This window comes from Urocitellus parryii, chromosome 7 (assembly GCF_045843805.1).
Source record: "Urocitellus parryii isolate mUroPar1 chromosome 7, mUroPar1.hap1, whole genome shotgun sequence".
In the NCBI taxonomy this organism is placed as follows: domain Eukaryota; kingdom Metazoa; phylum Chordata; class Mammalia; order Rodentia; family Sciuridae; genus Urocitellus; species Urocitellus parryii.
Genome location: NC_135537.1, coordinates 166,670 through 230,000, shown reverse-complemented (window position 1 = coordinate 230,000; position 63,331 = coordinate 166,670). Strand labels below are relative to the sequence as shown.

Below are 63,331 nucleotides of genomic sequence, written 5' to 3'. Positions count from 1 at the left end.
GACAGCATTCTATCAAATAATTCTAGGGATTGTTACCAGCGTGGTGGGGACAAGACTCTATATTGGTGGTGGTGATAGGGGTTCTGCTGAGCTAGAGGAGGCAGGGCTACCTAAGAATGAACAGAGGTGCTCAGCTTTTACGTCATCCCTGGGGTCAGCAGAGTCCAGTCTCCTGATGTTACCACATATGGAGATGGTTCAGTTGTACCTGAGCTCTTCGTCAGCTTCTTCACGCCCCACATGACTGCTTACTATCCTCAGTCTCCACTTAGGGGTGTGCACTTTAGAGTGCTCATAAGTAACAGTAACAGTGACTCTTCTGTGTGTGTGGTTGCCCACCACTATCTGGAGCTGCTCCTTACTGTTTGGGAAAATGCCTGATATCATTTTTCATAACAGGGTATATTACTGCCCTCAGTGGGTTTGATTTTACTAACCTTGTCCTCTCTGTTTTTTTTTTTTTTTCCATCTCTGTTGACCATATAACCTCAGAGGACTTTTGATTTAACTTCTGGTCTCCTGGTGTGTTGTCTTGTTGGGAAAACATATAACTGGCAGCCACACCCCAAAAACCCCAACATGGCGCCTGAGGGGCTTCTCTTCCCGCCTCTCCCTTTTCCTGCTGGTGCCAATTCTCCCGCTGGCGCCAATATTCAAACCCCGCCGGTGGGAAACCTTAGCCCCAATAAGAACTAACTTCTTGGGCTCCGGAACTGACATCTGGAAGAACTTACCAATAAACCGGCAACCCGTCATTTACCTAAGCCTTACCACCTCTCCTTAGATCTGTATAAACCCACAGCCTTTTGTAATAAGCGGAACCTCTCCAGTGATTTGTGTCGTGTGGTGTCTTCCATTTGTAGTGCTGTGCGGCATCTTACAGTCTTAATTACATAGCCTTGAAGAATTGTGTGTGTATGTGTGCTGGGTGTGAGAAATAGAAAGTGTGATAATCCATTTTCAGGATATAGTTATTTAGCTTTAATTGGGATGTAAAGATCCAATTGTAGCTATTTTTAAAAATTATTTTAGTTGTAGATGGACATACAATATCTTTATTTATTTTTATGTGGTGCTGAGGATCGAACCCAGTGCCTCACACATGCGAGGCAGGCGCTTACCCCTGAGCTACAGCCCCAGCCCCAAATTGTAGCTATTTTTAACTATAACACTTCCCTTTGGGCTGGGGTTGTGGCTTAGAGGTAGATTGCTCACCTACCATGTGTGAAGGCACTGGGTTTGATCCTCAACTCTGCATAAAAATAAACATATTGTATCCACCTATAATTAAAAAAAAAAAACTTCCCTCTGCTTGCCTCAATTTTAAAATTAGCTAATCATGTAGATTGTAACCTGGAGCTCCTTCTATGTAAGCAAGGGGGGAGAGCTGTTAGGGATAGAAACAGGCAGACTGCCCTTCTAAGTGTGCTTGCTACCCAGGTTCAGAAGCTCGCCCTTCTGGCAAAAGTAAAGGTTCTTTGTCCCCCACTTACGTGTTTGATTTCTTTTGGTGTGGGGAGCCACTCTGAGTGATTCACGCCTTCCATCCTGGAGTGGAAAGGCTTTGACCATCACTACATCTCTCAGTGACCTGGACATTGTCCCAGTCCAGGAAATTTGAGGGCACATCTTCAGAAGTAGGCGTGTTGTCCCATGGCCCCTTGGGTTAAATCACACTCACCTGTCCTTTGTAACCCAGCCCCTTCTGATCTTTCTTGAATGGAACTTTCTAAGAATAAGGGTCCCCCCAATAAAAGCCCACTTCCAAACTCTCTCTCTCTCTCTCTCTCTCTCTCTCTCTCTCTTCAACCTCTCATGACTTTCTCTTGCTCTCCCATTTGGGGAGCCTGAGGCAGAGAATGAAGAAGCCGTCCTGAAGCTTGTTTAAAGGTGAAGTGTGTCTGTGTTTTTTTGGTGTCCCTGGAAATTCACAGGAGCAACGTTAAGTTCAACTGCTTGCATGGGTGGGTTGGGGGCAGCACTTTGACGCCTCAGTATTTCTAATATGCGGATTGAACCTCAGGGTTCAGGCCTGTAATCCTAGAGACTCAGGAGGCTGAGGCAGAGAATTGCAAGTTAAAAGCTGGGCTCAGCAACTAAGGAGGCCCTGTCTCAAAAAAATAAAAAGGGCTAGGGATGTGGCTCAGCCGTTCAGCATCCATGTTCAATCCCCAGTACAAAAAATCAAAACAACCAGCACTGAAGGTAGCTTCACATGAAGCACAGCAGGATGAGTTGTCACAGATCAACAAATAGATTCTGAGGAAGTGTTCCTGCTGCTGCCTCTGGTCACTAAGGTATCTATGCAGAAGGGCCACAGTGGAACTTCTAAGATCTCTGGTGATACATGCTCCCCAGCACTTCCTGAGGATTGAAAAACCAAGCCTCATGCCTGCTAGACAACTGCTCTACCACTGAGCTACCTCTCTAGTCCTTTTTATTTTTCATTTTGAGACAAGTGCTCACTAAGTTTCCCAGGCTGGCCTTGAACTTGCGATTGACTTGTCTCAGCCTCCTGAGTAGCTAGGATTATTGGCATATATCACTGTACCTAGAAATCCTGGTGATTTGTGTAGACACACTTCTACGTGTTTCGTGTGTATTTTTTCATTTAATACTTAAAATATCCTATGGAAAAAATACTGTTGTCCCCATATTAAAGTGAGGGAGCATAAAATTCCTATTATTTCACAAGGTTCCTCCTTTATTGTGTTGCAGAGTTGGATTCAACCCAGGACACATTCTTTAACCACTCAACTGGAAAGTGAAACCATTATGCTGAGCAGGGGAGGGAAGAAGAATCAAATAAATGAGTGTGCTGAAGAGCTTCATATCCCACACAGCACTCTGCAGAAGATTTTGTTTTCATATCTTCTGAACTGTGACCGGACCCAGGAGGAGGTCTGAGACTCACAGAAGGGAGCAGTGATCTGCTACTGATGTTGGTCAACTCTGATGACATTCCCATCAGCCTTTACCTTTGAACTGGATGTTTAGATGCCTCTAGTCCTCTTAGACTCATAAGGGGTGGGATATCTAGTTGGGATCCACCTTCTTGGCATCCTGAACAAAGAATTGAGCAAGACCCAGGTGGAGCATAGATTTACTGAAAATAAAAGTGAAAGTATCAATACGTAGAAGAGAGTCACTCAAGGCCCTACGTCTGGTGGAGTGTTGTCTTGTGTGCAGTGCTATACCTCCTTCCCCTCTCCCTACTAAAGACCTTGCTTCATTTGTTCCCATTGGTTATTTTATTTTCAGCTAATGAGAATACAAACCTGTGGTGGGACTTACCACAGGCTTTAACCCTTCAGTAGCAGGAGTTGTCAGAATAACGGAACTTATCCTAAGCAAGGAACTGATGACTCATCTCCTGGTCTTGTATTTCAGTCAGCATTTTTCTTGTATCCTGTCTCCCCAATCTAGATGCCCCTGAACTCCTACCTCAAGACTCCTTGGATTGAGGAACAAGTTGGGAGGGCAGAAGTGTTCTGTGGACCGGGGTCCAGCAGGGGGAGCTTGTGTCCACTTAATGCTTTGAATATAACCCTTGCCCCTAGACCACTGGGACTTATTTTTAAAATGGACATGTTTCTTTCTTTTCCTCTCTCCTTGCTCCTCCCTAATCTCTCCCCCTCTCTAATTTCAGGGAAACAGGATTAACTTTCTTCCCCATCCCAGGCAGATTTATCTGTCCCTGTGAACACACCCACCACAGGAATGAGGTAATCCAGACTTTGGGATGGTAGCAGAGGACCTCAGAAATGAGTATCACCCAACTTAACAAGTGAATCACAACTTCATCCTTTTTTTTTTTTTTTTTTAAGAGAGAGAGAATTTTATTGATTTTTTAGCTTTTTCGGCGGACACAACATCTTTGTATGTGGTGCTGAGGATCGAACCGGGGCCGCACGCATGCCAGGTGAGCGCGCTACCACTTGAGCCACATCTCCAGCCCCTTGAGTCATCTCTTTAAAAGCTCCCTGTTCCTGCTGATGGCAGAATCACAGCCTGTGGGACAGGAGTCCACCGTGTTTCTCTTTTGCTAACAGAACAATAAACTTTCTTTTTCCTTTTTCTCAAAACTATGTTCTTGTTATTGGATTGGCTGGGTGACAAGGACTGAGTTTCAGCAACAATATGTCCTAACAGCCACAACCATCCTGGAGGAGGAACAGTGGCTTCTTTCAGGGGTGCCCCACACAATTTTGTGAACTTACACATTTTTTTAAAAATATTTATTTTTTTTAGGTGTAGATGGACACAACGCCTTTATTTTTTTTAAAGAGAGAATTATTTATTATTTATTTTTTATTTTATTTTTTAAAGAGAGAGAGAGAGAGAGAATTTTAATATTTATTTTTTAGTTTTTCGGCGGACACAATATCCTTGTTTGTATGTGGTGCTGAGGGCCGCACGCATGCCAGGTGAGCGCGCTACCGCTTGAGCCACATCCCCAGCCCCACAACTTTTGTTTTCATAAATCCTGTTATTCTTTCATTATGAAAGGATGCATTTAACCAAAACAAAACTGTCCTCCTTCAGTTCTTCTCTCAGGCATGTGGCATCCTGGAGGACGTTCAGCCATAGTTTATGACAGGTTGAAATGATATACGTGGGATTAGGATTGTGGCTCAGTGGTAGAGCGCTTGCCTCCCATGGGTGAGGCATTAAGTTCAATCCTCAGCACCACATAAAAAGTATATAATTCGGGCTGGGGATGTGGCTCAAGCGGTAGCCTGCTTGCCTGGCATGTGTGCAGCCCTGGGTTCCTCAGCACCACGTACAAATAAAGATGTTGTGTCTGCCGAAAACTAAAAAATAAATATTAAAAAAATTCTCTCTCTCAAAAAAAAAAAGTAAATAAATCAAATAAAGTTATTGTCTACAAAAAAAATAAAAAAGGATATACAAGGGGCTGTGGTCTTGGAGATTCAGGGCTCATTAACCCACTGGGTTTCACTTAGTTTACCTTAACTCCTCAGGAAAATTTTAATAGACACCTTCACGCTATTCCCAACACCTGCATCCCCCAGTCCCTCAAACCACTCCACCTGCTCCTGTTGACATTTCCCCTTACTCATGCATAAGAAGTGGGAGCTCTTAGGGGAAATCCCTCTCCTGGTACCTGGACCTGGAGTACCTCCCTTTCCTACTCCCACCAGGTGCCTGCAGGACGGGGACAATGCCTTCTGCTTCCTATACCCTTCTGCTAGTCTGGATGTCAAATGTTGCCCAAGGCCCATGTTAAAGGTTTGGTCCCTAGGACAGTATTATTGGGAGATGGTGGAACCTAAAGGAAGTGGGGTCTAGCAAGAGGTTCTTAGGTCATTGGGGGTAGGCTGTCAAAAGGGACCCTGGGACTCTGACCCCTTCTTTGTTCTTTTCTTTCCTGGCTAAGGAGGTGACAGTGACACCTGTAGTCACAGCTACTCAAAAGGGCTGAGGCAAGAGGACCAAGAAGTTGAGCCCAGGATCCAAGGCCAGCCCAGGCAACATCATCTCAAAAAGTAAATAAACTAATAAAGATAAGTTTTAAAAAGTTTTAATAAGGAAAACAGGATGGATGAGACCCCAATATGTTAAATCTAGGCACCGAAGACCTTGGACAGGCCCATGTCCTTAGTATACAGAAAGGGCAGACAAGTGTCCCAGGTGATAAGCACAGTTCTTGTCACCCTGTGTCAGCCCCAATGTGGCCCCATGCATCCTTTGTCCTGAGGATGTAGATAAAAGCGGCAGCTGCTCTGCAGGTGGATGGGGAAGCCACTGCTGCCAGCCAGATACACCTGCCCAAGTCTGACTTGAAGCCAGTACTATACTCCTCAGAACCTCACAGCAGGACCACCAAGCCACTCGGATTCAGGACACGCAGATCACAGTGGCAGGCATGGGTTTATTAGGAGGGACAGGAAAAGGGAAAAGGGGATACTCTGAAGGGAGACAGTGGGTACTTTCAGACAGAAGGATGGCACACCCTTGTGCCCTTTAATTTTATTGGGGGTTCCAGAGAAGTTTCCAGAGTCTGCCCAGGACTACCTTTTGACTGACAACAGGATGACATCAGACGAAAAAGTCTCCACTGCTATGACAACTCTAGGTTACTTTGGCCCATGCTGACTGGCTCTAATTGGAATCCGTTCTTACAAACTTTATGGTTAGTAGGGGCTGAGTTCTGGGATCTCATTCGTGTAAGTGTAACAGATGAGATTACCAGGGTAACTGTGTTTTTCTTATTTGGGTCTGCATTTCTCCTGCACATAAGAATCTGCTTGCTGAGAAATATAATTTAAGGCAGGCAGGGCTGCAGGGACCCAGCAGTGGCTACAGGCTGAAAAGCAGGCAAGGTGTCTGAAGCCTGGAAGCAAAGGAACTGGAGACCCAAGCAGACCAAAGCTGCAGCTCAGCTGAGGGAGGAGTAAAGGCCAAGGGAGTTGAGGTACTGCACTCATGGCAGCTGCTGGCTGAGGTAGAGTCCCAGGAGATGGCCATCCACCAGACCTACTTTTCAGGAGAAGCCTTTGGCTGCCCCATCCCTGTCAGAAATGCCCTGGGCCTGCTTTGGTCTGTGGCCTCCTTCACCCCGTCAACTCCAGAGGGTCTCTTGCACAGGTCTCTAGACTCCCCTAACTTCAGCAGGTGGCCACATGGCACTCCTCCCTCAGCCATTCTTGTGCCTCCCTTCCACCCCAGTCCTGATTACAACCCTCTCCCACACACTGGGACTGCGGCCCTCACTTCCTTCCCTCCCTCCATGGGCTCCCCATCATGGCTTCCTCTGCTGACACTACTCATTCGTGGGGGGAGGCACTACTTGAGGACTCCCCTCTCTCACCACAGCATGCACCCTACTGGGCTCCCCTCTGCTGTACCCTGCCTCGTTTCTCTCTCCTTGTGGTCCACCTTCCTTTCCCCACTCTCCACACCCTGGGACCCCCTGCCCACAGCCTGATCCTCATCTCCGGCGGGGCTTGGAGGACATTCTGTCCCCGAGGCCCGCGGCTCGCGTCGACGCCCACAGCCGCCCTCTATCTCCCTCCAGGCAGGGCCAGGGTCCCCCGGCTCCTCTCCCGTTGCCTCAAGGATCCGGCTGGGCCCAAGTCCCTGCGGCCAGCAGCGCCCGTGCTAGCGGGCGGCGGGCATTCGCTACCGGCTGGTCAAACCCCGTTTTCTCGGTCCCTAAGCACCACGTCCCCAAGGCAGAGCATTCGCTACTCGGCGACCCGGCGCCCTGCCTCAGCGGGAGCCCTCTCCGGTCGAGCGCAGAGCGCCTGCCCCGCGGCTCGTCGTTACGTGTGGCCCTAGACAAACTCCTCCACGTCTCCCAGAGCCTACTCAGGGCGTGGCGCGACCTCCACCCCGCCCGCAGACTCCGGCGCCGGCCAGGCCGCAGCCCACTCCCCTGTGCGCTTGCGCGGAGGCTCAGCGGCGGCGCGCTAGGGCGACTACACATCCCGGCGTGCTCTGCGCCCGGAAGAGGGCCCTGCTTTGGCCCCGCCCCGGAAGATAAGGCGACTCGCGGGTGCCGCATTTCCTCTTTTGGCCGCGCTCGGTAGCAGGTAGGTCTGTCTGAGGCGCTGAGGGCTTGGGACCATCCACCGCCATCCGCCGCGTTGGGGCCCGCCGTGGTACCTGGGAGACTGTTCTGAGAAGGCGCAGGCGCGCGCGACCAGGGATGAGAACACGGGAGGCTGGGATGGGGCGGGACGCGGGGCCAGCGCCTGCCTTGCCAGCCACACGCTGACCTGATTCCCCCCTAGACCAGCCGTCATGGGCCGAGTGATCCGTGGACAGAGAAAGGGTGCCGGCTCCGTGTTCCGCGCGCACGTGAAACACCGCAAGGGCGCCGCACGTTTGCGCGCAGTGGACTTCGCAGAGCGACACGGTTACATCAAAGGCATCGTGAAGGTGGGGCCGTCTGCCCGGTGGGTGGGGGAGACGGGGCGTCTGCCGAGACCCGCGCTCACCTCACCTCGGCACGCAGGACATTATCCACGACCCGGGCCGCGGCGCGCCCCTCGCCAAGGTCGTCTTCCGGGATCCCTACCGGTTTAAAAAGCGGACGGAGCTGTTCATCGCCGCCGAGGGCATCCACACAGGCCAGTTCGTGTACTGCGGAAAGAAGGGTGAGCCTAGCGGCGGGAAGGAAAGTTGGGGCGGAGGGGGGCTACCTCTGGATCACCTAGCCTGCGGTCTGGTAGGGGTCGCCCGCCTGGATACGGTGTTCCACGAGGTGTCTGGAAAGGTGGGAGCCCAGATGTTGAATGTGCTCTACGCTTTGGGCCTTTCCAAGAAGCCTGGCTTTGCATGGTCTCTGTCCGTACTGACCCTGGTTCCTTCCGCTTCTCCTGGCAGCCCAGCTCAATATTGGCAATGTTCTCCCTGTGGGAACCATGCCTGAGGGTACGATTGTGTGTTGCCTGGAGGAGAAGCCTGGGGACCGGGGCAAGCTGGCCCGAGCCTCCGGTAACTATGCCACGGTCATCTCTCACAATCCTGAGACCAAGAAGACTCGTGTGAAGCTGCCCTCTGGCTCCAAAAAGGTCATTTCCTCGGCCAACAGAGCTGTTGTCGGTGAGTGCCTGGCAGCGGTTGAATGCAGAAGTGGGTGCTCAGGCTGTGAGCTGCTTATGAACTGCCACCTGTTAGCCTTGGGCTTCAGTTTGAGTATGAAATAATTGGAATCTTCATTGCTGTAAAGAGCAGGATGGTGGTACCTACTTCCCTACAGGTTTGGAGCAGATTGAGATTGAACCAGATGGTTCTCAACCTGTGTATGCTGGTTTAATCCAGGCTTCCTGATTTCTGATATTACTTCATTTAGTTAATTCACTTGGTTTCTTCAGAGAAAACAGGATCATATACAAGGATTTCTTTAAAGGCATCTACTGTTGAGAGGGAGAGAAAGAATTTGGTTCCAGGTTCTTTGTTTGGCAGCACCCTAGAATCTGGTAAACCCAGCCCTGGACAGAGTAGTTACTGAGGCTCACAGAACAAGCAGAGCTCTGGTGCAGTGCACTTGGTCAGTTAGTTGCCTTGGGGGAATTCAGAGGTTGGGTGACCTACCTTGTGTTTCAGATACAGTGAAGTGGGAGTGCTCTTAGGAACTTGAATTTGATTCACTAGGGTGGAGGCTGGTGGGCTCTGTGTGGTGGCTGTAAAAGTATGGTGGCTCTTGAGTGATGCATATGACAGTACTGAGTGGTTTGCATTGGGAAGGGTTCACTGTCAAGGACCCAATGGTGAGGAGGTTCTCTGACTGAGGATTCTGATCTCTCTAACAGGTGTGGTGGCTGGAGGTGGCCGAATTGACAAACCTATCTTGAAAGCTGGTCGTGCCTACCACAAGTATAAGGCAAAGAGGAACTGCTGGCCTCGTGTACGGGGTGTGGCCATGAATGTAAGTAGCCCAGCAATCAGTTTGTAGGGTATTCAAGGTGCATAACCATGCAGGTGGGTTAGCAAATCCCTTCTAGAGGTGTTTTCCTAACTCCTGTGTCAGGGGAATGAATCTTCAGTGGGGGAAGCACTGGGTGGTGGTTTGTAGCCACAGCATTCTTGATCTTGCCCCAACCCTTCTGCAGTGGGGTCATCACTACTCTTACACCATTTCCCTCTACCTGCAGCCTGTAGAACATCCCTTCGGAGGAGGTAACCACCAGCATATTGGCAAACCCTCCACCATCCGCCGAGATGCTCCTGCTGGCCGCAAAGTGGGTCTCATTGCTGCCCGCCGGACTGGGCGACTCCGTGGAACCAAGACCGTGCAGGAAAAAGAGAACTAGGCCTGAGGGGCTCAATAAAGTTTGTCCTTTTGCTGTTGGGCTGTGTGCATGTGGTTTCAGAGGGAGGGGGTCCCTGCCATGGATCCCCTTGATTCAGTGAAGAGGAAGAAACTTTTACCCTTGAGACCACTAGTGAGAGACACGGGAGCTTCATGGCTGGAGAGGAGGTACAGGTGTCCAGGGCCAGGAGCTTGATCCAAAAGGAGGGAATCAATATCATGACATTCTAGGGTGGGTGACTCAGTAGTCACCCTGTGGTGCTAAGACTCCATTTTACAAATGAGGAAACAGCTTAGAACCAAATTCTGAGCCTAGTGCTGTGGACCTTACCCTCAGTGTCTTGATGGACTCATAGTAGGTGTGCATACTAGGTTCACCACTGGTTTTCCCAGTTCCTGGAAGCAGCCTTGTTCTCTAGAATTCAGCAACGTGTTCACCTTCAAATGGTGGTACACTCCTGTTTTCTGAATGTTCTCGTGAAGCTTTTCCTTGTGGGTTCCAACCTAATGGCTTCCTTACCTGAGTTGGTCTAGCCATCCTTGTGCTGGTTATCATGAGCAGGCAGCACCCTGCGCAAGTAGGATGGGTGGGGAGTGGTCACTGGAAGAGTGCAGGGTTATAAATTTCTTTACCTCTTGGCTGCACTGTAGTTTACCAACTGAGCTACAACCCCAGCCTGGGGCTGATGTTCTGACAAAACTGCTGACCCTGTTTTGAGCAGTGATGGGTATTTGAAGTGTTTTCCAATCTACTCTAGAGCTTGTCCAACTGCCTAAAACCCTAGACTGGACACAAGAAGTTGGCTTGTGGCCCTAACTACTCTGGTGCAAAGACGGGGGGGGGGGGGGGGAGGCCCCAAACTTGCATATATTAATTGTAGATAAATCCTGATGTTTTCCCTCTGTTAAGGAGAAGGTGCTCCTGAGGAGCCACCGGATGTAAGCAGCTGACCTAGTTTTCACCAAAACAAATGACTTCCCGTTTGCCCATGCAACAGTGACATGCTGAACAGCGCCAAGTGCGAGGTAGTTGATCCTTTTATGCTGAACACACTTGTGTAGGACTGGAGTGGGTGGAGGAGTCCTACCTCCAAATTCCCTAGAAGGTAACTCCATCCCAGCACAGTCTTTGAAAGGTTATGGCGGTAAGCAGGGTCCTTAAATGACAGGACCTTACTCTGCCTGCCAGATGGCTCCTTGTTCTGGTGGTCCGCATCCATTTCTAGTGTGATCCTCACCTATCCTGGGCCACCTAGGCCATACCCTGGCAGTTTTGGGATCTGGCCCTGAAACGCATTCACAATGGGGATCCTAGGGTTCTGGCTCACAGAGGTGTTCACTGAAGGATTGGGGCGCAGGGGAGGTTAGGGGCATCTTGACGAGTGACAGTTTATGATTGAGCATAAGCTGCTGCGGCTTTTCTGCTCCCTCCCGGGCACAGTGGGTTCAGGTCTTGCCCGAGGGACACGCCACCTGGGCGGGCTTGCTCCAGAGCAGTGGTGCTCAAGAGCCGCGCTTTTAATTGGAGGGATACTGGGTCCCATTTACAGAGAAGTTCAAGGCGGGGGGCAGGGGATTAAACAGGCTACTTTGTCCTGTAAACAATCTCCTGTCCCGGACCCGCTGACGGCTTTCACTGCTCACCAGGGAGAATTCATCAGAAAGGAATTACTGCGCCGGGGGTCTGCCTGGCGCGCGAGAGGTGCCGGACCCCCTCCCAGCACCCACCAGCTGAACAGCGGCTGGCCGAGTCCTTCCCACAGCGGCAGGGCGGTGCCTGGGGTCCGGCAAGGGGAGGGCTCGGCGTGGCGTCACTTCCGCCCCGCTCTAATTGGCTGGACGCCGAGCAGGGTCCCGCGATGCTGAGGTGACTGCTGGTCCCTCTGTGCGCGGACCCTGCTGGCCACCTGCAGGGCACGGGTCAGCCCAGCCATGGACCACGACTTCCGCCCCGGGGACCCGGGCAGGCCCTCTCACCGGCGAGCGTGCTCCGCCCCGGGAACCGGGAGGGCCCGGTGCTGAGCCCCCCATACCTAGTCTCCCCTCTACCCCCCACCCTGGGGGTCATTCCTGCTGCCCCACCCCACTCCACTTGGAGAGTCCCTCCTCACAGGGCCCATGCACGCCCCAGGGCTTCTCTCAGGTCACCCCACAGGTCAGCTTGTGTCCGGGGATGCTCTTGGCCCCCTTCCTCCGGGTGATCCGAAGCCCTTCAAGGAGCTGGACTTGCTGCTCTGTAAATGCTCCTCCCCATTTCCCCCAGGTCCTTACAGGTACTGCCCCTCGTTTTGCATTTTAGTAGCCATTTCCCAAACCCCTCATTTTATTGGATGTAACTTCTTTTCACCCTGCCCTCTTTTCTCTTTGGGCTCTTCAAGGCTTTTCATCAGCCAATGTTTTTTGGCGGGGGGGGGGTGGGGGGGTGGCGGGGGAGCCGGTACCGCGGTTTGAACTCAGGGGCACTCCACCACTGAACCATATCCGCAGACCTGTTTGTGATACAGGGTCTCACTGAGTTGCTTAATACCTCACTTTTTGCTGAGGCTGGCTTTGAACTCGCGATCCTCCTGCCTCAGCCTCCTGAGCTGTTGGGATTACAGGCAGGCGCCACCGTGCCTGGCTCCAGCCAAATTGATTCTCATTTTTTCAAAAGATCTGAATTCTTTTAATTTTCTCCATGGTCTGTGCTTCCTCTCACCCCACCCTAGGGCCTTATACAAGCTGGACTGAGCCACATCACCAGTGCTGCCCAGCTTTTTTTAAAAAATATTTTTATTTTAGTTTTTGATGGAGCTTTATTTTATTCATTTTTTAATATGTGGTGCTGAGAATCAAACCCAGTGCCTCACACATGCTAGGCAAGAAGCTCTACTACTGAGCCACAACCCCAGCCCAGCTGCCCAGCTTTTTTGAGACAGGTTCTCACCAAAGTGTCCTGGCTGCCCTTTGAGTGCTGGGATTACAGGTGTCTTGTGTTTTGTTTGTTTGTTTTTGGTTCCAGGGATTGAACTCAGGGGCACTTCAGCCACTAAGCCAGTCCCCAGCTCTATTTTGTATTTAGAGGCAGGGTCTCACTGAATTACTTAGTGACTGCTTTTGCTGAGGCTGGCTTTGAACTCAAAATCCTCCTGCCTCAGCCTCCCCAGCTGCTGGGATTTCAGGCATGCAACACCACATCCCACATGTCTTGTGCTTTTTAATATATGTTTTCTCTAAGTTTTTAAAATAAAAGCATGTATGCAGAATGGATTAACAAACACCAGTATTTTGAATTGCCAGTTCTCATAGTGCCACAATTGTTCAAGCTTTTTTTTTTTTTTTTTAAAGAAAACATTGTAGGCTGGGGCTGTAGCTCAGTGGTAGAGCACTTGCCAAGCTCCTGTGAGGCACTGGGTTCAAACCTCAGCACCACTTAAAAATAAATAAAATAAAGGTATTGTGTCCATCTACAACTAAGAATGTTTAAAAAGAAAGAGGTTTGGGGTTGTGGCTCAGCAGTAGAGCACTCGCCTTGCACGTTCAAGACCCTGGGTCCGATCCTCAGCACCATATAAAAATAAATAAGTGAAATAAAGGTATTGTGTCCAACTATAACTAAAAAATGAATATTTCTTTAAAAATCATTTTAAAAAAAGAAAATATTGTAACCCAGGTGCAGTGGTGCGTAATTGTAGCCCCAGCAACTCAGAAGGTTGAGGCAGGAGAATTGCAAGTATGAGACCAGCTTAGCAACTGAATTAAATAGTCTCAAAAAATAAAAAGGGCTGGGAATATAGCTCAGTGGTAGAGCTCAGTGGTAGAGCTCAACCAGAAAAGAGTTAAGCTGTGTTCAGACCCAGTTCTAGGCCCACTCTTCTTCAGAGGCACGGCACCTTCTTTTTTTTTTTTTTTAGAGTTAGAGGAGAGAGAGAGAGAATTTTATTTTATTTATTTATTTTTAATAAATTCCTTTTCTTTTTTTTTTTTTAAGAGAGAGTGAGAGAGGAGAGAGAGAATTTTTTTAAAAAATATTTATTTTTAGTTCTCGGCGGACACAACATCTTTGTTGGTATGTGGTGCTGAGGATCGAACCCGGGCCGCACGCATGCCAGGCGAGCGCGCTACCGCTGAGCCACATCCCCAGCCCCGAGAGAGAGAATTTTAATATTTATTTTTTAGTTTTCGGCGGACACAACATCTTTGTTTGTATGTGGTGCTGAGGCTGGGACCCGGCCGCGCGCTACCGCTTGAGCCACATCCCCAGCCCCCAAGACTTTTTCTTTTCGATGGAGTCAAATTGTACAATCTTTTCCTGCATAGACTTTATAAAAAACATTTAGATCCTCAACCTGCCTGAAATATGTATCCAGATATCACAGAAGGCAGACACCTACTTTAACTTCTTGTGGGAAACCAGTTGTGCCAGCACACTTGTTGAGTAGCACATCCCTGGCCACTGTAGCACGTGCATGGACTTCTCCCACTCTGTTTCCTGCTATTACACCTCATGCTTAGTGCTATCACCTAAACCTTGGTGTCTAGTAGGGCAAACCTCCGACTCCCTGGGTTCTTTTTGACATTGCCTTGATCATTATTCTTTCATGTGATACTTATAGACATTTTGGTCTCACTTCATATGTCCTATTGAAAAAAAAATTTTTTTTTTTTGGGGGACCAGAGATTGAACTCAGGGACACTCAGCCACTGAGCCACATGCCCAGACCTATTTTGTATTTTATTTAGAGGCAGGGTCTCACTGAGTTGCTTAGAGCCTCGCCTTTGCGGAGGCTGGCTTTGAACTCACAATCCTCCTATCTCAGCCTTCCGAGCTGCTGGCATTATAGGCATGCACCACTGTGCCTGGCGATGTCCTATTGAAATTTTTATTGTAATTGCACTGAACAGATTAATTTAGGGAGATTTGACATCTTTGTTATATTGAGTCATTTACTGTTTATAATTTTTGTTTCTCTATAAGTCTTTTTAAGATCTTTCAATAAAGTTTTGTTATTTTGTTCATTTAGTATGGTTTTTTTGTTGTTTTTTTGTGACAGGATCTTACTATGTTGCCCAGACTGGTCTCAAGCTCCTGGGCCCAATGATCCTCCTGCCTCAGATTTCTGAGTAGCTGGGTATGCACCACTGCTCCCAGCAATATATTTTTTTTTTGTTAGACTTTAGTTATTGTGTGGTTTTGTAGCTGTTGTAATGTCAGCTTTTGGTTGCTGCTGGCTAGTACATAGTTCTTTTAATTATGTTTGACTTGTATATGGTGACGCTATTGGCTGGGCATGGTCTTTATCACTCCACACACAGTGAGTGATACCGTCTTCCTCCAAAGGGGCAGAGGGTTGGTGGGGGGCATCTCTGTGGGCAGTGGAGTTGGGGCTGGGGCGGGCAGGGAAGGTCTGTGCCTGAAGGCCTGGGAAGGTACTGCAACAGACCTGCTTATGGCAGCCCTGAGCATCCAGCCATGAAGAAGGGGGCTGGGCTGGGCCTCCCTGTATCCCTGTGTCTCCCCTTAGCACCTGAGTGACAGGCTCCTGACTACTGCCTTCAGGAAGCCCAGGGCACAGGCGATGGAGACCTTGTTCCCATCTGTTTCACTCCAGGTAAGCGTCCTCCGTGTGCAAGGGCTTTCTCCATGGCAAATTTTCTTGTCAAATGCTGTCAGGTGTCTCTGGTCTGGGTGCTGACAGCAGAGAAGTGTGACTTGGGTGACCTGATGCTGCCCTTGGCGTGCTTGCATTGCCCCTGCCCCTGGTGCCCACCCTGGGCCACACTGGGGGCTGCGGCTGGATCCTGTTGTTTCAGACCAAGTCGACCTTCGAGGATGTGGCTGTGCTCCTCTCCCAGGACGAGTGGGGTCGCCTGGGTCCTGCCCAGAGGGACCTCTATAGGGAAGTGATGCTGGAGACCTACCAGAACCTAGTCTCACTGGGTAAGGCCCTGGAGCAGGCCTCAGCTCCAGGAATAGCCTTGGGGTCCGAGGGCTCAGCAAGGGTGGGCTGGAAGCCTCACCCAGGGAACCACAGATGGTACTGCTGCACTGGTCCAGGAAGGCCTGCTCAGAAAAGAGGCTGGAGAGGCCCAGCGGGGTTCCTCCTGAGTCAGCCCACACCTCCACAGAGCTCCTGCTGCAGGCCTGGGGCAGGCCCCTCCTCAGGGGAGTTCTGTTCTCCTGGTGGAGAAAGCCCCTGAGCTCAGTCACAGGCCTCGTCTTCATGACCACCTCCAGCCCATTCTCAACCGCCAGAGGATATGGAGGCTACCTCCACCCTCTGCCTCTGCTTCCCTTCCCCTAGCAGCCCCAGGGCAGATGGCCTGCAGCATAGCCCTGCATCTGGTTACCAACCCAGGCCCTTTTCCTTCCCAGGAGCAGGAACCTACTACAGGTCCCAAGCCCGGAGTGATCTTACAGCTGGAGCGAGGGGACGAGCCCTGGGTGGACATGCAGAATGCCCAGGGGAGAGTGCACATGAGAGTCAGCCGCTCAGGTGTGTGAGGGAAGCTGTTCCCCAGCTTGGCCACTGAACCAGCATTTGTTGGGGTTCAGGGTGTCTGGTTAATGGGGAGATGGATCAGGGCTAGCTCAGTAGCTTGCACGGCCTCTGCTGGGGCCCTGGTCACCTCTGTCAGCTTGGGTGCCTTGGTGGGAAATTCACCCAGAATCTTCTAGGTGGTGACAGTGTTGTGGAGCAGAGTAGGGACGGGCTTCCAGATAGAGACAGGGAGGGTGCATGGGTGCAGGCCAGGTGCTATGAGGGGAGGCTTGGGCCTGGGGACCCAAGGAGCCCTGCCCTCAGAGCTGGTCAGACAAGGGTGTAGTGATGAGACCGTCAGCTCATTCCCCTTGAAATTGGCTCACTTGACAACTGTAGAGTGCTAGAGAGCTATCATCCTGAATCTCACGGCCCAGGCTCAACTGTGTTCTGGAATATTTCTTTTTTGTTCTTTTTTTCTTTTCTTTTTCTTTTCTTTTCTTTTTCTTTCTTTCTTTTTTTTTGAGAGAGAGAGAGAGAGAGAGAGAGAGAGAGAGAGAGAGAGAGAGGGAATTTTTTTTTAAATTTATTTTTTAGTTTTTGGTGGACACAACATCTTTGTTTGTATGTGGTGCTGAGGATCGAACCCCGGGCCGCACGCATGCCAGGTGAGTGCGCTACTGCTTGAGCCACATCCCCAGCCCCTGGAATATTTCTTGATACTCCTTTTCTAGTGATGGCCTTTCCCCACCTATGCACAAGCACTGCTTCTTCTTGGTTTTTGAGTGTTGTGTGGGGTGAGGGTTGCTAGGGACTAGACCCAGGGCCTTCTGTGTGCTAAGCAGCTACTGTACTCTGAGCCCCAGCCCAGCCTGGAGCATGGCCTCCCAAGTGGAACGACCCAGTGCCCACCAGGCCCCTGAGCACGTTTCCTTTCTGTGCACTGGTGGGTGGGTTGGGCTTTCTGTGTGGCTGCCAGCCAGAAAGTCCTGTCTGCTTTTGCTGCTATGGACACTGTCCTGATCATCTTTTGCACTTGTATGACGGTGTCCTAAGGAGGAGCTGCTGGATCAACACACCTGAATTTTTCTTTTGTAAATTTGCTTATTTGAAGATGCTTATAGAATGGGAGGAACCCTAAGTTGAAAGCTCAATGAATTTTTATGGGAAAGCATGGCTCCAAGGAGCCTGGGGCTTCCTCTGTCCTTTCCCACCACTCCCCATCCAAGGCACAAGGCTGCACCTTCTGCTGAGCTCTGAGTGCCCCTGTTTCATGCAGCAGCAATTGAGTCTGTTTTGTTGCCAGTGTTCTGTTGTGTGAATGTGCTATGATTTATTTTCCCTCTACTTGTGGAGGACTCTTGGTAGTCCCCAGGTTGGGGTTCTTGTGCATGCATCTCTGGCACACAGGGACAGCGCTTGTGGATGTGTACCTGAGAGCAGGGTTGTGGGTCCCAGGATGTGTGCAGACAGCTGTAGACAGGCTGCCAGACCCTTTCCAGAGCCGTGGCTCCAGCCTGTGCTCCTGAGACCTCCAGGGAGCTTGGCTAGCTAAATGTCCAGCACACTTGTCCTGCACTTATCTGTGTGCAGCAAGGGCGTGGCTGAAGGCGTGGGACAGGCCCCTAAGTCCTGGGAATGGAACAGTGATGTCAGAGGCACCACCGGCTGGCTGACTGGCTGGCTGGTTGAGACCCACTGTGTTGGGTGCTGGGCTGTTGATGGTCAATCTGTTCACCTTGGTATCATTCTCATGATGTTGCTGTGACCCCTGCTTTTCAGATGGGAAACCTGGCTCAGAAAGGGGGTGAGTTGCCTTATGGTATTCAGTGGGCAAATCAGGGCCAGTACTGGTGATTCCTGAGTGGGCCACTGATGTCACCTCTGAGGGGCCTCCTGGCAGGACCCACTTGTGTGCTGCCAGTATCTGCTTCTGTGCGTAAGTGTTGAAATGCATGGAGGTCTGAGGTATTAAAGAGCATTCCAGATAGGTGCCTGGAGTTTGAGGTTCTAGTGGTCATGCAGGTGGTCACCTTCAGGTCCTCAGAGAAAGCCTGGGGAGTGGCAGTGTCCTTCTGGGGAGAGCCAAAGGGCCCAGCCTGTGTTTCCCCCCCTCCCTTCCTCCTGCAGGGATGCAACGGGTGTGGCCCTCTGCCCTGCCATGGATTTTGGAATTGCCTCAGACTCCCTTGGTCTTACTTTTTCTTTGTCATTCATCATCTATGACTTTTGGAGCCCCTCCTTGCTCTGGCTTCCATGGTGCTGTGAAGCGTTTGTCTTCTGTGCCTTGGTACTGGTGGACAGAGTTGTCCTCAGTCACACTCGGGCAGCACAGGCTTGTTCTAATGCTTCCCAGCCACATGGCTGTGGGCCTGGGCAGGGCCCAGAACCTCTGAGTCCTGGGCTCCATCAGCAGGGCAGCAGCTCTGGAGATGACAGACTGGTATTCACGGGGTCAGCAGCAGCTTCCTGCTTTCCTTCTAGTGTCTGAATGAGCCCTGTTTGCTGTTTCAGCTCCTGGGACCAGGACTGAGTGCCAGGGAAGCCTGGATAAGTCAGAGCGGCAGAAACACGCCAGGCCAGACACACGGATGGGCAAGGAGAGCAGCCGGGAGGCTAGGGGAAGGCCTTTCACGGATCAGCGACCTCACAAATGTGAGACTTGTGAGCAAAGTTCTGAGCAGAGATCCTACCTCAACCACCATCAACGTGTGCACCGGTCAAAAAAGCCAAATCTAGTTCCTGACTCAGGGGAAATCTCAAATTCAAACTTAGTTGTTAGAGAAGATCAGAAAATTCCCACTGGGAAAAAGCTGCATGATCGTGGTCACTGTGAGAAGACCTTCAGGTACCGCGCCAACCTGGCCAAGCACGAGCGGCTCCACCGCCAGGAACAGCCCTTCAAGTGCGGCGACTGCGGGCAGGCCTTCGGCCAGAGGCCCAACCTCATGAAGCACCTGCGCACCCACAGCGGGGAGAAGCCCTACGGCTGCGGCGACCGCGGGAAGGCCTTCAGCGATGGCTCCATCCTCCTTCGGCATCGCCGGACTCACACTGGGGAGAAGCCCTTTGAGTGTAAAGACTGCGGCAAAGGCTGTACCCAAAGCTCTAACCTTATCCAACATCAAAGAATTCACACGGGAGAGAAGCCCTATAAATGCCACGCGTGTGAGAAAGCCTTCGTCCAGAAAACCAAGCTTGTGGAGCACCAGCGAAGCCACACCGGGGAGTGCCACCACTGCGCCGGGTCCTCGGCCAGAGCACACACCTCCTCCAGCACCAGCGCATCCGCAACAGCTCCAGGCTCATCCCGCACCAGCGGTCACACCACCGCAGCGGGAAGCCCTACGCCTGCGGTGACTGCCACAAGGCCTTCAGCCAGAGGGCCTACCTGGCCCAGCGCCGCAGGGCGCACACCGGGGAGAAGCCCTACAGGTGCGGCCAGTGTGGCCAGGCCTTTCGGCACAGGTCCAACAGGTGTCAGCACCAGAGGACGCACCTCCGCACAGACTGGCCCCTGTGAGCCGCTTTCTCCGGTGGCGGAGCTGCCTGCCCAATTTACTGTTCCCTGCCCGGGGTGAAAGAGCCCTTCTGTTGAATCCCAGAGGCCTCTTCCCTTGAACCCAAAGCAGTACCTACTCCTTCAGAGAAACAGAAAATTGAGCAATAAGGCTGCTCAAGGAGAGACCTGGCGGCACCTGCCCCCTCCCCGCCCCCCCAGCCAGGAGGCCGAGCCCAGCCTGGGCAGGACCCGCGAGGCCATCCCAGGGAGAGGTGGTCAAGCCAGGCTAACCCCCTCTTAAGACTGAGAACCATCTTGTCAAAAAGTCATGAAAAGTTAATTTCTGCTTTACTATAAATTACTGCGATTTCTAAACTTGCTTGGAATGACTGCCTGTGCCTGGAACTCACCCATGCCTGGCTTTCCCTGACCAGATAAAACCCTCTCTGAAAGCTTAGTGGCGCCTCATAAATTCTAGTTTTCCCTGGCCAGATAACAACCCTCTCTAAAACCTTAGTGGCGCCTCATAAATTCTGACGTTGGGATCTAAATTTACTCCCTAGGTACTGAACCATTTAGACCATTAACCTACTACCGGCCTTTGTATTATGCTGTTATCTGTAAATTCTCAAGACACCCCCTTTCTGCAACCTTTTGTGCTATAAAGCTGCGTTCCTAGAGAGCTGGAGTGCCCTCTTCTATTCCCGTGGGTTTTGGGAGAGACAGCCCTGGCCAGTCAGAATTACAAGCTGGCTTTAAATGTGATTTAAATTGAAGTTGGTGGTCTTTTCTTTGCTTCGTGCTTTAACAGAAGGAAAAAGGAAAAGGGAGGACCCTCTCAGTGGAGAAGAAGTTCCTCCGCTGTGGCTATTTCTTCAGTGCCAGGAACCCACATTGGAGAGAACACCATACAGGACAAAATTACAAAAAGCCATACATGACTCCTTCTTCTCCCTGTCATTGAGTTAAAGTTGCTTTTTATAGTGGTAAAATGTGTCTAACATAAAATGCATCCTCTTACCGTTTCAAGGTTGCAGCGTGGTAGTATGAAGCACTCGTGCAGTGTTGTCTGAACTTCACAGCTCTTTCGCACACTGTTCTGTCATCCCAAACAAAACTCTGCCTCTGACACAGAAGCTCTCCCAGTGTAAGGTCCTTGCTTAGCATCTGGATGGCCATCTTAAGTGACAGCACCATTTTAAGAAATATTTTGCTTTCTGGCCCAAGGGCCTTTCTGAGAAAGGCTTACCACTCCCTCATACCAACCCACCATTAACCACCTGCATTAGGGCCCCAGGCTCTAATCCCTGAGCCTGCCCAATGAAAGTCCTGAACCCCAAGTCTGTTTTGCCTTTCTCCGTCTATGGAGAGGTGGCCTTTATTGTCAGCTCTGACAAATAAACTCTCTTGTGTATCTCTGCCTGGTTTCCGTCTTTCATTTCTCGCTGGCCTGGCTCCCAGTTCCTTGTTTTTCTTTCACCAGGTACTGCCTCTGTACCCTCAGCTCACTTTCTGGCTCTGAATTTGCCTCTTAGAAACCTCATGCCAGGGGAGTCCTGTGAGATGTGTTCCTGGAGCACAGTGTGGTCCAGGCGCCTCACCTTCAGCCTGACACAGGTCCCTTCCTTTTTCAGATGAGTAAGATTCCACTGGGTGGCTCTGCCTTGTCTCCCCTGCACCTCTCCCTGGCCTGCAGCTGGAAACTGGGTGTGGACACTGATGTCGATGTCCTTGTATGACGTGTGTTGAGCCCCTGCTTTCAGTGCCTCTAGGTCAGAATCTGGGGGGCACAGGAGTTACCACAGGCTCTGCCTTTCTTCGCATTCCCACCAGCTTGGGTATTATTTTCTGCTTTTTCGTAGGAGGCATCCTAATAGGAGTGCAGTGACACTGTGGTTTTTTTTTTTTTTTTTATTGGTTGTTCAAAACATTAGATACTATGGTTTTGATTTGCATTTCCTTAGTGGCCAGTCACGTTCAGCATATCTCCAGGTGTTTACTGACCATTTGTGTATTTTCTTTGGAGAAATGTCTACTCAAGTCCTTTGACCATTCTTTTAAAGATTTTTTTTAAGTTGTAGATGGACACAATTCCTTTATTTTATTCAATTATTTATTTTTGTATGGTGCTGGGGATCGAACCCAGTGCTTCACACATGCTATGTGAGCATTCTACCACTGAGCTATAACCCTAGCCTCCCTTTGCCTATTTTTTTAATTGAGTCTTTTTTTGTTGTTGAGTTGTAGTTCTTCATATATTTTGGATATTAGTCCCTTATCAGATATATGATTTGAAAATATTTTTCTATTTTGTGGACTAATCTTTTCATTCTCATGATAGTGTCCTATAATGCAAAAAAATTTTGATTCTGATGAAGTCCAGTTTATCTAATTTTTCTTTTATTCCCTGTGCATTTATGTATCACAGGCAAGGAATCATTGTAAGCACGAGTCATTAAGTCTGCCTACCGTGTTTTCTTCTAAGGAGTTAATAGTTTTAGATCTTACATTTTGGGACTTTGATCTATTTTGAGCTAATTTTTGTATATGCACAAGGTGAGTCCAATGCCAGGCTTCTGTGTGTGAATACCCAGTTTTCCCAGCAATACTGCTCAATAGATTTTCCTTTCCATGCTGCATGGTGTATCAGTCAGCTCGGCTGCCACAACAGAGTACCACAGACTGGATGGCTAAACAACAGGCGTTTATTTCTCATAGTCATGAGGCTGAAGTCCAGTTGAAGGTGCCAGTTAGTTCCTGGTGAGGGCTCTCTTCCTGACTTGCAGATGGCTACTTTCTTGTTGTGTCCTCACAGGGCAGAGAAAAAGAGATCTCTAGTGTTCCTTCCTCTCATAAAAGCATCAGCCCTAGCTGGGCATGGTGGTACACACCTGTAATCCCAGCCGTTCAGGAGGCTGAGGCAGGGATTCCAAGGTTGAGGCCATCCTGGGTCACTCAGTGGGGCCTAGAATTTTAGGGGGGAGTGCATGCTGGAATGGGTGTAGCTTAGTGAAGAGCGCCCTGGGTTCAATCCCTGTACCTGAGGGGAAAAAAAAGCAACAGCCCTATTGGATCAGGTCCACCCCTATAAGCTCATCTAATTAATCGTTACCACCTTCTCAGGGGCCATATTTCCAAATACAGTTCCAGTGTGGTTAGGATTTCAGGATGTGAATTTTGGGGACCTATTTAGTCCTTGATGTATGGATCCTTCAATTTGTTCTTCTTTTTCAAGATTGTTTTGGCTATTTGGGGGTCCCTTGATGTTCCACATGAAATATAGAATGGGTTTTTTTGAGTCTGCAAAAAATGTCAGAGTAGTTTTATCACTTTAACAATATTAAGTCTTCCATCTATGAGCGCAAGATGTGTTTCCATTTATTTATGTTTTTTTCAACTTACTGTGATGTTTTGTACCTTTCAATGTATGAATTTTTTTTAGAGAGGGAGAGAGAGAATTTTAATATTTATTTTTTAGTTTTTGGTGGACACAACATCTTTGTTTGTATGTGGTGCTGAGGATCGAACCCGGGCCGCACGCATGCCAGGCGAGCGCGCTACTGCTTGAGCCACATCCCCAGCCCTGTATGAATCTTTTTAAAAAATATTTATTTTTTAGTTTTTTAGGTGGACACAATATCTTTATTTTATATTTATGTGGTGCTGAGGATCGAATCCAGTGCCTCATGCATGCTAGGCAAGCGCCCTACCACTGCGCCACAACCCCAGCCTCTCAATTTATGAATCTTTTGCCTCTTGATTTATTCCTTTCAATGCTACTATGAATGAAATTGTTTTTTCCTTTCCTTTTTAGTTATTTATCAATACTAAATGGAAACAATTGTGTCTTGACTAAAAAAAATTTTTTTGCAATTGTAGATGGACAGAATGCCTTTATTTTTAAATTTTTATGTGGTGCTGAGGATCAAACCCAGTGCCTCATGCATGCTAGTCAAGCACTCTGCCACTGAGCTACAGCCCCAGCCCTGTGTTTTGATTTTGTGTCCCACAACTTTGCTAAATTCATTTGTTAGCTCTTATGTACTATTTTTGTGCAGTCCTCAGAGTTCTCTTCGTAGAAGATCATTGCCAGCTCTGGGCTGAGGTATATTTTACTTCTATTCCACTCCAGTTTGGATGCCTAATGCTTCCTTTTCTTGCCTGACTTCTCTAGTTAGAACTTCCAATATTATGTTTAATCAAAGTGGCCAAAGTGGGCATCCTAACCTTGCTGCTGATCTCAAGGCTGCTAGCTTTCCCTGTTATGTATAGTGTTAGGTTCTTCATGTACACCCTTCCTCAATGTAGACAAAGTTATCTTCTAATCCTAGATTATTGAGTGTTTTAATCATGAAACAGTGTTAAATTCTGTGAAATGCCCATTCTGTATCACTGATATTGTAAGTGGGTTTTCTTTATTAATATAGTGATGATCATACAAATTAATCTTCATGTTTTTTTTTTAAGAGAGAGGGGGGAGAGAGAGAGAGAGAGAGAGAGAGAGAGAATTTTCAATATTTATTTTCTAGTTCTCGGCAGACACAACATTCTTGTTGGTATGTGGTGCTGAGGATTGAACCCGGGCCGCACGCATGCCAGGCGAGTGCGCTACCGCTTGAGCCACATCCCCAGCCCTGATCTTCATATGTTGTTGCCATATTTCATTCCAGGAACAGATCACACTTGGTCATGGTTTATAATCCTTTAAATATACTTTTGAATTTGTTTTACTAGGTTTTCCCTCTTTTTTAAAAAATATTTTTAAAAAAAATTTTTGAAGAAATAATAGTCCCATACTTCTAAAAATATTTTTTAGTTGTAGATAGACACAATACCTTTATTTACCTATGTTTATGTGGTACTAAGAATCAAACCCAGTGCCTCTTATATGTGAGGCAAGCAATCTGTCACTGAGCCACAATCTCAGCCCACTCCGACCCTTTTTGTTTTGAGACACGGTCTGGCTGTTTACCAGTCTGGCCCTGAACTTGAACCCTCCTGCCTCTGCCTCCTGAATTGCTGGAATCAAAGCAGGTACCACCACACCAGGGTTGGGAGGTTTTTGATTACTGCTACAATCTTTTTACCAGTTATGGCTTTTTTGGGGGGTGGGGTAGGGGTACCATGGATTGAACTCAGGAGCACCTGACCACTGAACCACATCCCCAGCCATATTTTGTATTTTATTTAGAGACAGGGTCTCACTGAGTTGCCTAACACCTTGCTTTTACTGAGGCTGGCTTTGAACTCATGATTCTCTTGTCTCATCCTCCTAAGCCACTCAGATTACAGGCATGCACTATCACACCTGGTTCAGTTATGTCTGTTCATATTCTTCTATTTTTTTCTTAGTGGTTACTTTGGGGTTTATAACCAACTTCTTAAGCTTATAATAACCTAGTTTTGCTGACATCAACTTAATTTTAAAAGTTTGAATTTAAAAGTGTTCATACTTTTATATACATCCGTCCTTACCTCTTTGTATTGTCAAAGTTCACATCTTTATATGTCAGATGCTCATTAACATAGATTTATAGATTTTTCTAAATGTATTTGTTTAGTGAATTAAATAAAAAAAGAAACTACAAACCATACCAAAAGTGCAGGGATATTGGCTTTTACATTTACCTATGTAGTTACCTTTACCATTTATTTTTTATTTATTTCTCACAGCTTTGGGTTGTCTCTAATGTCCTTTCATGCTGTGGTTCTGATCAACTAGTTGCTGGGCTACCTTGTCGTGGGGGGCGGGGGGGGGGGCGGAGGGTGTAGTGACGTGGAATCAACACACAGACTCCGGGAGCTAGTGAGAGAACTGGCTGGAGACCCACCTCAGGTCTGCGACCAGTAGCTGAGTTTATTTTTGGAATGCATACAATTGTTATAGGGTCCCAGTGGGGCGTGCCCATCAATCATTCACAAGCAAGATAGTATCCATCAGCCAATCATCCTATGCCTAATGTAACCACATTATGAGGATGTTCTAAATATTGCTATCATCAGGAAGGGTCTTTGTCCCTAGGGGAGGGGGTTTCTAAGTTGGAAGTTCCATTCCTGAAGCTCCTGGCTCTCAGTTTCCTGGCCTGGCAGCTTGGCCATGCTAACCACAGTGCTCAGGATGTGGTTTCACTGGCGGCTCGCTAGAGCAGAGCATCCCATCCTGATCCTGTCAGGCCCGAACAAGTGCAGATTCTTCAAGCACTCCGAGCTGCTCAGAGCTGCTGGCTGCTAGCTGTAAACAGAAAGTTATTCCAACATTTTCACTTCAGCCTGAAAGTCTCCCTTCAGATTTCATGTGAAGCAGAGCTACTGGTAATGGATTCCCTCAAATGTTCTTTATCTAGACATGTCTTGAGTTCCCCTTCATTCCTGAAGGGTAGTTTTTGCTGGATATAAAATTCTTGGTTTACTTTTTTTTTTTTTTTTTTCATTTCAGGCCTGCACCACTGCCTCTGGCCTCCATAGTTTCCCAGAAATCTGCTGGGCCTCATGTGTTCAGTTCCTTACTGGTGTCTTCAGAATTGGAGTTTCAACAATTTGACTGTAATGTGTCTCTGTGGATTTGAGTTTATTCCATTTGGAATTTCTTGAGTTTTTTGGATGTGTATATTCAAATCTGTGTCTTCCCACAGATTTTAGAAGTTTGGGACTATTATTTCGTCAGATATCTTTTCCTCCTCCTTCTCTCTTTTCCTTTTGAGAGTATTATAATGTGTATGTTGGCACATACGACGCTATCCCACAGGTCTCTTGGGGTCTGTTTTTCTTTTTTTCCCAGACTGATGTCAATGGTCCGATCTTCTAGTTTGCTGATCTTTCTTCTGCCTCCTTGTATCTGCTGTTGAACCCCTCATGTGAGTTTTTCACTTCAGTTATTGTACTTTCCAGTTCCTGAATTTTTTTTTAAATAATTCTCTTTTTTGGTATTTTCTTTTTTTAATTTTTTAAAAATCTTTTTTGGTATTTTCATTTTGTTCATACATAATTTTCTTGATTACCTTTAGTTCTTTGTCCATGATTTCCTTTAATTCACCAAACATACATAAGACAGTTGTTTTAACTTTTTTGAGGTGGGTACAGAGGATCGAACCCAGAGTCTTGCATACGGTAGGCACAAGCTCTAACACTGAACTATGTCCCCATCATTCATTTAACATATTTGACTAATAATTCCAGTGTCTGGGCTTCCTCTTTCTGTCAGATTTCATTTTTTCCTGTGAATGGATCATACTTTCCTGTTTCTTTGTATGTTCTGTCATTTTTGTTGAGCAGTGGCTATTTTGAGTTGAGCAGCAGGTATTGTGGTCACTCTGGAATTCTAAGACTCTCCTCAGTGATTGCCAAATCTTGCTTGTTGAGGGCTTGAGCCATCTATTTGTGACTTTCCCAAACTATTCTTGCATTGTGTACTTTTTTGATGTGTGTGTGGGCACTGATGTTTCAGTTCCATTATTTGTATGGTCAGTCAGTAACATGAAAAAATCTTTCCTTATATGTATGAATCCCAAAAAGGGAACGCAAGTATTGTCTCTTTTTTAAAAAAAAAATTAGTTGCAGTTTATTTAGTTATTGTTTTTATGGGGTGTTGAGGGATTGAACCCAGGGCCTCACATGTGCTAGGCAAGTGCTTTACCATGAAGCCATAACCCCAGACCCAAGTATTGTCTCTTTAATTCCTCTGAAAACTGCTTTGACCCATGATGATCAAAATTATAGTAGCTAGCCTCTGAGCCAGTTCTTTAGTAATCAAGAGCAGCCAATCAACCATCAAAACACACAGCCCCAGTCTTTGGAACATCCTTAGTGCACACCATTCACAGTTCATGCCATGGGGCTAGGGAATGGTGCCTGGCAAGCACTACAGGAATGTTGAAATCTGTTGAAACTTACCACCTGCCTCTTCAAGCTCTTCCTGGATGCTACCAGCATCTGACCAGACTGACTAGCTTGACTGACTAACTTTCAGGTTACTTCTGACAGTCCCTGTCAGCTTGGTAGTTGTAGAGGTGGAAGGATAGATTCCCGAGTTTCCTACTTAGCTGTCTTCCATGACATCACTCTAACAGTTTACTTTATGATAGCAACAATCTTTCTATCCAGACAGGGACATATTTTAATTTATAAAATGTATCACTTGGCCACACCATAAAGCTCTTTATGATGAGGTCTTCATAACCCCCTGTGAGCTGAACATATCATAAGCTGAAAATGTGTCTATACCCAACCTAACATTGTAGCTCCATACCTCTGTACACTGGGATAGCACGGCTGCAAAGGAGCCTCTGCTTGCTGCAGCCCAGCACCACCGTAGAGGCTCACAGAATGTATCACAGGCCTGGGAAACTCAACACAGAATCTCTGCTGAATGCATATCACTTCCATGCCGTTATAAAGTTGAAAAGTCCTAAATTAAAAAAAAAATTATTGGGGATTGAACCCAGGGGCACTCAACCGCTGAGCCACATCTCCAGCCCTTTTTGTTTTTTGAGACAGGGTTTCACTAAGTTGCTGAGGCTGACCTTGAACTTGTGATCCTTCTGCTACAGCACCGTGCCGCCACCCCCCCCCTCCAATCCACCTTGTGTTGAATATTAAGTTGGGGACTATCTGTACACTACTTCACAGTGAGTAGTTCTAGGGTTTTAATTATTATTTTAAGTTATGTCCTTAGGATATATTCCTAAGGATGGGATAAACTTCTTAAAGGACACTGATGTACATCCTATGCTTTCCAGAGCAGTTGCACCAACACATCACGTCACCAGCACAAACTTATTTTTACCTGCCTACCAGGACACAAAGGCAGAAGAGTGTGCACAGTCCAGCTGCCACACAGCCCCCTGCACTGGACATTGTCACCTCTGATGAGGGTGCAGCCATGCTTCTGTGACAGGCACTGCATTTCACTTCTGCTGCCACTACCAAAACTCAAAACCAGGAGGACATCAGCTTTCAAGGAGAGTTCTGAGTCTTCATAGCAAATTTATTGAACCTGAGGGTGATTTGGAGGATAATCAAACCTGCAACTAGTCCTCTCAGGGAGGGCAGCCTTGAGACCCATGAACTTCACATCTCCTCACCTGAGTTTCTCAGCTTGGGAACTTGTAAGCCGAAATCTAAAATGCCCCTCACATTTGCCCAGATAGGAAGGAGCCCTCCTATGTATGTCTGCTCTCACTTCTGCCCCAGAGCAGCTCCCACTCCCAGGCAAGACCCTCCTGGCTTCCACCACTGGTCCTTCTATGCAGCCTTTGGTACATCCCTAGCCTTTCTACTGAGTGCCCCTCTTCCTTAGGGTTGACCAGCACCTGCCAAGCTGAGTCCTGGCGTGTTGTCATCGTTCTCCAAAGAAAGGATGAGTTACACCATTGTTTCCTCACAACTGACAGAAGCTGGGTATGGCAGGAGACATGCTGTGGCCCAGAGATACTCCAGAAAAAAACAGTATGTGTAGCTGCCAGACTTCTGTTAAAAAAAAAAAAAAAATTGTAGTTGTATATGGACAGCATGCCTTTGTTTACTTTTATGTGGTGCTAAGGATCGAACCCAGGGGGCTGGGGATGTGGCTCAAGCGGTAGCGCGCTCGCCTGGCATGCGTGCGGCCCGGGTTCGATCCTCAGCACCACATACCAACAAAGATGTTGTGTCCGCCGAGAACTAAAAAATAAATATTAAAAATTCTCTCTCTCTCTCTAAAAAAAAAAAAAAAAAAAAAAAGGATCGAACCCAGTGCCTCCCTCATGCTAGGTAAGCATTCTGCCACTGAGCTGCAGCCCCAGCCCTAGACTTCTTTAATGAAGTCTGCATGTTTCTTGGGAGGTGTTTCATTTTTTCAAAATTTTTTTAGTTGTAGATGGACTCACAATATCTTTATTAATTTATTTTTTACGTGGTTCTGAGGATCGAACCAGTGCCTCACACATGCTAGGCAAGTGCTGTGCTACAGAACTATAGCTCCAGTCCTAGAGTTTCATCTTAATGGTAATGTCATTAGCAAAGCATGGAGGCACCTTTTCCACCTCTGCATCTCCGGGGACTGGATGAGCCTCCCTGACTGGGAGGCCACGACATGTTTCACTTCCTTTGCATAGTGGACCTCTTTCAGGCTTCCCAGTTTTTCCTGGTTTGGAGCTGCCTGCTTGTGTCCTGTGGTCACTGAAGCGCCGATCTTTGTGTCAACGTTATTGAGCTTTCTTCACCCAAATAATTGTTATAGTCATTGTTTGTTTGTTTGTTTGTTTTTAAACTGGAATATGTCAGATTATATACAGTACACAGAATTAAATTTCAGGAGGACCATGATTTTTAATAACTCTTATTTATTTATTTATTTTTATGTGGTGCTGAGGATCAAACCCAGGGCCTTGCACATGCAAGGTGAGCGCTCTACCGCTGAGCCATAACCCCAGCCCCCCATGATATTTTTTAATGATAGAAAATTTGAAAAGTATTAAATAGCAAATTCTTGGTAGCCAATAAGGAGAATTAATGAAGATTTAAATGCATTAATATAAAGATTTAAATGCATAAACTGTAAAGATTTCTGAATATACACACACACAAATTCAAAATAAAAGTGAAATGGTACTGACAAATGACAAGTAGTTGGGCAGGTAAAGCCCAAGAGGTAGGTCACCACTACTTGAAGGGAGCCCAAGCTCATTGTGGCCTCTGACCTCATGTTCCCCAAAGGTAGCTGCCCATGTGTTCCAGGTGGCCATGAGGAGGTGAATGGCAAGAACAGAGAGCTGGAATCCCCTCCACCAGGGGCACTGATGCCCACTTCCCAGCTCCACGGACACCTGAACCTGCACCTGGGTGCATCAAAGGTGGCCTGCCAACAAGAATAGGAGATGGATGCTGAGCATGCTTCATCTAAGAATGCAGGAAAGCCAACTATGCGTTTTAGAAAGGTCTCCCTGGAAACCTAGGCTATTGGAGGATTGCGCTATCCAGCACTCTGTATCGTGTAACTTCAGTTGTCCTGGGACACAGCCTTTGTTTCTTTTCTTTTTTTTCATATAGTCTTTCTACACAAATCTTTGTACTGAATTCAATCGAGCTCCTATTCTCATCCTGATTGGTACATGACTGTGCTCTGCTTTTCTGCAAGATCAGCAATTGTGGCTTGAGTAGTGGTGGGCTCCAACCAGCAGCCACAGAGACTCCAGCTGCAGACTCCCCTAGTGAGGGCTGGCAGCCTCCCTCCTCCCTCCACTAAGGTCTTACACCCTTAGTGGCCTCAGCTCCTTTTCAGAGTAGACTCTCTGAAGTGTCCCTTTGTGAGGGCAGCTTTGTAAAGTTTGACTGCACTCACCTCAACTCATCGATTCCAGCTTCTCTGTCATCTCTTCAGAAAAACATCAGTGATCTCACCTCTTCTAGGAAGCAGTGCCCAGTGGCCTCCACTCTGTTGGCTCCCTTCAGTGACCTGAGCCCTCTGGAGAATTCATCTCAGTGCTCCCAACTCTGGATTTTCAGCCTCACTGAAGTGACACCACAGTGGCCTCCTTTCCTTTCTGCAGTAAGGCATAGACCTTGGCTCTCCTCACTGAGACACTTAGTGTTGCCCTTCTCTGCAGCCCTTCTGTGATCAGCTCCTCCTCAAGCAGTGGCTCAGCTGTACCGCAGCTCCCTGCTCAAGCCAAGGCCTCAGGGACGGGCCATTCTTACCGAGCTCTTGTCACGTATAATGAGGACCAGCACCCCAGCGCTTCTCTCTTCTCCACCAGGCACTGACACATTCAGGTTTGACGCGACTTAAACCTCATACCTTTGTTTTATTTGCAAGTAGATACTAATAGAAATGGCTCTGATATAAACTCAGATATAAGAACCATACCCTTAAAAACTGAGCAAATAATTCTGAACAAATTCAAATTTTTAATTATGAATAAACCAAATTTATCACAGGCAATGAATAGTAGACTGTCTTAAGCCAGGAGTTAAACAACAACAACAACAACAAACCCCAAACAACTGGAGTACAAGAATGGACTATTAGAGCTAGTAAAAAAGAGTGAGAATTTAAAAAAAAATATATGCATTGCGGGTGTGGTGGTGTACCACAGGAGGCTGAGGCCCCAAGCAGCTCAGCAAGACTATTCACAATAAAAAATTAAATGGGATGGGGATGCAGCTCAGGGGTCCAGTGCCCCTGGGTTCAATCCTGGTACCAACAAAACAAAACAACTCGCAACAAGGAATCATCTTTTCAGCAATATTTTCTTGCTTGGGACCTAACTGGCCCCAAAGATCCAGAATCTCTGGCATGCAGAGTCTACAGGTCTTAAGGAAAACAGCCATGTTTTAGTTGCATTTTTACTCAAGTGGCAGGACATTCCTTCTGGTCTTGGATAAGTTAAAGCACCAGATAAAAGTTTTTTTTTTTTTTTAAATTTACATAATTTCTAATGAACACATCTTTAGACTTCTTTTTCTTTTCATACAAACAGGTATTTGCACAGTTACAATTTTCAGCGATGTCATGTGATCCTTGATGTTGTATATCAATTTATCCACACAGCACTTCTGTGTTTCAAGAGAATACTGAAAACAGTCCAGTGTTCTAAGTTTCACAGCTAACTGTTTAGGAAAGGCATGCATCTTCAGAAGAGAAAGAACCTCACTGGGAACATAAGGGAGTATTTTAGGACAAGTCCTTTTACTTTAACTTCCTTTTGTTATTCCTTTCAAATGAATTATCTAATGTTGAAGAAACAAGGAATTATGGCTATCTTTACCCAAACTTCATTATGATTGCACGGTGATTCTTCAATATAACTTCAGGATGTTGAGGAAAACAAAACATAAGTTCTGCAGCTTTTCCACGGGAAGAACATGCCCAGTGCTTCTCCCTGCAATTATTTTGTGGCACTGAACCCCGAGGGAGGGTAGTGAGGCTGCCTCCTGTAGCCACCAGGCCCCATGCTCACAGCTTCCCGTGCACCTTCTGGTGCTGGATAAGGTGGCCGTGTTGGTTGAAGGCACGTCCACACTCCCCACACTCATAGGGCTTCTCCCCTGTATGGATCCGCTGGTGCTGGATGAGCACCGAGTACTGGCTGAAGGCCTTACCACAACTGCTGCACTCGTAGGGCTTCTCGCCAGTGTGGGTCCGCAGGTGCACGATCAGGGTTGCCTTAAGGCTGAAGGCCTTGCTGCACTCTGTGCACTGGAAGGGCTTCTCTCCCGTGTGGATCCTCTCGTGCTGGATCAGAGAGCGACGTGCGCTAAAAGCATGCCCACACTCTCCACACACATAGGGCTTCTCCCCGGTGTGGACCCTCTGGTGCTGGATCAGGTGGGAGTGCTGCACGAAGGCCTTGCCACACTCGTAGCAAGCATAGGGCTTTTCCTCTGAGTGGATCCGCTCATGGTTCATGAGGGTGGAGCGGTGGCTGAAGGCCTTGCCACACTCGCCACACTCGTAGGGCTTCTCTCCTGTGTGCACATTGTGGTGCTGGATGAGGACTGAGCGGTCACTGAAGGCCTTCCCGCACTCACTGCACGAGTAGGGCTTCTCCCCTGTGTGCACCCGCTGGTGCTGCAGCAGCGTCCTCTTTACACTGAAGGTCTTCCCGCACTCGCTGCACCGGTGAGGCTTCTCCCCAGTGTGTACCCTCTGGTGGCTCCGCAGCACAGTGCTGTGGTTGAAGGCCTTCCCACATAGTGGGCACACATAGGGCCTCTCCCCTGTGTGGATCCGCTGGTGCTGGATGAGGTGCGAGAGCTGGGTGAAGGCCTTCCGACACTCGGCACACTCGTGAGGTTTCTCTCCTGTGTGAATCTTGTGGTGCTGAGCAAGGTCCGAGCTCACTCGGAAGGCTTTTCCACACTCGTTACATTCATAGGGTTTCTCGCCAGTGTGGATTCTCCTGTGTTTACTGAGGACTGAGCTTTGGCTGAAGGCCTTCCCGCACACACTGCACACATATGGCTTCTCACCTGTGTGGATTCGCTGGTGTTGAAGAAGATGGGAGCTCCGCCCAAAGCACTTCCCACACTCGATGCACATGTAGGGCCTCTCTCCACTGGGAGCTTCTGGGTGTGGAGTCAGTGGCCTGCTTCTATTCGAGACCCGAGCCTCGCCAGGGACGACAGGGCTTGGATGCAGGCAGAAGCTCTGCTCTGGGTTATAATGTTCTTGAACGATGCTCCCTGAAGATGCTTTCCCCAGATGCACTGTTACCTCATCTGAAATTAACGGCTTTAAGGGCCAATCTGTATTTTGGTTCTCTTCCTTGGTTTTGCATTCTGAAACAACAAATCCAAAATGACAATGTCAACACTTCTCAAAACTGCACAGTACAACCCTGAAGCTGGCTTTCTGAAGGTCACTCCCTGCTGGAGAAATCCGAAGATTAAATTTCCACAAGACCCTGTAATGACTGACAGTGGAGTGCCAGTGAGGAGGTACCCCTGCAGAGTGCCCAAGAACACTACAGTGGGGTGTGGCCTAGTGCTTCCCCAGGCCCTGCCCTCCCTGGAGCCCTCAGGTGAACGGAGCCTCAGGAGGCCACATGGAGCTGATTGCAGGACTCTCCCAGCCTGAAGGAGCCCTGTGCACACAGAGAGTAGCCAGTGAGCAGCGAAAGTCTGGCCTGGGGTGGGTGGAGAGGCTTGCATGCCTGTGAGCAGGCTGGGGAATGCAATCCTGGGGCCAGTGGATTTGTGTGTGGGGGGTTGGTGCTGAGAACTCTTTGTAGAAGATAACAGGGTGAAGAATACTCAGGCAGGTGAGACTAGAGACACAAAGGGTGGTGGTGGGAATCTGCAGCCCAATTTAGCTGTGGACAAGGCCTGCAGGGATGGCAGGGTGGAGGCAGGAGAGGCTGGGGTGGAGATGCTCTGGGTATCCACAGGTGTTGTGTGCCACTGTGTGTGAGGGGGTAGGGGGTGCTGAGACAACCATGTTCCAGTAACTTGGGCCACTCACATTATGACTTCATGTGGTGGTGGCTACTTGCTAGAAGCCCAGGCTGTGTAGAGGTCCCTGCATTGAGGAGTGATGAGTGGCCCAGCCCCACAAGAGAGGGGGGAGCAAGAGGATGGCTCCCCAAGGCAGTGGCATGCTGAGTCCTTCAGGCTTCCTTGGGCCAAAGGGCCACAGGCTCCACTACAATGCAGAATGATGACCAGGCCTCCAGCATCTGAGGCTCCAGGGCACACTGACACCTCCTGGAGGGCTTGGGATTCTAGCCCACCTTCAGTGCTTCTCCCTGTCCCCTCAATCCTCTGTTGGGGACTGCCCTAAGGGATGTTCTAGTATAAGCAGCTCCACAGTGGAGGAAGACCTGAGAAGGCAATTCTCCATCTGCTGGAAGACACACCAGGATCTGGGATAGGGTACTAAATTTGTAGCTGACCCACAGATGCTGAGATCACAGGCAAGGATAGCACCAGAGATGTGGGCACACACTTCTTTTCCAATCCTCTCCAGAGGTTACTCTGGGTGAGAATGAGCATTCTCAGCTCAGCCACTCCTTGGGAACAGCTGTCCCCCACATCCAGAGACCTGAAGCCACAGGCCCCAATAGCTCTCATCTGGAGTCCCATGGGGAAGTGTATCTGACTAGCAATAAGTGACATGTTCCCAGGGTGTTTCACCACTGAGCTACATCCCCAGCCCTTTTTATTTTATGAGATAGGGTCTGGCTAAGTTGCCCAGGCTGCCCTTGAACTTGCCAACCTCCTGCTTCAGCCTCCGGAGTCACTGGGATCATAGGTATATGACACTGCGCTTGGCTAGAAGCTTTACTCTTTATATATATATATATATATATATATATATTTTAGTTATAGTTGGATACAATACCTTTATTTTATTTATTTTTATGTGGTGCTGAGGATCGAACCCAGGGCCTTGCACGTGCGAGGTGAGCGTCCTACCGCTGAGCCACAACCCCTGCCCACAGAAGCTTTACTCTTTAATTGGCTCTAAACATGCTTTGGGAAGACATATTGAATAATGGGCCTCTTGAAATCTCAACAAAGAGATTTGGAAAGTAAGAACCTAAGAGAAATGTCCACAATGCCAAGGATCTTCTGTGACTGGCAGGAACATCCATGAAGTGTTTTATGATGGAAGTGTTTGGAAAAAGATTTGAGCAAAGGTGGCAATAAATAGAATGTGCTTGGTTTGATTGGTAATGTTTTTAGTCATCCAAGAAATGGTTACCTTGGAGACTGAGACATACCAAATACTAGTGTTTCTTCTACAAGCATGGTGGCAGAGCAGAGTGCACCAATCCTCAAGGACCGCCTCCATGGATGAGGGGTTTCCAATGGTGGTGGCCTGAGCTGGGGGTGTCACTCCAGGCCCAACCAACCTGCTCTGCCATACTTGCCTGGAGCATAGCTGCCCTATCAACATGAAGGCCCTCCAGTACCCACCAGGGCTCAGCCAGGAGCTCAGTCAGACCTCTCCTTTTGGACAGAATTTGGTTTGTTGCTCCAAGAACAAGCCCTCCTACAGCTGCCAGACATTTGGAACTCATGTCACTCTTCCAATTCCTTGTCTTCCTCTTTTCCCACACCAGCATCCAGACTAATCCCTGTAGTTTCCTGTTGAAACTCCAGCTGACCCCTCTTACTACCCACCCCATCACCTGGGTACTCACCAAACCAACAGAAACAGAACCCAACTCAGTGTGGAGTCATGTGGCTGTATGTTCCTGAGTCCCTCTGATCATCTTTACTATACACTATGTGAAATACGTTGCTTTGCCATCATCACTCATTACATGCTATCTTGCTTTTCCTGGAGGGAGAATGCTGGAAAGAACATCTCTTCCAGCCCAACAACTGGTAAAAGCCAGATCATCTACAAAACCCCTTCTTTTCCTGAACCCATGAGAGCCGAGGGCACACGATGGCTGACTAGCTGAGGACCTGAGACAGGTGTCCAATGGAAAGAAGACTTTGGGACATGTGCACTGCCCTGCCCTATGGAGAAGGCAGATGGGGCCATCATACAGTGGGCAAGGAGAATGCCTTAGCCAGCTGCTGGAGAACCTCAGGGAGCCATGGTACAGGGCTTTTCTCCATGGTCCTCCGGGGTCTTCTCTACTGGCTCCCCAGGCACTCATGAGAAAGTCTCCTGGGAGGTTCAGGCCTGGAGGAAGGAAGGGAAAAATACCTGCCTGGTCCTCTATATGGAGCAAGCCAGAAGTCACTGGGAGCAAAGAAAACCTATCACACCTAAAGTACTGGTAATAGTCACTGTGGCTGGGAGAAGAGAAAAGAGAAATGTAGGGCAGGAGACGATCATGGGTAGATAATCAGGTCTCCCACAGCCAGACAAAGGGCAGGATCATTGAGGTGTTGTCCAAGACCCCAAAACCGACCACCTGAGACTAAAGATGGGCCAGGTGAGCACAGTTCCCTTGTTCCCCACCTCCTGAGGTGAGCAAGCCCTAGGTCATAGGCAATAGAGTCTATGACTAGGGTAGGGCAAGAGCAGGAGGGACCCTCTCTGAGGTACTGGTATGTGTGGAAGACTGACAGCCCCTAACCTGTGCACCAGGAAATGCTAGAGGAGTTTGACTCTGGTGATGCACACAAAGTAATCATGACAACAAAATTCAAACCTAGCTGGGGGGCTGGGGTTGTGGCTCGGAGGTAGAGCGTTCGCCAAGCATGCATGAGGCACTGGGTTCAATCCTCAGCACCACATTAAAAAAAAAAAAAAAAAATATATATATATATATATATATATATATATATATATATATAATTCAAACCTAGCCCTTGTACTGACTGGACTGATCCAGCTTACACACTGGCTGCCCAGCAGGAAAGGTCACATTTTCACACTTATGTTGGCATTCAGTAAAAATTTATGAGATACTCAGAAAGAAAAAGAACACAAAAAACAACAAAAATTTAAATCAATCTAAAAAACCGACTAAGAGATAACCATACATTGGATGAACATGATGACCAGATGGAGAATTTTAACAGAGGAATTAAAAACTAAGAAAGAGCTAAGTGTGGTGGCACCCATCTGCAATCACAGCTACTGCAGTGGCTGAGGTAGGAAGACTGCGAGTTCAAGGCCAGCCTGGGCAACTTGGCGGGACCCTGTTGAAAAATAAAAAATAAAAGGGTTTGGGCTGGGAGCGGTGGCACAGGCCTGTAATCCTAAGGGCTTGGGAGCCCCAGGCAGCAGGACTACAAGTTCAAAGCCAGCCTCAGCAACTTAATGAGACCCTGTCTCAAAATTAAAAAAATAAAAAGGGCTGTGGATGTTCTTCAGTGGCTAAGTATCCTTGGGTTCAATCCCCAATACCGTAAAAAAGTTATTCAGATAGAAGATATATGCCCTGGGCTGGGGATGTGGCTCAAGCGGTAACGCGCTCGCCTGGCATGTGCGCGGCGCTGGGTTTGATCCTCAGCATCACATAAAAATAAAATAAAGATGTTGTGTCCACCGAAAACTGAAAAATAAATATTAAAAAAATTCTCTTTCTCTCTCTCTTAAAAAAAAAAAAAGAAGATATATGCCCTATAAAAGCTTGGACTTACAAAAAAGAAATGAAGAGCTCTGGGAATAGTTAAAATGACAACCGTTTTAAATACAGGCAAATATAAAAGACTGAAAACAGTTCTACCTCATTCTTAAAGACTCAGAAACACTCAAGAGTAAAACATGCTAATGTCACAGAATTCTATTAGAGGGAAGGAATATAGAAGCTCTTATGGTCTATTTGTGTTCCCCAAATCTAGATGCTGACGTCCTAACCCATGTGATAATACTGAGAGGTGATCCCCTGCTGGATTCAGGCAGGTGGGTAGGGGGGGCCCTTGCTAGGGGATTGGCGCTTTTATGACACCAGAGCTTGTGCTTTCTGCACACTGTAAGAAGGTGGTTGAGGGTTGGGGATGTGGCTCAAGCGGTAGCGCGCTCGCCTGGCATGTGTGCGGCCCGGGTTCGATCCTCAGCACCACATACCAACAAAGATGTTGTGTCCACCGAGAACTAAAAAATAAATATTAAAAATTCTCTCTCTCTCTCTCTCTCTCTCCCTCACTCTCTCTTAAAAAAAAAAAAAAAAAAAAGAAGGTGGTTGAACTGGCTGGCACTTTAATCCTGGACTTCCCAGCCTCTGAACTGTAAGGAATTGCTGATGTTTAAGCTACCCTGTTTGTAAAATGGCCCACAAGGACTAATCAGGTAGAAGTACACTGTTGCAAGATTCTTACACTATATGTGAAGTGGTAAACATTGTTTGAGGTTAGACAATGGTTGGAGACATTTTTGTCCCTTGGCATCTGCGAATTGCCCCCACACCAACATCAGAAATGTTCAAGTCCCTTCTATAAAATTAGGATTTGCATGTAGTCTATGTACACCCTCCCGTACACTTTAAATCATCCCTGGATGGCTTATAATACCTTCTACAATGTGCTATATAAACCGTTCTTACACTGTGTTGCCTAGGGATTTAACAACAAGCAACAAAGTACATGTACAACAGAGAAGCTATTTTTTTTCCCAAATATTTTCAGTATGCAGTTGGTTAAATTTGTGGATGCAGAACCCATGGAAGCCGAGGACCCACTCTATTGTAAACTGCATAGCAGCCACTAAGCATTATTTTTTTAAAAAGAGGTTAAATGATAAGCAAATAGCAAATATAAAGTTTTCAATAATCATAAAATTCTTCAAGATATAAAAGCAGGCAGAAAAGTAGGATGAAAATCAAAGAGCAGATGGAACCTTCAGAAAACAGTCCAAACCGCAGATTTTAACCCAGGGGTATCAACAATTACATTCAAGGTAAATGGTCTAATGGTGTACCAGAATCACAACGAAGAATTCTCATGAGAACTGAATTTAATCCTTACAGGCTGACTATGGCTGGAATAAAGGCTTCTAGATGGCAGGTGTTAAAGACCGACAGCAGAAGCCACCAGGTAGCAAGCCCAGGGACAAGCTCATGGAATCCATAGCTAAACAGAAAAGTCCCCCAGACGCTGTGATGACCCAGCAGTACCTCCCTTGAGAAGGATCCTTAGCCGGCACTACCTCAAATGCTGTATTGCCTGTTGCTGTCAATGTGGTCACATTCCTGGAAGTATCCTATTTAGAGGTGGAACTTAGCTGAGGCTGGAGCAGGCATTTGGACTCGTGCTACCTTTCTGCCTCTAATGCACCTCTAGGCTGGTACACTCTCATGTCCTCCTGGAACTTGAAAGGTAAAACATGACATGAAAACTACATAGCAATGGCTTTTAAGATGAAAAAGTACTCCTTCTAGGGCTGGGGTTGTGACTCAGTAGTAGAGTGCTTGCCTAGCATGTGTAAGGCACTGGGTTTGATCCTCAGCACTACATAAAAATAAATGAAATAAAGGTATTTTGTCCATCTTCAACTAAAAAAAAAAAATACTCCTTCTAGGGCCTGGTACAGAATCTGTGGAGACTGCCTCTGTGACTAGGGCAGAGTTGTGGCACAACCAACTCACATTTGTTTTTCCAGTTTCCACTCCTGGTCTACCTTCGATCTCCCTTTCCACCACCTGCCTCCACCTCTGGGTCTGGGCCGGCACATCTACCCTGGTGCCCTTTAACTCACATGGTTTGTGCTTTTTGCCTATCTGGCTGTCCCAACTGCCATGTCCCCCTGTTCCACTTGAGAATGCACAGGCCCTCAAGACATCCTGCAAATACCCTTTCTCCATGCTGCTCTCCCTGTCTTCTTCCCCCAAACCTGAGAGACATTTTCTCTGTAAGCCCAGGACGTTTTGCTAGTACCATTTAATGGCATTTTCACTTTTAAGCAAATAGACACAGAAAACAGCTTTCAAAATACATGTAAAATATATAAGGCCTTTGGAAAAGATCCAGTATTCATCAACTGATGGATAGATAGATAAAATGTGGAGCCACACAATGAAGCATCAGAGACACTACACAAAAGAACCCTGAAAACAAGTTGCCAAATAAAAGGCAGACACGAAAAACACATTGTTTTACTTATGTGAAATGTCTGGAACAGGTAAATGCAGACAAGAAGAGTAAGAGGAACAGGCACAGGGTCTAAGGCTTCTCCTGGGGGTGATAAAGTTTTCCAAACTAGATTGTGATGATAATTTTGGAATATAACCAGAAGCCATGTAATTATATACTTCGGGTGAATTGTATGGCAAATGAATTAAATCTTAATATATATTTTTCAAATGTAGGGCCTCACTAGATAAGTGCTCTACCTCTGAACTATATCCCTGGCCTATAAAGCAGTTTTTAAAAAAATACAAAGAGGGGCTGGGGATGTGGCTCAAGCGGTAGCGCGCCCATCTGGCATGCGCGCGGCCCGGGTTCGATCCTCAGCACCACATACAAAAAACAAGGATGTTGTGTCTCCTGAAAACTAAGAAATAAAATATTAAATTTTTTTTTCTCTCTCTCTCTTCTCACTCTCTCTTTAAAAAAAAAAATAAAAAAATACAAAGAATAATGACAGGCTGGGTGTGGTGGCACCTGCCGGTTATCTTGGTGACTCAGGAGGATGAAGTGAAAGGATCACTTGGGCTCATGAGTTTGAAATCAGACCTATCTCAACAACAACAACAACAACAAAAGGTCAATAACAGAATGAACACAACACCCCCACAGACCCACAACCTACTTTAGAAAGAGAATGTCGGCACTTCTTTGAACATCTCTCTGTGTCCCTCTGTACCATGAACCCTATTTCCTGACTCTCAAAGGCAACTGCTATCCCAATATTAATATCTTGCTTTTATACTATTATCTTCTGGAATGTCTTTTCATAGAATTAACAGTGTTTTTAAAAGTGAAGACATTCTAATAACAGTGGTTTTTTTTTGTTTTTTTTTTTTTTGATAATAGGGATTGAACCCAGGGGCACTTTACCACTGAGCCACATCCCCAGACTTTTAAAATTATTTATTTTGAGACAGAGTCTTGCTAAGTTGATTAGGCCTCCACCAAGTTGCTGAGGCCAGCCTTGAATGTGATCTTCCTGCCCTAGCCTCAAAAAAAATCTTAGCTTGGAAAATCTCAATATCAATTTTTAAAATAGATTATGCTTTTGGTGTCTTTCTTATTAAATCTTTGCCTAACCAAAAGTTAAAATAATTTTATTCTATGGTTTCTTAAAATTTCAGAGTTTTAGATTTTATATTTAGCTCTATGACCATTCTGGGTTGATTCTTATGGTGCAAAGTTATGAATCAAAAAATTAATTTGGGGGGCTGGGGGTGTGGCTCAAGTGGTAGCGCGCTCGCCTGGCATGCTTGCAGCCCGGGTTCGATCCTCAGCACCACATACAAACAAAGATGTTGTGTCCACCTCAGCTTCTCAAATTGCTGGGATTATAGGTTTTGTGCCTCTGTGCCTGGCTAACCTGTTATTTATTTTACTATTCAAATGATTCCATTATGAGCTGGGCCCAATGGCATGCCCTTGTAGTTCCAGCTATTCAAGAGCTAAGGTGGCAGGATCACTCAAACCTAGGTGATTGAGACTAGCCTAGTCTAACATGGCAAAAGCCTGTCCCAAAACAAAAAACATCACATCTGTCATCCCAGCTACTGAGGAGGCAAAGGCTGAAGAATTCTGAGTTCAAGTCCAGCCTGAACAAGCAGCTGCCTCAAAAATAACTGAATTGTTCCGTTTTAGACTTAGCAACTTTTAACTCTTCTAACATAGATCATAAAAGAGCTAAGTACTGTATTAGCAGAATATCACAAATTTTGATGTTGTGCTTTCACTTTTATTCAGTTATTTAATCATTTTCACTGTGGTATATTTCATTATATTTAAATGTCAAATTTTTCTATTCTACTGTTGATGGACATCTGAGTGATTTTCAGTCTTCCATCATGAAGCATGCTTCTACAAAGATTCTTGTTTGTTTCTTAGTACTTATTATGTATCAGGGTTGGGTGTGGGGAACATAAGGATTCATATTTCAATTCCATTAGATAATGCCAAACTAGTGGGGGCAGTGGTGCACATCTATAATCCCAGCAGCCCAGGAGACTTGAGGCAGGAGGATCTTAAGTTCAAGGCCAGCCTCAGCAACTTAGCAAGGCCCTAAGCAACTTACTGAGACCCTGTCTCAAAAAAAAGTTAGCTGGGCTTGGTGGCACAGCCAGCTTCAACAAAGGTGAGGCACTAAGCAACTCAATGAGACCCTGTCTCTAAATAAAACACAAAATAGGGCTGGGGATGTGGGTTAGTGGTTCAGTGCCCTGAGTTCAATCCCCTGTACTAAAAAAAAGTTAAAAAGGGTTGAGAATGTGGCTCAGTAGTTAAGCACCCCTGGATTCAATCCCCGTACCAAAAAAAAAAAAAAAAAAAGAATCATAGCCTCTGGGACAGGAGTCCCTGTGTTTCTCCTTTGCTAGCAAAGCAATAAAACATTTTTCCTTATTCTAAAAACAAACAGGAACTTGTTCAAGTGTTGTTTCCACTTTTCTTGTTGAGTATTTCTATATCTTTTTTAAAGTTTCCTTCAGAGCAATTTGTTTAAGTGTATACCGCATTTATAAACTAAAACTGAGGATTTAATAGGATCTTCATTTTAAAAAAAAATCTAAATTTACAGTCATCTATTTAAGATTTTTTTTTTTTTTTTTTGTGCCAGCAATTGAACCCAGCAAAATCCCACTCAGCAAAATCCCCAGCCCTTTTTATTTTGAGACAGGGCCTTGCTAAGTTACTGAGGCTGGCTTTGAACTTGTGATCTTCCTGCTTTAGCCTCCTAAGCTGTTGGGTAAATAAGATTTTTAACGAATTTTATTTTTCAATAAGTTATGCTGGGGGGGCTGGGGTCGTGGCTCAGTGGTAGAGCGCTCACCTAGCATGTGTGAAGCCCTGGGTTCGAGCCTTAGCACCACATAAAAATAAATAAAATAAAGGTATTGTGTTCAACTACAACTAAAAAAAAATAAAAAGTTAAGCTAGGGCTGGGGTTGTAGCTCACTGGTAGAGTGCTTGCCTCGCAGCATGAGGCCCTGGGTTTGATACTCAGTACCACATAAAAAAAATAAAGAAAGAAAAATGAAGATATTGTGTCCATCTACAACTAAAAAAAAATATATTCTTAAAAAAAAAAAAAAGTTATGCTATATGTTCTTTAAACTGATAAGACTAGCTTTATCCCCCCCCCACCCCCAAGGCCCATCTTTATAAAATACAAGTCTGTAGGCCAAAGAAAGAATCAGTTATTTGCATTAAAGTATCACTGCTGGGGGAGGGGGAGGCTGGGGTTGTGACTCAGTGGTACTGGTGCTTGCCTAGCATGTATGAGGCACTGGGTTCGATTCTCAGCACCACATATAAACAAATAAATGAATAAAAGGTCTGTCAATAACTAATAAAAATTTTACCAAAAAAAAAAAAAAAAAGTACCACTGCTCTATTATTTGTTTTCCTGAATGGGTGGCTTCTGTTGCCAGAGCACCTCTGGTGGACTCTGATGCCAGAGTAACAAGGTAAATGAGATGACTTTCATAATACAATAAGTGGAGGGGAGTCTCAATCAGCCATGGCTTAAAAGTATCATGTGACTTCTTGTGGGGCAGAGTCACAGTGTGAAGGCTGGTGATAGTGGCCCCTGCCCTGTACCTTGCACAGAGCCAACCATACTCCCTTTCAGAATGGTGGCTCTAGTTGTGGTTTTAAGTATAGAGCAGGAAACTATGTTTTCAGTGTGACAAAATACATAAAGGGGAAAAAAGAGATTCTACTGAAACAAATAATGCTTGATTAGGAGAAACCCTTCCTTGTGTGAGTTGTCTTAACAAACTCCACAGCACCCTGGGGAATCCTGTCATATTCTGGTAACACATAAACATAAATACCTCAGGAACTGTACTGTATTAAAAAGATCACACATGCACTTACCCCACGGACAAGATAAGCTGTCCTGCACACAGACTGCAGTGCGATCACATTTGAGGTTGTCTGTAAAAGGAACAGGGAGATGAGCTGACAACAAAACATTCTTCAAAAATGAAAAATATTCCCACTGCTGTTCTGTTAAAACAGTAAGTGAAAACCAGCAGGGGCACGTAGCTTCTGCTTCTATGCCTATTGCTCTCTAGAAGTGACTCAGTCTCATCCTCCTCTCTGGCCTAGGCCAGAGGCAGAGTAACCAGGTGCTTCTGTGCTCTTGGACAATCTTAAGTTTTTTTCAGCCATTAAACTCAAAGACTGCTTAAAAAGGGTCAAAGGTCTCCATCAGGCAGGAGCACAGGCATCTCCACGGACAACAGTTTGGTTTGGCAGTGGCTGCAAAATAACTTGTGTTTTCTTGCCTTCTGTGGGAGCAGTTACCAAACAATGTGAAGTTCTGTGCACTGTTGGGCATGGTGGCACAAGCCTATAGTTCTAGCTACTTAGAAGCCAAAGCAGAAAGATTGCTTGAGCTTAGAGTTGGAGACCGGCCTGGACAACATAGGGAAAGCCTGTCTCAAGAAAACAAGTTTTGTGCAAGATTTCTGTGACATAATATTGTGTCCTCTTGTTCACAGTCACTGGTAAATTAAATTCCTCTGAAGCTGTCATACCCATTGCTCCCTGAGGATGTTTGATTTTGCAGGTTCATAAGATTGTGTGGAATACTGGGGTCCTGTCCACTAGCTTTAAAAAAGCAAGGAGCAAATTTTCAAGGGGAAAATGGTCACATCTGAAATGTTGAAGTCGATCAACTACATGCCAACCTTCCCATCTCAAGAGGGGCACATACTAGCAGGACATAATGACTGAGGTTTTCACAAGACTCAGATGCCATCTTGCACAGTTTTAAGTCTAGACCTGTCTCCATCTGTATCTTTCATTCATTCATTCATTCACACAGCCTGTGTGAGGCATTAGGTTCGATTCTCAGCACTGCATATAAATAAATAAAATAAAGGTCCATTGACAACTAAAAAATATTTTTTAAGAAGTATGATTTTGTTTGTTGCTGATGAACAGAAATACAAATGATTTTGTATCCAGCAATACTACTACGTTTCTCTTGTGAACTCTTATCTAATTTTTCTAATTTGGAATTTGCATAAACTTCAAATGAAGCTTTTCTTTCTCCTTTTTAATTATTAGTTTTGTTGTTTTTTTATTCCACCTTATTACACATAGAATGTAGGAATGGGCTTTTTCACCTGGCACCTGAGCTCTAATAGCAAGCTTCAGTCCTTCACTATGAGTGTCAGGGTGGAGAGACTTCTACAACAATCAGGCAATCTTCAAAACCTGAAAGCCCTATTACAACTAGCCTTGGCTAACAAGTTTTTCTCTCTGAGCAGGGACAAAAATTCATCCATGGCCTGATTTTGTCTCTACCTGGTTTAGCCCTGCTGTACCTAGCTCTAGACCACCAGGTTTAGATTCACCACTACACCTACTTCCTGCCATGGACTGCTACCCAGTCCAGTAATTCCTACTTGTGAGGCCTGACAGCCTTCAATGAAAGAAGGGCCAGCTCCCCTCACTTACCTGAGTGGCCATTCCCCAAGCCCTGGCTCTCAGCCCCCTGTCCGTCCAGGACCCATGGGTCTTCCCCTCGTTCCAGCTGGGAGATGACATTGGGCTTGGATCCTGGAAGTCCTGCTCGAGGGGAAGGAAGCCTTTTATTTATACAACATCTACCCAAATACACTCCCACCCAACCTATGCCACCTTTGGGGACATGAAGACAGACAGGACTGACCTCCTGCTGCAGTGGAGCACACTGGAGGTAGGTGAGCCCCCACCAATCTCACACAGAAACACACAATTAAGCATGTGGGTGGATTTACCCAGTGAAACCACGTTTCCGTAGGTCTCCATCATTACGTTTCGGTAGAGGCCCCGCTGTGCAGGGCCCAGGCGATCCCATTCCTCCTGAGAGAGCAGCACAGCTACATCCTCGAAGGTCACCTTAGCCTGGAACAACAGGAATTCTTGGAGTAAGACCAAATCTTGATGTCTAGGATGGGGTTGTGGGTACATGCCCAGGCAGCTGAGTGTGGGACCCTGTGAGCCAAGGGTGGGGTTCATAAGAAGAAGCCATAAGTTCCGGGGATGCAGTGATACTCAGGCTGCCACAGGGTCCCTGGGCATGGAAGAAACCATAGGGGCTGTGGCCAGGGATACTACACAGGCCTTAGGGACAATTTACCTGGTGTTCTGCTGGCAGTGGCAGGAGTCTGGCAGTTGCCATTACTTTGTTTCTTGGGCCTCTGAGGATGACAAAAATTGGAGGTTCCTGTGGGGCTGTGGAAGGGGAGGGAACATGTGAGGGGCCAGGCCTTGCCTCTGACAGATCCTGACTTCCTGCAGGGAGCCCCAGGGGTCCTTGGTCCTCATGCAGAGCCAGAGAAGAGCATGCTGAGGTGAGACCCAAGGAGCAGCACCCACCACAGGCCTGCTGTTCCACACACTTCCGTGCCAGAACTCTGATCCTACAGTGCAGGAACCTGTCCAAGCCCTGAACAAACACATGGTTCCTGGGCCTTCCTAGCCAGAGCAGGGCTCTCTGGCTATAGGCCCAGAAAATCCCAGTTAGGAAGTGCCAAGGGTCTCTGAGCTCCAGATAAAGGGTACCTGATGCTCTCTAAGGGCTCAGGGTCCCAAACCTTCATTACCCAGGCCCCTGGTAGTCCTCATGGTCAAACCTGTGCAGGGGAGCCAGTGAGGACTCTGGACCATGACCACATATGGACTCTGGACTATGCTGCTGAGCCAGAGGATGCCAGCTCACCAGGGCTCCTGCATGTTCTACACCCAAGGTACATGCATTATGTGGGTTTACAAGCATTAGGCTAGGCTGCCTCCCCAAGCACCCTCCCAACAAGAAGGGGGACAGCCACCAGTGTGGGACTAGGTGGTCTTGCTCAAGGCCCACACTCCTGTGGAGACCCCAACCCACAGATCCATGGTCACTCCTAGACATCCTTTGGTGATCCTGGTGCTCCAATAAGGTAGGGGCTCTCAACCCTATGGCTTGGCCACGGTGTTGGAAGCAGAAACACGAGCAGTGGTGGTTCGGAGTGAACTGAGTCCAGAGTGACCCTAAGGATCTGGTCTGAGACTAGGGGAGGCTTCATCATCAATGAGAAGAGGCCTGAGGCTGGGTAGGTGCTGGGGATGCAAGAGGACAAAATAAACAGAGGTGTCCAACATAACCCAGTAGGCTAGGGAAAGCGAGGACTGAGAGGTCTCCTCACAAGAGACCTCTTTGACACAGCTGGTCCAAAAGAGGATGGGTCATCTTCTGGAGCATTGAGGGAGGTCTGTGACAGTGACTCAGAGCCTAGCCTGTGACAAAGGCAAAGCACATACTGAAAACATGGTACAGGGGCTGGATTTTGGCTCAATGGTAGAGCACTTGCCTAGCACGTTTGAGGCACTAGGTTCAATTCTCAGCACCAAAAAAAAAAAGAAAAAGAAAAAGAAAAGATATCATGTCCATCTACAACTAAAAATATTTTTTAAAAAGTGATATAAGAGCACAATTAACAGTGTCCCACACTTGTGGCCCTCACCACTCAGAGGCTAAAGTAGGAAGACTACATGTTTGAGGCCAACCTCATCAACTTAGCAAGACCCTGTTTCTAAATAAAATAGAAAGGGCTGGGAAGTAGCTCAGTGGAGACTGAGTCTCTGAGTTCAATCCTCAGTACCAAAAAACAAAACCAACAAAAAAAACCAGTCAATCCTTTTAAGCATCTGCAACTGGCTTAGCTGGGCACCATGACAAATAGGACTCTTCAAGACACCTGGGGTAGGAGGTCAAGGGTGATCATTCCCTGTTTTCTTTATAAAATGTCCAATATACACACATCTCTGCATACACAATTATCAGGAAGATACACAATAAACTAACAACTACTGCCTCTGAGGCACAGGACAAGGAAACAGGTGGAGACACAGGCTGATTCCCAATCTCCCTATTCTGAAGTTCTCCAAAAGCTCACGTTTCTGTGGGTGCAAGTGCAATGCAATCCTACTTAGAATTCCCAAAGGAGTCTCTGCATAAAACTGCCTTACAATTCACATGAACATATATTGGAAAATAGGCAAGAATGGAATTCAAAAGGGTGGGGAAGTATGTATGCAGTGGGTACCCAGCGAACCAGGTATCAGCCAGTGATGAAGCTGCTGCAATCAAACCAGAGAGTTGCCTATAAGGGACAGATGGAGCCAAACACAGGTAGAAGCATGGATTTAAAAGACTACAAGCATGGGTGTGGTGGTGCATTCTATAATCTCAGAAGCTCTGGAGGCTGAGGCAGGAGGATAACAAGTTCAAAGTCAGCCTCAACAACTCAGTGAGGCCTTGTCTCAAAATAAAACATAAAAGGGGTGGGGGTGTAGCTCTGTAGTTAAGCACCCCTGGGTTCATTCAATCCCTGGTACCAAATAAACCAACAAACAAAAAACAGATAAGCAGTAAATTTCAGTTCAGTGGGAAGCCATGGTTAATTTACTAACTTATGTATCTCCAGATGGGATATGCACTAACCAACTCTGGATTAGGTAAAGATGGTGTGTGAACATAAACCTGCCTCACTGCTCTGCTTCCTCTCTTCTGGCTCACTTTCCTGACACCTGCCTGTCCTTTAGTAGAGTCGCACACCTTGTCTCCCGCCATACCTGTTGTTTCCATGACATCATGCACCAGGAGAGATCTGCATCTCCTGTCATTTAACTACCCTCCCAGGGACCACACCCTTATCCAGCTACCTCCCATGGGAGTAGACCCTCCCCAAGTGGTCTCCATTCCCTTCATCTCTTCAGAGGAGCAGTCTTTACAGTCTTAGCTTCTGCCATCCCAAACAGCCCTGGTTAGTGTCTCCTTTGATCTCTATGTGGCCAAGTCCTTGTTTACTGTTGGCAGCAGGGACACAACTGGTCTCTTGGGTACCACTCTCTAAATGGGGCCTTCTCAAATGCATCCCTCGATCACCCCCTTCCTCGTTCACTAGGTATGCATGAGAATTTGGCCTTCAGTAAATGCTCAGATTTGGTTCCCTGGAAACCTGGCAGAAGTCAGCTTGCCAAGTCACACTACAGCCCCGACTTCACCTGGGTGAAGGACCAATGACGATCAACCAGAGGAACCACATCTGGGGGCTCCCAGCAGGTCTCCAGGTCTGAAAGCCTGACACAGGAGATGCTGCTTATGTGACAATGACAAGGTTTTGGGGCAGGCCAGTTCCCATTCTTGCTTGCGTCCTGTGCTGGTGGATGATACCAGTTTCCTTGTAAATCTGATGCCAAGCATGGTTATCCCACGAGCCATGATGTTAAGCCCAGGAGATTCAGCCTCTGGTGCCTCTGAGCTGGCTATCACCATTCCCTCCAATTCAACGTCTTCACATGGACATCTCGTAGCATCACAGACATTTAACATCCAATACTAAGTGGGGAGCCACAGTGCCACAGATCCAGAGTGCAGCACCCACCCCCTTCTATCCCGGCATGGTCTATAAACCTATACAGCCTCCTCCCCTCTTCATTCTCTCACACCAACTCCTAGTCTACCATCCTCACTCAACCTGACCACACTGCCCTGTGACCACCCCTTATCAGTCTTATGGCTCCCAACACCATATCTGCCTAGCCACTCCATCTGCCTTCTCAGGGAAATACTATGATTGTCTTCTGCTCAGAAGTCCTTCCAGTCCCCAGTTCAGCTCCCAGGAAGCTATTCTGAATTTTACAACCTTCTTCAGGGAGCTGCAGCCTCTTCACCTCCTGGAGGCCAACATCCCACTCAGCTTTCACACCACCCCTTCCTGCTGTACCAACAAACCAGAGGGAGGCCCAGCAGAGTAGTCCATGGTGGAACATTTGCTAAAGAAATTAATGAAATTACAGGAGGAAAGAGATTACACTTTAAAACTTTTGGCACAGCAACAGGTAAGGAGCGTACGTCCTCTGCTGGCAGAGATGGTGATGCAGAATTTCTCATATTCTTTCTCAGGAAGGCCACCTACATCTCTAAGCCAATCAGACAGGCCCTGAGAGAGCAGGTACCCTAGGGGGATAGACACAAGCAACAGCAGATACAACAATGGCGTTGCAGCAAATGTCACCACGGTTGGCACCTGCCAGATGATTTATACTGTGAGGGCTACCTGAGAGTCAAAATATGGGGTGGGATGACACGTGGATGATGCTCTTATTTTGTATACCATGACCCAAGTCCGAGAAGGGTGTGTGTGTGTCACAGGACCTGGGGCCAGCCTGCTTGCCATACTCTGGGTCTGTGGCACTGCAGCTCCCCCTTGCAAAGCTGGGAGATGACACCCTCAGGGCCTTACAGATATTAGGTGAGCAGAGAGTGCTCACAACAGGAGTGACTTAGATGCTGCTGGACGAGATGATATTATCTGATTCAAAGAGATTAACAGAAGGAAAACTGAAAGACATACCAGGTTGCCAATATGTGTGTGACCAGGAGGGAGGGAAAAGATGGCTAGCTGAGCGAGCCTTAGATCAGAGGGTAGTATCATATACTGTGGTATGGATGAACTACACATACTGCCAAGTTAAAAAAAAAAAAAAAGAAAGCATAACACAAAGAAAGCATATCACATATGGCTGTATTCTCATAAAATTGAATACAATGAATTTAAAAATTGGCACTACCTAATTTTCCATTTTTATTTACTTCTGCACTGGCAGACAAAAGTCTGGGTTTCCGGTAATATGCCTGTGACAGGACGCCAGGATGGGTGAATACTATGCCTCAACCTAAAGCTCAAGTATGAGGCAGGGAAGTGCAACTACTGGGGTCACCGAAAACTTTTTCTTTTTCTTTTTTTTTAATACTTAGGATTGAACCCAGAGGGATTCCACCACGGAGCCACATCCCCAGCCTTTTTAAATTTTTTTTTTTTTTTAAGAGAGAGTGAGAGTGAGAGAGAGAGAGAGAAAATTTTTAATATTTATTTTTTAGTTCTCGGCAGACACAACATCTTTGTTGGTATGTGGTGCTGAGGATCGAACCCGGGCCGCACGCATGCCAGGCGAGCGCACTACCGCTTGAGCCACATCCCCAGCCCCCCAGCCTTTTTAAAATTTTGACACAGGGCTCATTAAGTTGTTGAGGCTGACTTTGACCTTGTGATCCTCCTGCCTCAGTCTCCCAAGTCGCGGGGAATCACAGGTGTGTGCCTGTGTTCCTCCAAGGGTCCCCAGGCTCAATTCCGGGCTTTGCTCTTTGAGAACAACATAGGAGTTCAGACAGAAAAGAAGCATGGTGTGTATATTTTTTTTAAATATTAAAGTGCTGGCTCTTAAAAAGTCCTGTAAAGATGCCGAGATAAGAGACTGGGACAAAATGGAAGTCACTGCCACAGAATATCAGAAATGGAGTCTGAGGAGGCTATGATTGTGCTTTGTTACTACCTAAATATGGGGCAAATACAAACAGCACCCATGCACAGTGCTGTTGGCACCCACATGGGGTCACAGCTAAGCAAAGTTCCTACACACTCACTTGCCAAAAGGAGAATGGCAACAAAAAGGGTTCATTCTGCAGATTCAGGAATCTTGCTTTTGGAAATGTTCATGGGCAATAACCCAAAACAAAACCTCCCAGCAGCAATGATGACATAAGGAGAAATGGAAGGAGCCATACTGCAATGAGACTCTGCCCGGAAGGGATCTGGCCCCTGGGATCATAGCCAGGCAGGATTGCAAGCACAAGAACTAAGGTAGGACCGCCATAGCACGAAGAGCACAGAATGTGAGGTCTGCATAGACACATATACATCTGTTTTGTAAACTAAGCCTAGAAATCAGTGATTCTTTTTGGAATTCCTGATGGTCTTGATGTGACAGAATGAGCATGTACCTGTCCTTCCAGAGGACCCTGTTCACAGTTGCAGGCTGGGACAGACACATTACCAGTCTCCTAGTCTGGAGTAAGCTGTCAGGATCTCCCCTAGAGCTACCACCCTCCTTTCCTCACTCCCTGGGCTTCTTGCAACAGTTCTCTTTATCTCCATGCTCTGGCCCTCCAAGGTGAAGGCACCTTCTGATGAGGCAGCTTCTAAGTCACCTGTGAGTGCAAAGTAAAACACTGCTAAGCACAATCCCTACAACCTTCCCAGATTATATGATCAGAGTGATGAATCCAAACTGGTAGCTTTCCTGTATACCAATGACACCTTGTTTAAAAAAAAAAAAAAAAAAGGAAAAAACCAGATTCAATTCTCAAGTATCAACAAGAAACAAGCTTACATTTTAGAAATGTGTAGATTCAGGCCTGGCAAAATGGGGTATGTTTCTAATCCTAATGTCTTGGAAGGGTGAGGCAGGAGGATGGCAAGTTCAAAGCGAGCCTCAGCAACTTAGTGAGACTGTGAGATCCTGTCTCAAACTAAAAAATAAACAGGGCTGGGGATGTGGTTCAGTGATAGGGTGTCCCTGGTTTCAATCCCTAGTACCACCAAAGCCCCCAAAGTGCAGGATCTGTATGAAGAAAACTATAAAACCTCACAAACAATAAAAGACAATCTGAAAAGCACATATGACAGGTCTCAAAAATAAAGACTGGACAAACTGCAGTGATGTTACTCTCTGCACTGGATTCACAAGCTGACATGCTTCTCATGGGGGTGGAAGTAGTCGAAGAGGGTTCACCAACTGAGGAAGGAGCCAGACCGTCACAGGGCCACAGTGAAAACAGCCACAAGGGCCTCAGTGAGAATCGGCAGCTTAGGAACAGAGCAAAGCAGGTGTAAGTGTGGTGAAGAGACTTAAACTGCAGGAGGAAAGACAATTCACTAAAGGTGCTAGGATGACAGGTTAAGTATTTTGGGAAAAAAATAAAATAAAAAATTTCAAAATATTCAACAAACTACCACGAAGTAAATACAAAGAAATTTTAAAAATAAGAAACAGGAAAAAAAAATCACATCATCTACTGAAAATCTAACAAATGAGTAAGAATTAAAATTTTACAACTACTTCATAAAAGAACTGGAATAAGAATAAAGAAAAATATTTATTATTTTCTGAGGGAAGGGTCTTTTTAAGCAAAATACCAAAGCAGAAAGATTGGGGTGCAGAGACCAACAGATTTGCAGCTTCAAAACCAAAACCTATGCACATCAAAGTCACCAGAAACTCCAGAAATGGCCCAAACACAGGGAAGAATTTGGTACAGGACAAAGGTGGTTTTTCAAATCAATTGAAAGATACATTATGGAACAGAGTGGACAATGTTAGTAATGGTTGACTTAAGGGGGGAAAAAATGAAGGTAGATTCCAAGATGACTGACACCTAAAATTAAAAAACAAAACACAAAACAAACAAACGCAAAACGACTGTATTTCACATTTTACTAGTACCAGGGGAAAAACAAAGAGATTATTTTAAAAATAATCTTGGAGTAGGAAAAGGCCTTTAAAACATGGTACAAAGCCCCAAAGTCTTAAAAGATATATGATCATTACAAACTTAAAATCTTCTACCTCAAAAACAACCCCGCCACCACTAAAACCAGAACAAAAAACCTTTATTGTAGTTAAAAGACACCCGGGGTGCGTTTTCAACTTGTAAGACAATATGAAGTAGCAAATCACAAAGGAAATACGAATAGCTAAAAAACAATTGAAGCAATTTCAACCTCAATCTCACCACTAACCGTCAAAGTCCCCACAGCAAGAATGCAGGAATAAGCCCCCATAATCGGAGGGAACAGGGCTTGAGTCTCACTCCTCTTACCCCGGTCGCCCAGAAAAGCCCCAGTGCGTAATGCCGATGCAAGGGATGTCCAAAACAGATCCCAACAGCGAGAGCCGGAAGCACCCCGCAGGAGGCGAGCGCAGTAAGGCTTCCGAGCTCCGCTTCTAGTTAGCAACAGAAAAGGGTGAGGGCTCGCAAGCCGGCAGCTTGCACCCACATATTTGGGAAGGGTACGCACGAAACTCTCCATTGCCACCTCTGCGAATACTGGCAGGGTGCTGGGGAGAATGGCTTATTTTTCTAATATTTTTCTAATATGCTTGCATAAAAAATTATTGCATTCCTTTTCTATCACATAAATTAAATGCCAAAAATAAAATGTTTTGTTACCCCAAAATCAGTCTCATCCATTAATGCAGCGCTTTTACAAAGTAATAGTGAAAACACCTCATCGGTTAAATAAAACAGTTGTGGGGGGGTGAGAATTCGGAAAGAGGCACATTTGGCTCGTGCTAGCTTCGACCCGAAGGCGTTTTCGCTAAGGCTGGCGGCACCCAGGGTGGGGCGCGGCATACGCACGGTTGCTCAGTCGCACGCACAACCGGTAAACCTCTGGTTTCTAGCCCGGAGTGGGGGCGGCACCTGTGGTCCCGGCTATTCCGGGGGCTGAGGCAGGAGGACGCCTGGACTCAGGAATTCGAGGCAACACAGCGAGACACGGTCCTCTCAAACAAACAAAACGCCGCATCGTTTCTGAGTTTTGGGGGAGCCCCCTCCCCCATTCTCTCCGCCAAGATCTCGCCCGCCGCTCCACGACTCGGACTCGGGCTGCCGAGGCGCTGCGCCCACGGTGGAGAGGTTCCCAGGGTGAGGGGCCAGGGACGGAGGGGGTCCCAGGCTGGGGGAAGGGGAGAGGTCCCGGAGGGTCCGACGGAGGGGGATGGGAAAGGGAGGGGAGGGAAGAGGGTCCGGGCGTCCCGAGGGAGGGGCGGGGGGCGTGGCGAGCCGGGGGACTGGGCCGGGGGGAAGGGCGCGGCCTTGGTCCGTGAGGGCCGCCGCGGGGCCAGCACCAGTGTGAGGACCACCAGCTCTCGTGTCCACGGGGAAGAGGGTCCTACCCGGTACCGACCGGCGCCCCCACTCACCGTCCCCGCACCCTTGCGCGACCGCCGGCCACCCGCAGCGCCCTCAGACAAAGGGGCCGTGCCGCCCCGTCTGCGCAGCCGCCAATCCTAGGCCGGTCGCCCCTCCAGTCCCCGCCCCCTGCCCCAGGACCACCAATCGTGGAGCGCGACTCCTGGCCGTGAAATCGCGGGTTTCGCCTTTTGCCTGGCCCCGCCCCCGAGGACCCTGGGGCGGGGCTGCGGAACCGCTGAGGCTCACGGTGCTGCGAAAGGCGGCGCCAACAGCCCGCACTTCCGGCGGCTGGAGGACTCACTGCTCCGCCTGTGTCAGCGGATCCCACTCCTTCCCCTAACCTTGCCCTAGCAGTCCCTGCCGCCGGGAACGCTCTTCCTCAGACCCCTCCTGGCCGGCTTGTGGAAGCGCGCGGAAGTTGTCTGGCAGAGGCCCTGAGTTGGGATCTCCGCCCGCCTGGGGCGCGAGCCGTGAGGTGGGGCTCGGCCTCTCGCTGCTCCGGGCCTCTGCTGCTGGCGGCGCGGGCTTCTCGGCGCGGGTCGGAGCCTTGCGCTGGGGGAGGCTGCGCTCCTGAGGCGCAGAGGACGGCCGGGACGGGTTGGAGCAGAGGCGCGGCGGGGATTCGACTCTTGCTGCCTGGGGTCCCGACCTGCGGAACAAATCCCGCCCTGGCCAGCTGGGGGCCGGAGGCGGTTGGAATCCAAGTGCCGAGGCCTGTGCGGAGCGCTTTCGTGAGACCTCCCGGCCGAAGGGGCAGGCGCTCCCACCTTGTGCAGGGGATGGACACCTTTCTTCATCTCCGCGCACAGCCGTGCACAACAGGACCCCTTCTGCCAAGGGCTGTGGAACTCGACAGAGGTCGTCAGAATTTGGCCCCTTTATTGGATGGTTCTAGATTGCTTTGCCAGGTGACAGGACCCGGCTCCATTCCAGTAATCTTGTCCCTAACCGAGAATTTATAATCCCAGGACCTTCACCTCTGTCAACCTGTTTTCTTCTTTTCCTCCACAGATTTTTTTTTCCCTTTCCTTCCTTGAGACAGTTGTTGGTTCTGGCAGTGTGGTGCAGGCTGGCCTCTGACTCCTAGAATCAAGCGATTCTCCTGTCTCAGCCTCCCAAGTAGCTGGGACTAGACTTTCATCACCAAGGGGACAGCAGGTGATACACAGAATAAATGTGGGAATTACAGAGTGTGTTCTTCCTCCTCTAGGGAAGAGCATAGATGCTGTGGTAACTCCCATGTATCCATGGGTCATCTGGGTGGAGTGAGACAACAAATAGTTTGAAAATGCTTATCCTCTGCTATCTCCTTCAATTCCAAGATGAAGGGTCACAGCTTTTCCTGGAAAGGTTTTCAGCCTGTTCTCCTGGGTTCCAGGTAATAGCTAGTCCTTACTCTCAATTTACATCACTTGCCTGCCCTGTTCTAGCACCACGTGTGAAGACAATATCCTTATAGAAACTGTCAGCCATATCCCATGAGGATGTGAGGTCACATATGTGGTATATTATGTATACTTATGTCTCTTCTGCTTTTTTTATGGAACCTTAATACAGTATACTTACAAAGAACATCCATTCTCATATTTGATCAAACAAAGGAGAATTAAACATTTAGTTTCCCTTTTGATTGCAGCTACTTCTTTTTTTTATTTTTCTAGAAGAGAGAGTGGGAGAGAGAGAATTTTTAATATTTATTTTTTAGTTCTCGGCGGACACAACATCTTTGTTGGTATGTAGTGCTGAGGATGGAACCCAGCATGCCAGGGGAGCACTACTGCTTGAGCCACATCCCCAGCCCCACAGCTACTTCTTTGTTTCTTTTATTGTTATCTTTTGAGTGTGTGATGATTTCAAGGCCTTTTACCAACTCAATGCAGTTAACTGCTATTGTAATTATTAGTTAGCATTTAAATGCCTGGATTGTCAGCAAGCCACAAGGAGGCCCTGAACCTAGTTACTGTGTCCATTGAACACAGTGTGTTCTAGGGCTCCTGTACTGCAGATATGGACATGGCCCCCTCAAGAGTCCTGACAGCTTTTGGTGGACAAGAGATTGAAAGGCCAACATCTGAGCTCTAAGGGTCACTTGAGATTCTTTGTTCATTGTTAAGAGTGACATGCTGAAAACTCCTTTTAAGGTGTTGATGCTGTTCTTACCAGTTTAACACAGTGTCTCAGGGTTGGCAATGAGTATGTGCAGCTGGAGTGTGGCTCAGTGGCAGAGTGCTTGCCTAGCATATTTGAGGCCCTGGGTTCTATCCTGGGTATCACACCATCAGTCCCTTAGAAATTTAATTACAGTAGCTTACCCCACTATATTTGTGGGGTTTTTTTCCCCTCAAGGAACAAGAAGTCTAGAAGTTGGCCGTCTAAAAGTTGGCCATCTAGGACCCTGCAATACCACCAGGACTCTGTACATCCCCTGTATTTCCCATTAGCTGTCTTAATGTGGCTCTCATTGTTTCTGTCTGGCTTCATGGTTACAAGAAGAATGCTCCATCACTAGTATCACATTCATATTCCAGGTAAAATGGGAGAAGCAAAAAGATTTGCTCAGTCAACTCCAGATTAAAGAGCTTTTTCAGAACTACACCTTGTGGTTTTTCTTATATTTGTTGGTCTGAAATGTGTTATAATAGCATCTCTAGCTCTAAAAGGGCTGGGAAAATGTAGTTTTCCATCTGGGAGAGCACCATGCTGAACAACACTGAGGCTCTATAAGGAAGAAGTGGGAAATGGATATTCAGTAGGCAACCACAATTCTCCAAGTGTGTGGTATAAATGGCTACTAAGGCAGGCTCTCCTCTCCATGGTCTTGCATGCATAGTTGTTCTTTGTCATCAAAACAGTACACACTAGAAGCTGCCATGGTGCACATGCCTCAAACAAAGGAGAATTAAACTCCTTTTTGAACTTGGGAGGCTAAGAGAGGGACCAAGTTCAAAGCCAGCCTCAGCAGCGTAGTGAGATCATATCATAAAAACAACAAACAAACAAAAAAGACTGGGATGTAGTTCAGAGGTTAAGCACCCCTGGGTTCAATTTCAGTCCCTGGTAACAAAATAAAACAAAAATTTCACACTGGAAAGTTCATATATCAAATGTGGAAAGGATACTTCACAAAAATAAATTATAAGTCAGGTCAAAAAAGACAACCCTCAAATTGGAAAATTCATCTAACTACAGGCAGTATTGGGTAGAGGGTGGGAAGAAAAATGCTGGAGACCACTGCCTTCTACTTGTCCCTTTTATCCTCTTATGGGAGATTTTAAAGATATACAGAGGTAGAGAATATGATATAATGAACCCCAAGTGTGCCCATCATACAATTTAAATTATAGACCAACCTCTTCCTATCCAGTGACCCCCCCTACTCCATTTCAGGATTAAATTTTAACGAGATTTTATTTTTTACTGAAATATATGAACAGGACATGATATGATGCTCTCATATATGTTTACACTATGAATCAAGCTAGTTAACGTCTATTGCCTCACAAACTTACAATGTTTGTGGTGAGGATAATTAACATCTATGCTAAGCAATAATGCATTATTATAGTCACACTGCCTTTTATTTAATAATTATTTCCATACCTGTTTAAAAGATAAAGGCTCTTTAGAAAGTTAATTACAAAACTGTCATCCCACACGAGTATTCACTCATTCCATATAATCAGACATCCAGTCAGGGGTCATATTCTCCTATTTTTTATGATTGGTTTATGTGAATCCATATTCAAACCAGGTACACACAATGCACTTGGTCAATAGGTCTCATTTGGTGGGATGGGGGTTACTGAGAATGTAACCCAGAGGCAATTTACCACTGAGACACATCCCTGTCTCGACCCCTTGCCCGCAAGGAAGACGCAACTCGGGAATCTTCTCTCAGCAGTTTATTCAGGTCCTTGATACTTTTTCTTCTTCTTCCCGGATGCCCCTCCCAGCCTTAATAAAGCACCTCAAGCCCCAATGCGAAGCTGCCACGTGGACTTTTCTCATAGGGTGCCAAGTCACAGCGTGCCAACTCATTCTGATAAGGAGTTGTTTGTCACAGACTACAGGGGAAACCAGCGCCATCTTGTAATGGCGGCCACAGTTCACAGAAACGGCTCACCACACATCCCCACTCCTTTTTTTTTTTTTTTAATTTATTCTGAGACAGGGTCTCACTAAGTTGCTGAGGCTGGCCTTGAACTTCTGATCCTCCTGCCTCAGCCTTCCCAGTTGCTAGGATGACAGGAGTGTACCTCTGTGGCCAGCTTCTCTTTTATCTTTTAATCCATTGTGTCCCTACCCCAATTTTTTCTTTTTGCAATTTACTGAAGTCAGGTCACATGTCTTGTGGAATTTCTCAAATTTGGGAATTTGCCATTTGCATTTTTATAGTGTCCTTCTGTCCCTTAATTTCCTACAAGCTAAAGAGAGAGATCTAATTAGGCTTGGTTGGGGGAGGGCCAAGAACAGCTCATAAGTGGACATTATACATCTTCACTGAAGATCACCGTCCATACTTAAAATGGTGACATTCTAGTCTGGGATTCCTGCTGCATTTGTGGGAATAGCTGTCTAAAGCCAAACTTTCCCTTATTAGATTGGTTACCTGAACGTATGGTTAACTTTTTTTTTTTTTTAATATGTATTTTTTAGTTGTTGATGGACCTTTATTTTATTAATTTATTTATATGTGGTGCTGAGAATCGAACCCAGTGCCTCACACATGCCAGGCAAGTGCTCTACCACTGAGCCACAACCACAGCCCAAAGTATGATTAACTATTTAAATGTCAAAATATGAAACATCAGGGCTGGGGTTGTGGCTCAGTGGTAGAGCACTCGCCTAGCACATGCGAAGGCCTGGGTTTAATCCTCAGCACCTCATAAAAATAAATAAAATAAAGGTATTGTGTCCAACTACAACTAAAAAATATTTTAAAAAAATATGAGGGCTGGGGTTGTGGCTCAGTGGTAGAGTGCTTGCCTAGCACGTGTGAGGCACTGGGTTCGATCCTCAGCATCACATAAAGACAAAGGTACTGTGTCCACCTACAACTAAAAAATATATTTAAAAAAATGAAACATCATGAAACACTGATGTTTTCAATTCAAATTTATATAATTATTCACTTCTTTGATTTCATATTTATATCTTTTTTCTCTTATAGTAAACATCTTAGATCACAATTATTTTAACACAAAATTGCTTGTATATTTTTATGTAATCACATCAGTGTATTAATACCGATATTATTATTAATAGTATGATTATTAAAAAGTCTAACATTCCTTTGCAATTCTTGTTCCTAGGATATATCCCATTTGAGATTGTTACTCTATTTTAAAGTAAATTGAAATAATTTGTTTTTAGGTAATTAAGACTCACTCTAGCTAGGTGCAGTGACATACTTCTGTAATACCAGTGGCTTGGGAGTCTTAGGAAGGAGGATCGTGAGTTCAAAGTCAGCCTCAGCAACTTAGCGAGACCCTGTCTCAAGGCTGGGGATGTGGCTTAGTGTTTAAGTACTGCTGGGTTCAATTCCCAGTACCAAAAAAAAAAAAAAAAAACTAACTCTAAGCCAGGTACAGTCACATCTGTAATCCCAGTGACTCAGGAAGCTGAAGCAGGAGGATCACCAAGTTCGAGGCCAGCCTCAGCAATTTATCGAGGCTCTGTCTCAAAATAAAAAATAAAAAGGATGTGACTCAGTGATAGAGCACAATCCCCAGTAGTGCACACACAAATAACTCTAGGCCAGGCATGGTTGTGCACGCCTGTAATCTCAGAGGCTCTGGGTGCAGAGGCAGGAGGATCATGAGTTCAAAGCCAGCCTCAGCAATTTAGTGAGATGCTAAGCACCTCAGGGAGACCCTGTCTCTAAATAAAATACAAAAAGGGCTGGGGATGTGACTCAGTTGTGAGTTCAATCCCTGGTAATTTTAGGATTATATTTTTCAATTTTACATAATGTTGTTTTATGGTTATGCACAATAAAATTAATTCAGAGAAGTCTGTGACTGTCTTCCTCTCCCTCAGTCACCATTTTTAAAAGGTAATGGTTTACCCTTCTGTTTTTTTTTTTTTTAACATGAAATTTATTTAATTTTGTGTCTGTTGTGTGGTGTTACTGGGATTGAACCCAGGGCCTTGCATATGGTAGGCAACTGCTCCGCTGCTGAACTATATACCCAGCCCTACCCTTCCATTTTTTTTTTAAATACCTTTATTGGCTGGGTGCAGTGGCGAACGCCTGTAATCCCAGTGGCTCTGGAGGCTGAGGCAGGAGGATCGAGAGTTCAAAGCCAGCCTCAGCAAAGGCGAGGCACCAAGCAACTCAGGGAGACCCTGTATCTAAATAAAATACAAAAAGGGCTGGGGATGTGACTCAGTTGTGAGTGCCCTAAAGTTCAATCCCTGGGTACCAAAACAAAACATAAAAACCTTTATTGTTTTATTTTTATGTGGTGCTGAGGATCGAACCCAGTGCCTCATACATGCAAGGCAGGCACCCAACTGATCTATATCCCCAGCCCTGCTTCCATTCTTAACAGTTCCAGGTGCATGTCAGTATACAGCAGCATTCTGTGCCTCTGTTCTGCATCTTCGAGGCCTTACCTAAGAGGGTCCGGGTTTTCTTTGTTCTTATGTAGCTGTGTGCCCTCCAGTATGTGAACATGCCACAGTGGGTGCAACCAGTCCACTGCTGCTAGACCCTGGGCTGTTTTCTGTCTTTTGCTATTAAAATCAGCACTGTAATGAGTAGTTTTATACCCATCTTTTCTTTCTTTTTGCCAGTTCAGTTTTGGGATACATTCTAGAAATTGCTTGGTCAATGTGCAATTGTAAATGCATCTTTGCTAAATATTGTTTGGTTTCTTTCCATGGGGTTGTTCCAAGACTTTGAATCCAGTATATTGTCAAATATTTTGGGTTTTGCTAGTCTGAGGGAAAATGATTTCATTTTGCATCTTGTGAGTGAAGCTGAGCACCGTTTCATGTTTGAGGTGGCTATAGTTTGTTCCTGCCAAAATTCATGTTGGGGCTTAGTCCATGGGGATGGTATTGAGAGGTTGTGGGGTCTTAAAGAGGTAATTAGGAGCTGGGGATGTAGCTCAGTGGTATAGTACCTGCCTAGCATATGTGAGGCCCTGGGTTCCACACATGGTCATTAGAGCTCCACCTTCAAGAAGGAATTCAGGTAGCTTCTCTGAGGGTACATCAGTTATCTCCAGAATTGGTCTTTATAAACCCAACCTGGGGCTGGGGATGTGGCTCAAGCGGTAGTGCGCTCGCCTGGCATGCGTGCGGCCCGGGTTTGATCCTCAGCACCACATACACACAAAGATGCTGTGTCCGCCGAAAACTAAAAACAATATATATTAATAAATAAATAAATAAATAAATAAACCCAACCTGCACCTCCCCTCCCTCTCTTTCACCATGAGGCCTCACAAGAAGCTGAGCAGATGCTGGTACCATCCTCTTAAGAGGTCCTGGGCAATGAGCCAAAATAAACCTGTTTCCTTTTAAATTATCAGCTTTGGTTATTTGGGTATAGTAACAGAAAACAGACTATAACAAAGGCTATTTGTTGTAGAAATTGCCTGTTTTTCTGTAGGGATCCTGGTCCTTTCCCCTCTTTTGTTTTAGAAGTGCTGTTCTCTGCCTGTGATATGAGTTGCATGTATTTTTTTTAAACCCTATGTTTTCCAGGTACAGTGGCATATGCTTGTAACCCCAGCTACTCAGGAGGTTGAGACAGGGGAATCCCAAGTTTG

General features: G+C 46.8%; 3 protein-coding genes across 4 annotated transcripts; 2 read left to right on the top strand and 1 right to left on the bottom strand.

The window, feature by feature from the left end:
- Window positions 1–7,492: 7,492 nt before the first annotated feature.
- Rpl8 (ribosomal protein L8) lies at window positions 7,493–9,822 on the top strand. Its single transcript, XM_026409870.2, has 6 exons — window positions 7,493–7,559; window positions 7,761–7,908; window positions 7,985–8,126; window positions 8,356–8,574; window positions 9,285–9,400; window positions 9,627–9,822. Exons 2-6 carry the CDS (start codon window positions 7,771–7,773, stop codon window positions 9,783–9,785), a joined length of 774 nt encoding a protein of 257 aa, XP_026265655.1. The 5' UTR covers window positions 7,493–7,559; window positions 7,761–7,770; the 3' UTR covers window positions 9,786–9,822.
- A 1,101-nt stretch (window positions 9,823–10,923) lies between these two features.
- On the top strand, window positions 10,924–19,768 carry Znf34 (zinc finger protein 34). The gene is given in 6 exon segments (XM_077800737.1): window positions 10,924–10,929; window positions 15,289–15,375; window positions 15,578–15,704; window positions 16,069–16,260; window positions 18,760–19,485; window positions 19,488–19,768. Coding segments are annotated over 6 exon segments (1,419 nt in total).
- An 11,924-nt stretch (window positions 19,769–31,692) lies between these two features.
- On the bottom strand, window positions 31,693–55,592 carry LOC113197503 (uncharacterized). 2 transcript variants are annotated; one of them, XM_026409868.2, is made up of 6 exons: window positions 55,559–55,592; window positions 46,887–46,981; window positions 46,525–46,651; window positions 46,223–46,333; window positions 44,630–44,689; window positions 31,693–34,003 (listed from the first exon to the last, which is right to left on the bottom strand). In XM_026409868.2, exons 2-6 carry the CDS (start codon window positions 46,926–46,928, stop codon window positions 32,679–32,681), a joined length of 1,665 nt encoding a protein of 554 aa, XP_026265653.1. In that variant the 5' UTR covers window positions 46,929–46,981; window positions 55,559–55,592; the 3' UTR covers window positions 31,693–32,678. The 2 variants fall into 2 exon arrangements, with proteins under 2 accessions (XP_026265653.1, XP_026265654.1); XM_026409869.2 differs by lacking the exon at window positions 55,559–55,592 and adding an exon at window positions 54,373–54,431.
- Between the last annotated feature and the right edge of the window lie 7,739 nt (window positions 55,593–63,331).

What these genes read in the sequence shown, in the direction of transcription:
- Rpl8 (XM_026409870.2), top strand. Translation starts at nt 7,771, where the DNA reads ATGGGCCGAGTGATCCGTGGACAGAGAAAGGGTGCCGGCTCCGTGTTC. An exon ending in CGTGTACTGCGGAAAGAAGG is followed by an intron (nt 8,127 to 8,355) that starts GTGAGCCTAGCG and finishes TTCTCCTGGCAG; the next exon opens with CCCAGCTCAATATTGGCAAT. An exon ending in GGCCAACAGAGCTGTTGTCG is followed by an intron (nt 8,575 to 9,284) that starts GTGAGTGCCTGG and finishes TCTCTCTAACAG; the next exon opens with GTGTGGTGGCTGGAGGTGGC.
- LOC113197503 (XM_026409868.2), bottom strand. Translation starts at nt 46,928, where the DNA reads ATGGCAACTGCCAGACTCCTGCCACTGCCAGCAGAACACCAG. An exon ending in CGGAAACGTGGTTTCACTGG is followed by an intron (nt 46,334 to 46,524) that starts GTAAATCCACCC and finishes CCCCTCGAGCAG; the next exon opens with GACTTCCAGGATCCAAGCCC. An exon ending in CTTGGGGAATGGCCACTCAG is followed by an intron (nt 44,690 to 46,222) that starts GTAAGTGAGGGG and finishes TTCCTTTTACAG; the next exon opens with ACAACCTCAAATGTGATCGC.